General features: G+C 36.8%; 2 protein-coding genes across 3 annotated transcripts in view; one reads left to right on the top strand and one right to left on the bottom strand.

The window, feature by feature from the left end:
• The window catches only part of TMA16 (translation machinery associated 16 homolog), a 16125-nt gene extending 6803 nt beyond the window's left edge, over nt 1–9322 (top strand). Inside the window, exons 3-7 of one of the 2 annotated variants that reach the window (XM_057375496.1) lie at nt 410–447; nt 1236–1320; nt 2430–2578; nt 7410–7452; nt 8780–9322. In XM_057375496.1, coding sequence (XP_057231479.1) covers nt 410–447; nt 1236–1320; nt 2430–2578; nt 7410–7452; nt 8780–8954 — 490 coding nt within the window. In that variant the 3' untranslated portion in view covers nt 8955–9322. The remainder of the gene's footprint in view (nt 1–409; nt 448–1235; nt 1321–2429; nt 2579–7409; nt 7453–8779) is intronic. The other variant, XM_057375504.1, reaches the window with a different exon arrangement.
• Nucleotides 9323–14702: 5380 nt separating this feature from the next.
• Nucleotides 14703–50045, bottom strand: MARCHF1 (membrane associated ring-CH-type finger 1). The gene is made up of 4 exons (XM_057375486.1): nt 49836–50045; nt 37017–37197; nt 21128–21275; nt 14703–18937 (listed from the first exon to the last, which is right to left on the bottom strand). The coding sequence occupies exons 1-4, from the start codon at nt 50024–50026 to the stop codon at nt 18636–18638; spliced, it is 822 nt and encodes a 273-aa protein (XP_057231469.1). The 5' UTR covers nt 50027–50045; the 3' UTR covers nt 14703–18635.
• Nucleotides 50046–72089: the final 22044 nt, after the last annotated feature.

Genomic DNA, 72089 nt, shown 5'->3' with positions numbered 1-72089 from the left:
TTTTACACATTGCATGCTTGATTTGCAAGAATGCAATGTAGTGAAATCTCCAAACTCATTAAATGTGCCAGAAGAGTATCAGAATTACTTAAGGAAATTGTGACAATGTAGCTCTTTGGTGAAATTCCTTTTGTTGTGCTCTTAGAAAAATGTTGCAACATTATTTCTTCGAAGAAACTGTTTAGCTTAATAGGTAAACTGGACAAATTCCAGATAGTAGCTTTACCAAAAAGTAGATATTTTGAATTAAACAGAGTAAGTTTTACATTGCTTGGGATTTGTCAGATATTTCTRTTTATAATTTTGCCTAGACTTTCATTGTGACTGAAAAAAAAAAGGAGAATAAAATTAAAGTCATTATTTATATGGTACTCATTCCTGGCTAACATGTCTGTTTTTTCTCTGCTAGGTTGAAGACTGACAAAGCTTTGCGTTTAAGTATTATTGGTAAGCAGAAACTCTTTTACTGAGTGCAGTATTCAGCTTCTTTGTAGAGAYTCTAAGTTTTACCAACTTTTTAGATTGTCCAGTTAGAGTTTCTTCCTCTGTAATCTGATTCTGCAATCTTCAAACAGATTTTGTTGAAATACTGAAATGACATGTCCACTCAAGTAATAAATACAGGATTGAATTTGGGCCTGAGCATAGCTAATCTTTAGTCAGTGTACACAACAACAGGGCAATATAGACCAAATGAGTGTTTTGTACGTCTGTACACATATTTATTGTACTTGGTCCCCGTGCTTTTTACAATTGCTTGTAAAAGAACAGGATATATGTAAGTTAAAAGACATATTGTGCTAGCAAATAAATTCAAAACTTTGAGACACTGTCTGGAATATTTTTCTGTTCCACATGATTGATCCTGCATCTTTTCAGTTTAAGATGTTTAAAAATGGTGATGGATCAGCACTCTTACTCAGCCACTGYGTTCGTTTTTTCCCCTTTCTAAGTTTCCTTCCTAAGTAATTGATATAGTGATATTTTAATTAATTTCCACTAAAACAAAGCTTAATGTCCTTTTTTTCTGTAAGGAAGGTATAAAATAAATCTGAAATTATGTGGGAATGTTTCTATTACAACAACCTTCATACCTGGTACCCACAGTATCAGAGTCTATGATGCTGTTCAAAATCTTGAAACATGGGGGGGCGTTTAGAAAACTTTAAGAAACTTTAATCTGTATTGCTGCTACTGTAGTGGTATAATCATTAATGTTCACTTTATTCTTATAGGAGAAAAACTGCAATGGTTTCAARGTCACCTTGACCCCAGTAAAATCGAGTACACGAAGAAGGAAGCTGGTGAACTAATTGAAGAGTAAGACTGGTGTTAAAAACAAGATTAAAAAGCTTGACTTGTCTTTAAAAATAATGTTCTTAAAATAAGATCTGTAAAGTCACGATGACTCAAAAGAGGACTTTTATATATTGGTAGTAATAATACYAGGTTGTTGATATTGTTGCCACTGACATATATTGAGGGATTGTATATAGTCATACCAGAATTATTCAAATAAGTCGTGCGTTGTGGTTTATTTTTTTTTTTTAATTATTGAAGAATATCCATACTTTTTTAGTGTGTGGAGGAYTCTAAATGATTTGGACAGTAGTAATCACATGCATTTGCTTGTTGGGTTATTCYGTGACACTTGAACACACAGATTTCATGCCACCTTGAGTGGCATGCACTCCTTGAGTGTCCAGTTTTCCTTGCTGAGAAGATTGAACAGTAGTCAGGTGGGTCAATTTGTAGGGCAGGGACTACCAAAGTTTAATCTGATGAAGAAAAACTCAGTTATTCCTGTGCTGCTGGATGTGTGCACCTGTGCCATGTCACCTGCTAGCTGAATGACATGGGATACATATATATTCTTACCCAGATGTATTTTATCAGTTCCCTTTAGAAGCTCTGACATATTTTCTGTTCATGAACACTRTGTTCTACATGCTCATGAGTGCTAGTGTTACTAAAAAGACAATGAAGGCTTACTCTTGGTTACTCTTGGGGTTTAAACTGGAAGTTTGAAAGAAGGTGCAGAATACATGCCAATGAAAAATTTTGCTTTAGAAGATACTATTGAAGTGGTGAAATCCAGCAATTAAAAGTTAGGAATTTAACTAATTCAGATTTAACATGGGTTTTCCAGAGCAGGTGAATTATATTAATGAGCAAATTTTGTTTTATGCAAACATGGATTTWAAAAAAGGGGCAAATAAAAGAAATTCTTGTGGAAGCCACATGTGATTTAAATGATRTTCTCAATGGAGCTTCCACTATGGAGATTAAAGCAGTTGCTCAAGTTGCAGAAATATCACAAATTTAGAAGATAAATACAATCAGTTAATTCATTAGATTATCAGAGTAATTCTGCTTTGCAGATTTTTTTCATGACTGCATCTAGCTTTAATGAATTTTATTTCTTTCAGTTATATGTGTCGATTCAATGACGAATTGGAGCAGATTGAATTACAGAACAGTATTAAAGGCAGACAAGGAAGACAGCATGGTTCCCGGGAAACTGTCATCAAGCAGACAATAGAACGTGAAAGACAGCTCTATGAGGGCTATGGAATAGGTATGTAAAAGCATTAGAAAGAATTCTGTGCTCACACCTGCTCACAAGGCCAGAATCTAAGTCACCTTTCTAGGTATTGTCTTTATTTTTCTCCTTGAAGAAATTAATTAAGTGCTAGTTGCTTATGTCTTGCAGAGTTGTTTGGGAGGAGGGGCGGAAGGGTGAAGAAAAAGAGAAAAAATTACGGTAGAGGTCTGACTCATATGCTACTTGGCCTTTGAGCATCTTTGCTAGTTCTTTCTCTTCAGTGCAGGAATATATAACTTATTTTTGAAACTACAGTGAGATTTTACTGCACCTGTCTTGAATACAAATTCTGTTCAGCAGCTTGTTTGGACCTTCGTTTGATAGCTGAACCAGATAGCTGGAACCAGACTGAAGGAAAGTYTGGTGAAATAAAGAGGAAGGACCAAGGGCTAATGAAAGTGCAAAAAGCAAAGAGTTGTTTTGAGGATAGTCAAGAAAAGCAGTTAAGTGTATGTATATTTCTTTAACCAGTAATATACAYGTTGAAGCTGAGTGATGAACCTGGCTTTAATGCTAAAGTATTATATAGACATAGTCCTTCTAATAGTGAAATATCTCATGGAAGACATGAAAAATGTATATTATTCTGTAATTAGATACAAACCAGTTAGCAGTCCTGGCTGTTCAGGACTAGTCCCCTCCCAGGTCCTTGTGCACCCTCACCCTTCTTGCTGGTGGGCTGGTGTGAGGAKCAGAAAGGGCATCCTGTTTTCATCAACACTGTTTCCAGCACTAATCCAAAACACAGCCTGCACTAGCTACTGTGAAGAAAATAACTCAATCCCAGCCAAAATCAACACACCCCGATGTGTATTGTACAAATAAAGAAAATTAATGGCTTTAAAATTTTGCCAGTGCACCCTGAAGAGGAATTTAGGAATATCTATATGACTTCATGTGTAATCTTTGCTTTCTTAGAAGGAAGGAGAAAAAGCAATAGGAAAATGGATGTTATAATTGTCATCAAATAGCTTAGTTGCAGAAAATACTCCTTTTGTTTTTCGCTTTTCAATTTTTGTTCTTTTTTTCCTTACTGCTTTGTGGAAAGCTGACAGAAAAAGAAGACAAAAAGATGTCAAATGCACAAGCACAACATAAAAATAATGAAGAATCTAGAACTATTGTGGGCAAAATTTGAGGCTATTACAGAATTAGTAAGTAAAGCATTCAGAGAACACAGTGCAACTTCACATATTAAATACACTTTCAAATCATTCATTATTTGTTATCACAGCTGCTGCAGGTTTTACTCTCTGTCTAGGACAGTGTTCATTCAGAGAAAATAGTTGCTGCTAAGCACTATAGCAACTAAATACTGTAATTAGAGATTGGGCATAAATGGAAATCAGCTGGAAACAGTGCTTTTATGCCTCTAGCTCATTATTAATCCTGGAAGCTTTAGTGAGTGGAGCTTTTATAACAGACTTAGATTTGTTGGGTTTTTCATCCCCCCTATTCTTGAACTCAGTTATTTCTTGTATGCATGTGCATTTGCCATGAAGAGACTTCATAATATGTATTCTTTTCATTTAGGGAAATCTGGTAAAATTTGATGGAGTCTATTTATATCATAGAATCAATTRGGTTGGAAAAGACTTCMAAGATCAAGTGCAACCTTTGACCAGACACCACCATGTCAACTAGGTTGAAACTAAGTGTTTCTTGAACACTTCCAGGGCTGCTGATTTCTCCACCACTTCTTTGGKCAGCTCATTCCAATGCTTAGTCACCCTTTCAGTGAAAAAACATCTGTCTTGATGGGCAGCATGAATCTTACCTGGGTGTAGCTTGAGGGCATTTTCTCTTGTCCTGTCAAAGATAAATGTAAATGAAAAACTAATTCTTTATAAAATGTAAAAGTTCATTTGCAAAAGTGGTAGACATCCCAAAATGTAGTAAATTTTAGTCTTTTTTAAACAAAAAGTAGTGATAGAGGGAACATTATCCGTGAGGTTGTTGAGRTTTTGCAGCTTCGTGTCACTTATGCCTTAAATATATCTACAGTAGTTTTACTGCAGTTTTCTTCCTCTTGTTTTAATTTTTGTGTATTTGKTTTTTTTTTGTTTAATCTGTTCTTACTTGTTTATACAAAGCTATTGACAGGCAACACTATTTTATTTATTTATTTATTTATTTGTAACCCAGATGTAGCATGCTTTTCATGGRAAAGCATTATAATTATTTCATCTGAACATTATCCATTTTTGATAATTTGCTTCTAATTACCTTGTATGTTCTCTCAGATGCATAATACTAATCTTGGGGCAAAGTGGCTTTTAAAACYAAATACACTGGTTTTATTAATTAGTTCTGGAGGCTTCACATTACAGGGAAGTCAATTTAATTCAGATGGAAGCTGTATCATTTCCATGTATCTGCTAATGTAACTTCTGTACTGTTCATTAGCTGCTCTTTTCACAGTGATCACTATTGTATAACTGAATGGTTATTTGCCTAAAGAGCATCTACAGTTTGCTTCTTTTTAGAGGTTGTTTGTTCTTCCTCAAAACAAAAGAAAAGTAAAACTATCTGAAAGGGTCAGAAACATAAAAAAATGTTTACTTAAATCTTTCACTGCTGTTTTGCTAAAGCACATAAATTGCTGAATACTTGTCTTAGAAATGCCAGACAGTGATATACTCCACCAAATACTGTCTTCATTTCTTTCCTACTAAATCCTGTGCCATATTTCTCTCTTAATTTTTTTTTGTCTTTGGTTCAGAAAAACATGCCTCTGTGACTTAACATTTTAAAGCAAATGAAGGAGTTCACAAGAAGCAGCAAAAACCACGATATCAGTGCATGCTGAGGAGATGCAGCTGAGTTATACAAGTCGTATTAATCCAGTTACATCRGTTACTGTGCAGTTTATAGTTACTTTATTTCTACACACAGTTCTATTTTTAACCTGGCAACTCAGTAGATTTTATTGTGTAACATATTGCAAACACACATGTAAGCATAGTTTAAAAATTTTGCCACTGCCAAAGCAGTAAAGATGAATTCAGTGCCAGATCTTGGTTTGTCACAGAATCATCTCTCTTCARAATGCCTGCTTCCTCATGGTGTTGGTGAGCCCTGGATGATAGGCTAGATGAAACTGTGAGAATATTCTCTTTGGAAAAGGYCCTGCATAACTTAAATCCACTAAATGTTTTCAAAAATAAAGAAAAGCAAATGAAAGGGCTTCATTTGAAAGCCTTGTCATTTAGTCCTGGTTTGTGTGACAAGAACACTGAACTGTATGTTGAATTAGTGGCTTGATAAAAGGAACAAATCTCAGCATGATGCTAAACTCACTGTTTACATCACTGTCTGCACGACTAGGGGCAAACTGAGTAGCATTGTTTGCTCCTTCCAAAATACCTGAGAGAAGAACTGCTTTCCCTTGTGAGTGCTAGGATGTGTCAGCATTTGGCACTGTACTGCCATGAGTGCAATTCAAGGGACTGCAAAGCAGGAACCATGGCTTTGTTTCAAGGCTTGATTGGGAAGGATGGACCTAATGTGGCATGGATATTTATTGGAACCAAGGAATCAACAGACCAAAATAGCATTAGGTAAATGTTTATTTGCCTTGCCTTGCTCAGCTGTGAGCAGTATCACCTCATCTGTTTGAAGCAGTCTGCAGAAGTCACTGTAATTGTTATCAAAACCTTCTGCATATATTATTGTTCTTCACTTGGTAACTTTATAATCAAATATGAAAGAAAAGAATAGTTTTCTGAATAGTAAAGACTGTCTGGCCAGAAAGATAAATGATACAGGTATCATCATCCTACATGTTGTAGTAGCAAAATCATCCATAATCCTGCATTGATAGCATGATCTCATTTATTACTGTAAGACTTGAGAACATTGATAGATGAACAAAGGCAGAACTGTTTGTTCAAGGACAGTATGAAAGATGCTGAAATGTCACAATTTTAAGAGCTAAAATAAAGTGCATTCAGTATTACAGAAGTAGAAAACATCTGCCTTATTGAGAAACCTGCTGGCTGTGAAATCTGTACAGTTCATAGACAGTTATGAGGTATTTTGTACTGGAAAGATGTCAAGGCTCCTAAGGTATAAATCACCATAAATTAGTGACCATGTTAAACAAACACAGGCTGTTTGCACTGCAGGACTGACCAAGGAAGGTGTGACACTGAATTGAGGTAAAGCAGCTTTGGCAACCTATGTAAAAATCTGCATAAATTTATAAATTACACATCTAGTAGGAAAGTTTTTACTAGGACAGGAGGAAAAAAGCAAAATGGTCTGTCCCACAGGTCTTGATACAAAACAAATTCTCTTCACCACCAAAGGTAATAGAGATTTGTAGTATGTATATGTACTTATTTCTGTAAATGGGGAAGACTGAAAAATTTCAGTCACTGAAACTATTGGTCTTTTTTTTTCTGTTCAGCCAAGATGAACATGAACTACAGAGAGGAGACRGATGTTAACAGTCTCTATAAATGTATGTTCTGTTGCATTTGCTGCAGTATTTAAAAGGCATTCAGTAACTATGGAATGTTAGTTTCTCCATATTTGATACTTTATAAATGTTATGACCTGYCCCTGAAGGTGAGGTTCTTGTTAAGATATCCTTTGGGGCAGATTGGAGTGAAAGAGCACTGAATAAGTGGTGTTTTTTTGTATATGTATGGYAGCTTTCTTTTAGAACCATTTGGTTGCAATGGAAAGGAAGAATGAGCCATTTTGGTTAGAGAATGTTTGGCTCACATTTCTTCCTTTGAAATGAGACTCACTTGAATAATGTAACAGGTCTAATAAAAATTAATTTCTTTCCTATTAGAAATCCCAGACATTATGAATAGAAAGCATCTTAAATTTTTCAGGTAAGTTTTTTCATTATCACTAATAACTTTATGCAAAATAGTGTTTCTGAAGTTGACCCATTGGATGTATTTTTTCATTAAAAAATAAACTTATGCAAAACTGCCAAGAAATTTGTCATTTGAAAAAGCAGAGTAGGTATGGCATTGCTATTTTGGCATTTCTYAGCTGCTACAAGGTAACCACTGGTGACAGTTACTAATTAAACAGTGGAAGCTTTAGATTGAASAGTTAGAATGACATTTCTGTAACTTTTTTGCTCAATATTCTTGCATAATAYTTTACCTAAAATGCTGACCTCAGCTGTTCACAGTAGTGTTGGTATGTGTGTATGTACTAGTTGAAAATCTTAAATGAATTTACAACTCTCATCCAGTTAAAACATCTGAGAGCTTACTGCTGAAARTGAAACTTACTGCTGCCTCATCTGGGCCAGCATGTTGGTATGTCCTTGTAATAGGTTGAGTCAACATTTTTGCTGACAGCTCTATCAAATTAAATACTTTAAAGGAAAAAAAAAGAAAATAATTAGGAATGCTTATGTTGCAATGAATGATGTATCACTGATTCCCAGAGATAGTATGTAGCTGGAAGTAATACTTRCAGTATGTTGGAATGAAGCCAGAARTCCCAAAGATGAGAGACTGTTGTGTTTATAAATATGAATTGACTTCTTGAACTGGGAYATCAGACAGAAGTGTTGTTATATTGCCTTGGTAAAGCAAAACCGTATCTTATAATTGGCAAATACTGTCTTTGCCCTTGAGAAAAATTACCCATGAAGTGTATTTACTATAATCAAGAAAGCATTCTGTTAACTGAGTACTGGGTTTGGCTTACATTTAAAACAATCCTTTCTTCTTCATGCAGCCTTTTGAAATAATACACCTCCCACGGGAATTAATTCTTACTAACCCTTTGTGTTCTCTTGAAGTCAGTCATACAACATGTTAATTAACATTTACCATAAATCTCGAGTGACTTACGTACACGTAATGTTAGACATGCAAACTCTTCTGTGACCAACCTAAAAGCAGGTGGCTGAAAGTAACTGAGGGTACAATAAGGCTGTGGGAATAAAGGGAATTATATATTTTTGTTTCCTAATATTACATCTGAAAGTACTTATTCCTTCACAGAGAGATTTCAGCTTCTGAAGTGTACAAAATCAGGTGAAATATTTGGTGCTTATTAAAATTACAKTGGGACAGAGRGTTTAGAAAAGCAGCCTCACTTGAGTTAGCATCTTCTGAGGAAATGTGAATTACCTCTGCCATTCGTTCCTTTCTATTTGTAATTGGTTTTCATTACTTTCTTTTTCTCTCTAAGAGAATGGGATGGTGATCTGAGGAAACTGCCAAACATCAAAATGAAAAAGCTCTCAGCTAGGGATGCTGCCTGCAGTCACCCTGAGGTGACAGATGCAGAAGCTAAAGAAGATTTGAATGAAGGAGAAGAAGAGGGGGGCCCTGAGGAGCACCAGCTGATTCAAGAGCTAAAATAATGAACTGAATTGTAAGAAACCTATTTTAATTGTCACTGGAAACAAGAATAAAATTTAACTATATTTGTAAAAACTCCGTTGGTTGCTTTTTTTTATGATCTCACTGTGTATCTATGGTAAAGAGTAAATCATGTATTACTGGGTATAGATGTATATTAYTGGATAAAAATTTTTGACTGTAAATACATACTTAAAATCTTAATCATGTAATCCCAATCATGTAATCTTGAAATCCCAACTAGCTGAATACCTTTTCCCTGTCTAGATTCAGATTGGAATACTTTGTAGTCAGAAATCCTTATCTTTTCCTGGTAATTGCAATAATCTCTTAAACATGAAGAACTCTTTTCTTGTACCTTTGTTTCTCTGAGAATCGCTGTCAGGATCACAGAGAGCAGGAAATGCTTCAATTAAATACTGAGTATTTTCTGTTTTGTCAAGAGAATTTGAAAGAGTTACTGTCTTCAGCAATCTCTATTGCAGAATTCAGATCAAAAGCCAAAGTCCCTACAGTCCACTCCTTAAATATATCTTAATCCATGTGTTTTTCTAACCCCCTGTGTTGAGAATTAAATTGAAGCTGCTCAGGACTTTTCAATAGCAGGCTTGCTTTATGAAGCAGCTCTTTATATACTTTAAAATGTGTCTTTCAGGAAAGTTCTTAACAGATTATCACTTTAAAAGCTGTAACATTAATTTTTAAGAAAAGGAAAAAAGGACAAGTGCAAAATGAGGGATAATTTCACAGCAGGTATTAAGTAGGACATCTCAGTGCATCTTAGGTTGTCTGGGCACAGAAGCCACAGTTCAGCTCAACTGTTTGTACCCGTTGTAGTAGTCCCAGCTCAGATGCCTGTTAATTATGTGGAAATAATCATTCCTGGTGGATGATCTCTCTAGCATTTGATCCCTAGTATACTTCTGTGTGCTAAACAATCAAGGCTTTGGCATGGTAAATAGGTAAATGGGTTTTCCATATTTCTTTTACAGATATCCAGGTGTGTATTTTTATAGCTGTGCAGCAGGAGTTACAGATGAGTATTAAGTCTGTTAATATGAATATTAAACTTTTCCCTCTTTACAAAATAGACTTGTGCTATCCTTTCAAGTGTTAGGAAGCCAATCTGTTAAAGTTATATAGAATTAACAATTGTCCTTAAATGAATCTAAAGAAGAAACCTGATAAATKAAACAGACCTGGAGCTATGTGTGGGTGATCTGATGCATCATCAGATGGACTGCAAGTCTTACACCTGGCTAGAGGTCTCATCCTCTGACACCAGCCACATCTACAGGCCATCACTGTTTTGGTTTGAGAGATAAATGTGCTGAARATAAACACCAGGGCAGGCCTTTGGTATTTTTATATCTTTGTTAAATATATATATGTGTGGTGAAATTTATCTTGGTTGACTTRTAAAACTTGAGGTGTTAAACTCTGKTAGAAGCTGAGCCAGGGTAATTGGATTGAACTAAAGCTGTGTATGTGGTTGTTTCAGGGCTTTGACAGRTTTTGCGTTTTGGAAGTTCATTTAGAATTTTTGCTTATATCCAAAATCTGATGTTTGAAATTGCAAGTAGAAATATTGAGTCACCTTCCGACGACATTGTGTAAATACGGATGGAAAATGAGCAGATAATTTGATAACTAGAAGGTGTCATAGTAATTACAGTRTATTAGGCTGACATCCAGGTGAATGCTTCAAAAAGATTGTCATGCAAGGTTGTGAAGAATGARATGTTCTACGTGCCTTGAAACAATTGAGTAGTAAGACGTTACAGAAATCTGGTTAATGTGATAGTGAAATATTTGGAATTACATCTTTTTTAACATTCTTCATTCAGGCTACAAGAATATGTTTACAGATCGGACCTTTCTTCCTTGAAGTCCATATATTCACTGCTTGTTCAGTTGGCTTTTACACTGTCTTAACCTATTGCACAAGTAATGAAAATAGAACATTATCTGTATGTGAACTTTTTACATTGAATTATTGGAAAAAATATATACAGCTCTCAGAAATTCATATTTGTATTGAAAGTAATCTAGGCTTAAACTGATAATGTGCAAGATCAATTTATCAGATGAGTTGTTGGAGAATGTGGCAGTGCAAAAGCACAGTTAACACCCCCAAACAAAGCCATGTGTTTATTTATTTACTTGTAATTCCTGTGCTGAGAGTTTTTTGTCCYGACAGGCCTCGAGTGAGGGGGATGTAGAGAGAGTTTTTTGCCTCATGTGTGTCCCTGAGACGAGCTGCTACAGTTTCTTCAATTAATTTCATAATCAAATCACACATTATAGCCAGCTATTAGAGTTTTGTATGTTGATGATTTTCTTCCCTACAAGGAAGAAAAAAAGATAAAYGCTCTGAGGAGTTCTGCATTGTTTTTCTGTTTCTTTAAAACCTAGAAAGTAGATGCTGGTAACTATGGGAATGGAAAATACTTATGTGATGTTCTCTGTTCTTACGAACTTGCTGTAGGGAATATGTTAAMTTCCTGTTCTTTTGTAGCTAAGGATTTCAGATTTTAATGATAAATTCTCTGTTATACTTCTCTGTATTTTACTGGGTTTTTTTCAGTGAAGAATTAATTTTAGGGAAGATGTCTTTCATTTTAGCTTGTCAGATACTGTTTTGCAACGTTCCTATGTTTTTTTAATTTTTAACTCAGAGCTGTAGTAGTTAAAATTCATGTTTCTTTAATTACCGGGGCTCGTATTAGATATACAACATTTCAAACAAACAAGTAAAGCCACTTTCATATAAGAACTTTGGGGCTTTTTAGTGTACTTTCACTGCAGTTTTCTTTTACTTCAGCCAGCCTTGGAGAGCGGAGACTTTTCTAAGGAACTGGCTGAACTACATTCAAAMTTTCTATAGCAGCTGAGTTGTTAGTTGTGAAGCATACCTTATTGATGGTCTCAGCCAGAAAGAACTGACTTCCAGAAGATTTTTTTTTTCTTTCATGTAAACAAAGCAAATGTGATTAAAAAAAGAGAAAAACTGAAACCAAACAGAAGATGCTGAACTTCTCAAGGCTGGTTRTATTCAGTGAATGTAAATCAATTCATTTACCATTCTTTAGTATTGGAAACAAATTAAGCCATTTGTAAGGGAATATACTTAAAGAGTAGCATGATTTTTGTTTGTCTTCCATTGCAATAGCATATTTATTCATCTATCTGATGACATTGGATGGTACATGGATGTGAGGACAGTCTGGGACCAAAAATGTGTATATTGGAGTTTTAACAGTTTTAAAATGTAACATTTGATAGACACCTGGCAGATAGGAAGGAGTAGTAAAAAAAGAAAACCATTTTTTTTCTCTCAGCAGAAAAAGTTCTCTACTTAAGGAACCTTCCAGGTTTAGTTTTCTAATCAAGGGCAATAATTACAGAATTACCTCAACTTGGCTTTATTGGTCTGTCTCTACATGATACAATGCATACATTATCTTTCCATCTTCTAGCTCTTTCAAGAGTAAAAATTCATTACAATTGATTTCCAGACTTCTGTTTCAAAAGAAGTAATTTTCATGAAGGTAAGAGACTTTGCTAATGAGGTGTTGTGATTTATGCACTGCAGTTTGAGCTGTCTTCTTATAAACAGCTGCCAAGTTCCTGTGAGAGTTCCTGTAATGAAACTGAAAATAGGCTGAGGATGAGACACCATAGTGGTAACTGTAATCAAGTTCCCTAAGCCTTGACTGCTTGATTGCAAATACTGTCCAATTTTATTAAAATGAAGGGCTTAATATGTAACTAATTACCTCTTACAAAGGAAAAATAAAACTAATCAAGTTACTAGACCAAAATGACAGCATTAATTTAAAAACAAGCATTTTCTAAACGTCCTACTAATGTCAGCTCCTATTCAAGTTCACACAATGAACCTAGACACTGTGCTGATTTGAAAATTGATAAAGTGATGATGCCCTTTGCTAAGATATTAAGTGCTGAAAAAATCTTACCCATACTTTTTAATGAAATATTCTTTTTCCCCAGCTCTSAAAATTTGATAGCAAACCTAGAGGTAAAGTGGCACTTGAAGATTCATTAAAGCCTTTGCCTGAATTTCTAGACTGATTWATTCTTTTGACTGTATCTTCTGGGCTGCTCTAAGTAGCAATCTATCTTTGAGCCATTAACACCTGGGTTTGTTCTTTTCTGAGTTTAATATGACCCCATCTAACTCTTACTACTTCATTATGTCACTCACCATGTTCCCAGGCATGTACATACACAAATGTAGTGACCCATGTTTCATTACAGAAGTATTTCCTTAAATTATGAGTAATTTACTTAACACATTTAAAAATTACTGTGACCTATTTTTTTTTAATTTGGAATACTTCTTAATAGCTATATTATCTTTTATGTGGTCTTTTTTTTTTTTTAAATAAAAAAAGGAAGTTCTGTGACTCAGTTAGTATCAGTTATACATATTTGAAAGCAGGAAAGGGCAAGTTTGTCCCAGGCCCCACATTCTCCAGCAGACTGGAATCATTCTGTTCTCAGTCAAGGTTATTTCTGAGCTCTGTGGTGTAGGAGTGTGGGAATGTGGTATACCAGTCAGTACTTTTGGGAAGGTCTTTGCCAATTTCTTTGACATTCAGGAAAGCTCACTGAACAAGGCAGAACAGCCTTACTATTTTATTGGCTGGGATGTGTATATACAGACATCAAACTAAACAGGAACGTGTTTTGTGTTCTAATGGTACCCTTCATCAMGAGATTCAAACTCTTGTGTGCAAAGTAAAAAGGTACAGGGAAACCATACCTCTACTCTAAGTTTTGAAACCAAATTTTGCTCCACTTTTCCATATGCTAATACATGGAAATTAATATATCTTTATAACTTCCTTGGTTATGCTGTTTCTTCTGTATTACATCTTGCAGGGATTTGTGAATCTCTTTTGATTTATACAGTGAGCTCATTAGGGCAGGTTTAAGAAAATGAACAATTGATTGGCCTTGGATGTAGGAATTGAAATTTGTTAGAACACATCAGCCATATGATGGTTTATTCCAGCTAGAATTGTGATATTTTGAAACTTAGCCGCTCTCTCCCCAGCTGACCATTTAGGAGAAAGATGTGGAGTAGGTGGATTCTGTAGAAAACTAAATTTGTACCTTGGCTGGAACATTGTTTTAGTCAAGGTAAGATATTTTCTTTGATTTTATGCTTCACAAAATACACAGGTTTTTTTTTATAATGCAAACATGTAATATTCCTTTTCATTAAAAGAAAAATCTGTAAAGTTTTGGAAAAGGACATAATCTCACCAAATCAAAGTCTAAACTAATACAAAAAGGAACAGGATCCATTCCATTCTGACAGTCTGAGCTGGGATTAGCGTTGAACTATTTAACTGTCCAGTCTATCTTTAAAGCTTTTACTGTTGTACACTGTTTCTAGTGTCATTTCATTGATTCCAAAATCATTATAACAAACAGTTCCAAAACACTGCTTTCCTTAGGAAGCTTTGGTCCTCTTACCCTTCTGGAGTTGAAACCCAGTACTCGTTGTCTATTATGCTATGGATGTAAAACCAGTTGCTTTCTTTATAGGCTTCTTTATAGGGTTGAAACCTGCAARTAAAACAACTCTAATTCTTCTCAATTGTTTTTGTACTATGAGTTATTTTCSTGAGCATTCTGCCAAGGCAGGGTACCCAAAACTAGCCCCTTGCAGCTTAACAGGTTTATAAGGATTAAGTAGCAAAGAGTGGTCTGCCAGTTCATGTTCAGCATATAATGCTCCATGTAACAAGGTGACAAATGTAGAATACTACAGTACTTTGYGTAATTTGTTTAATACAAATACATTTTTTCACAACATTAAGCAGATACATTACTTTTCTTTCCCTTACCTTCTGTCTTCCAGTACACATTCACCCACAAAAACATACACTTTTTCTTTTGCAAAAGAGAGGGAGTTAAACAAACATCACAAACTTGTAGTTCCAAATATTATACACAGTAAAATATTTTAATCAGAGTGTAAGTTTCATTGCATTATTGGAAATTATAAACTGTTCTGGAGATGGGGAATTACKATTTTTTCTACACAACAAAAATAAACACTACCTTCAGATAGAGCAGTGTGTGAATGGCACAGTTAGACTAGTCAAGAATCTTTGTAATGCTACTGATAGTCAAAAGTGGTATGTTTATGCCAGTTTGAAATAAACTTTATAATGCTTGTAACTTAAAAATAGGAAAAGAAATGTGCATGTTCACAGGAGGGAATACAGGAGTATCTTGTTTAAACTTCCAGATCTGACCTGACATCAAATTACTTCTACCTATCTTTATTAAAACTTTGTTTAAACAAGAATGCAGATTAAGCTCTTCTTGGTAAGGGCAGCTCAGAGTCAGGTGCTGCCCTTGTGGGTTTAGCCAGGCCAAATTCCACTGTCAGCATATTTGCCGGAGCTGCACTGTGGCTACACAGGAGTTTGATATGGTTCTTTATTTCATATRGCATCTTCATTAAAAAGTCTTAGACTTTATCTTAAAACCTTCAGCATACTGTTTTGTTCAGGTTTTTCTCAGAACACTGTGGTTAATAAATTAATACAGAAAACTTTGTGGGAATGAAAAAGCACTGGTTGATAAGGATTTGCCTAGTTTCTCTATTTGTGTACTTTCCTCAYTAATGAAGACCAGAATCCAAGGCATGGTGGTATAAATAGCTCCTTGCCCTCTTGAAGAGGTTGTACCCTGCTTCAGAAACAAATTCCAGTCCTGCATGAAATCCCTGAAAGCTCTAGAAAATCCAGTGCACCTAAGAAGAGAAAGGGATGTACGGGCTAACACTGTAATGCTTTGAAAGGTTAAAGACCGCTTCAAGCCAGCTGAAATCTCTCTTGCTGGTGACTTGACTCATTGTCGATCTCAGCAGACAATGTCCCATTTTGCTCYTTTCCCTGCTGTCCATATTAAGTATTTCCAAGGGAGAGGAGGAATTTCAACTGAAGTCTTTCTCCTTTCTTTTATTTAATTAACTGTAAACTCAGTTGCATATATGGTTGAGTGCCAGACTAGTGTTTGAAGGCATTAGTATAAAATTTTGCACRTTGTCTTTTCTGTTGCTGACTCTTCAGTGTATTTTTAAAAAATGTAAAATCTCGTCGTTGCTACAGTTCTGCTTTCAGAATCTTCAGATATTTTCTTCTTTAAGGTGAATTTTGTACTTGTTCAAGAAAAAAAAAAACCCCGTGAATTAAGTCTCCAGTAAACCGACAAAATAGGGAATAATGTACTTTCAATGGGGTTATGATGGTGTTACAGCAGGTCAAAGAACAAGGTGGCTAAAGAAGCAGGGTTACTTTCACTTAGTAAGAAACTATTATTTCAAAAAGCTCTTAATTACCCTTCATATAATAATGTTCCTTGTCAGTAGATTTTGCTGATTCATCAGGTTTATTGCAAACATCCTTCCAAACATTCAGATGGAGTTAGTAATCTTGTCTAACTTCAGATATCATGAGATTTACCTTTTAACGAGTAGCTTTTTGAAAACCATGCCGTTGCAGACTTAAGCATGTGCAGTTATGAGACATTCCTTAATCCTGTCATCATGCTCTGAAGACCTTCTGAAATCTCCTCCAGAATTTTAAATGGAGAAATGGTTTGTTTTCTCTAGTATGTAATTTCAAATAAGAAGCAGCTACAACTGGAAGTTGCAGTTGTACAGTTGAGAAATTATTCTATATAAAAAAGTGCGTGCCATTGTGTGAAAAAACTTCAACATTAATCCAACTCACCTGGAGTAACTTACAGCAAATATTGACATGTATTAAGGACCCATTTGAGCACCAAGGTTTTGTGTCCTGTCTAGCCAGATAACAATCACTTAGTCACAGCCAAATTACAAGAGCAATTCCAATACAAAAGAATATAATGATCAGATAAAGACACATTTCTTGCTAACACTGCTACTTCTAGTATTCCCTGAGCCTTAAGCCAGTAAACATTCACAAAGGAATGCTTAGTATATGAACTCCAATACATCTTAGGCCCAGCAGCCTGGATATTTGCAAGAATAGGATGATTCTGTTATTATACTGTAAATATTTGAGTGTATCAAGAGAAAATTTACCAGTAGGAACTTCAAGGCTTCTGTAGAACTGTATTTCACTAGTAATTGTGRAAGATACCCCTCCTTTAAGTAAATCTGTACTCTCCTGTCCTCATTACTCTGGTTCTTTATTTGCTTGTTTGCTTTTCCTCCTTTACTAAATACTAGATTAAAAAAAAGAACTTAAATCTTTTTTTTTTTTTAATACACGTTATGTTCAGTCCCGAGGTTTGTCCACACTGATACATAACTACTCCAAGTCAATACGGCTCTTGTGTCCTTGTAGTAAACACYGCAGCTTTGCAAAGTGAATCACAGAATTGCTTCATTATGTATAATTCACCCTGTTGGATACAGTTTTATATCTACATTCATTTATCTATTGCACCTTTTAATGCTATTCACACTTCATTTTTATATGCCAGTGCTCAAAACACAAAGTTAACAACTAAACTGTTGAATCTCTAATACCTTMACTTTACCTGTACAGAAGGAAACCATTGATTTGTTTTCTCAGTCAGGAAAATAAAAACTAACTTTTTAGAACAAGGAGATTAAAAACTAATGTTTTCTGAAGATATGCAGGTAGGTATGTTGTCTTAAATCTATCTTTCTGTACCATGAATCCTTAAAACTAAAACCAAAAATAGCTTCTATCATCACTATGTGTCATCCTTTTTCAGACCCTTGATAACAGGCAATTTACTTTTGTGTGATTCTGCAGTGAACTGCTTTTTTTTTTCTTTCATTTACAATTCTGCCTCAATACTTCACGTATTCCAATTTATGTCTAATTCACTTTTAAAAAGTAAAATAAAACAGTTGAGCTGCTCTTCTAAATGTATATCTGCATATTCTCTCCTTCCTGTACTTACTTCACTGATGGGTACATTTAAAAGAACTACCTGTAGCTTATGGAGACATGAGTTTGTACTGGTTGGAACTGCTTACTTTTCAAAAATTCAGCCATTGTTAAAAACAACTGGTTCAAATATTCATAGYTGACACAGCTGCCCAAATATTCAGGCCACACTACAGTCCCATGAAGGTGAGAGTAAGTGCTGCAATACAGCTCTGTACTTTGATTCTGTCAATGCATATAACTGGATTGGTACCCTTTGAAGCATATCTTTGAAAAGATAAATAGCAAACACAGCTTTTAGTAGTAAACAGACGAAAGGTTTTGTGTCTTCTGTAAACAAGATTATTGTATCAGTTCTGTTTCTACTTCCCCAGCCAGCCCAGTCAGGAAAGAAAAAAAAAAGTACATTGTGACATCGGTTTGGCATTGTCTGTTAAACCTGTTCTCTATTGCACTTTCTACACTTCCACTTTCACTACACTTGCTGACTAGCTGCGAAACTACGTCACGAACGGTCACATTCCATACAGTAACAAGTTGCTTTGCTGGATCCATTTTCCTGGAGCAGTTTTGGTTTTTGTATGGGGAATTATTTTTTTTTTCTTTTTTTGTTTGGTTGGGTTTTTTTAACTGAAAAAATGCACAGTCAATTCTACTTTCTTGTAGCATTTGTAGTGTGGCAAACACTACGGCTTACTCTGCAAGGAAGAAGCAACGCTGTCCGTGTCAAACTGGCATGACCTCTGATGTCGCTTCTTCCGCYGCTGGCTGAGAGTTTGTACCTGTCTGTGCTACCGGCACCACCACTGMATCCTTCACCTCCGAGGGCTGAGTRCACGGAGAGCTTTTCTCCTCCAGTTTTTTCATGGTGTCTGGGCAGTTCTGAACAAAGATCACTCTGTTGTAGGCTTTCAACCTGCGCCACAGCTGCACGTAAACCTTACACTGCACGTACATGAAGACCARGCCTCCTGTGAACCCAATGGCCACCACAACGAGTTTTGTCCAAAACGGCCACTCAAGGACACCTTTAAAATAGAAAATGTGTGTTATATATTGAATATAAAGCACTGAGCTTCAGTAAGATATATTGAAAAGCCACTTGCTAAGAATGCCCAGGTGTGTAGATGCTATTGGGCAGTTGTGGCTCAAGTGAAAAATAGACTGGGTTTCCTATTCCATATGGAATAGGAAACTGCTTCCCACTTCTAACTGGTTTTACCACCATTTTGTTAAATAAGAAACTCAACGCTRCTCTCAAAAGCTTTCCTTCAGGGTTTGTTCCACATTAAAGATATGCAGCTTCTGCTGCTTCTGTGGTAATATAGGAAGCATCTTTTTTTATTAACTGGTATGGAATGGAGAGTTTTCTATCTCCTTTTGTCCAGGATTGCCATTTTCAGACTCGATCTTTATTAGGAGAGAGAAAACTCAGCCGAACCCAGACCTATTTCTTCAAGCAGAGTAAATTTATGTGAAACTTTATTCCCTACCACAGGTGCCATACAAATGCTAGTATATTTAAATGTATTTTAAATTGGCTTTTCTATAAACCAGTGTCAGGCTTAGCAATTAAAAGGTTTGCATCATATACTTCCATAAAATAGAAAAAATAACCCAACTCTTTAAATAATTTGAGACATCCATTTAAATTGGATTTTTTAAACTCACAGAATACTAACAAACAGTACTAGTATCATTCAGGGCTTTCAATTTTTCTCCTTCTCAAAATGTGCTTATAAACTTTTTTTCTCCAGTGTTACTGTCTTTGTCTTGGCACTTCCCATTTAAAGAGAGAAATTGGAGGAGAAAGCAAACTACATATAGGTCCTTCTTACTTCCCCCAAATATGTTTGCTTTTGTAGAAGTACTCTCCCCTGCAACAAGCAAATTTGAGGATAAAAGCATCCTCTGACTAACACTTACTTTTGCATGTTGTATGTAGCTCCAGGGCATCTCTTTGTCCATTTTTAGTGGAAAGAACCAGCCATTACATTTGGCAAACACTGAATGCTATACAAATCACAAATACTTTTTGAGCCTACCAGGAATAATTAACRTGATTTTTTAGCATTGTGTGTAACAACAAAAATCCCTGTTAGCTGTTTTATTATGTAAATTCAGCTAATCTGCAGAAATAACTTTCCCCTTGTAATGAGTAGGGTGATRTAGCTGTACTAAGAAGTTCAAAGCCATTTCTAGAACTGTCCTCCAGGTTTTATGAGATAAAAAACAAGGTTACCCGTCTCGAAAGAATGCAAAACAAGACTTTGTAGTGTGTACTCATCTGTGACTTACTGAGGCTTGTTGCTTATTTTCCTCTGTGAGGCAAGAAAGGCAAGCATCAGGAGTATCATCAAATATTTATCTAACTAGCAAGGCACAAAGCTCCACCTGTTTTGTTTTCCATGTTAACTTCARAATGTAACACAAAGCTAGAGACCTYTGTTCCTCTAAGGTGCTTCAATTCAATTCAGAACAAAACTCAAAAGCTTTTTATCATCATGATGACATTTAAGACTAAATTTAAGATGAAATAAATTTAGATTTTAAATGGAAAACAGTAGTTCARTTTAGGATATAATTTCCACATAAGCTAAGTATGGCTCCTACTTATATTCAACATGCAWTTTGTTACATATGTCCAGTTGGATTTTCAGTATCTCTGCAGATGGAGGCTCTGTGACTTCGCTGKTCCAGTGTTTAACCAATAAATACAACTGGAACATGGAAATTCTATTTGAAAGAACACAGGAATGGCTTTCCATGCTACTCAAGTCTCACATGAAGRACCAATACAACTGGAAAAGAGTCTCTTGGAAGTTCATATTAGGAAGCTTGTTAATGAAGAGGCTCTATGGTGCTTTGCTTCCTATCAAGGTTCAAGTAATAAGAATAAATTGCTATTTTAATGACATGAACTTGCACTGAGCTGTTTGAACTTGACTCATCTTTTTGCCTGAGCTTTAGAATTACCTAGATAATGGGAGATTAACCCAGGAAGAACAGCAGGCTAGTTAAGCTGCTGTAATGATTACACCAAGTAGGGTTCTGTCTGCAGGGGCATAGGATAAGATTTTYATACTGACACTGGAATCAAGCATTTAGTGTAGCCATGTATCAGTTCTTTAAGAACAGGCTGTGACTGGTTACAGAGCTGCTTCTCAAAGCCAGATATTGCATTATCAACAGCACCAAAGAACGTAAAATATACTCACCATTATCATTGCCTTGTTTAATTTCTTCAGCAGTTCTATCAATTAAAACATACAATGACCAAACAACACAGGTAATTGCAATTACATGGAATGTGACTGAACACACGATTTTTCTCCTCTCACTTGTTGTCATCTGTAGTTTCTCCCACTGAAATAAAAAAAAAAGTAATTAAAAGATCTGACTTCTAAAATTTTACCCTAAACTGATTAGGCCATTTTGGCTCTTTCTACCAAAACCACAAGTGATAATAAAATTAACAAATCCTTTGGTTTTGGTAATGCACATTACAGGAATGTGTGTTGTCCCTGTAAAATTCCCAATGATCTCATTTTCACAGATTCAGAGGAATGAAGAGCTCTGTTCTGTTTCTGCTTGTGAATTATATCTGAAGTAATTTCATTACAGTACAGCCATAACATGGTAATAGACAGGTTAAAAGATGAATATTTCCTTTAAATTTGCTTTTCTGGTGATGAGAGAAGAAAAAGCCCAAGCATTAGTTTGTAATATGTAATAAAATAGAGGAATGCAGTTATGTAACAGTCTTCCCACAAAACAAAAKCACAGGAAATGCAACTGCATTGAGGAATAAATTCAATAAACTCAAAAAGATGATTACATGGAAATGATCATATATGATAGCAGCCAAATAGCCTCAGTAATGCAAGGAGGATCTTGCAGGCACGTGTCTGTGAATTAGGGCACTAAATCCTGGCTTAAGTCAAGGCTATTTTAAGATGAAATAGGCTATTCTCTGCAATTGARCAATGCACCCCTTGAGGCTATTTATTTTTAATCTCACTTGTGACACAATTCTTTTTTTCAGCACTTCTTCAAACCAAAACTCTTCTCTCTTAAAACGTTTGCCTTTGCAAACAGAGGAAAGAATAGGGCACTTGAAAGCAAAATGCCTCAATTCCGATGGATGAGCTTGGAGTCAGTCACTGGCATCTGAGTAAGGAAAGCAGTGCAACGCTGAGACGCGAGTGCCACCTCCCTGTGGTCCTGTGAACACCAGACCGAGCTGTGCTCAGCTCAGTGTCACAGCACTGTTGCCACCTGCTCCAGCTGGGACAGCAGCCCCGGCCACTGCAGAGCACTGCCGTGCTGGACATTTACTGCCGACCTATGAGTCTGGCTTGGTTTTCCTTGTTCACGTTTTTGTATTGTTTTGTTTTTGTTAGCTGGTTTCACTGTTTGGGAATTTTTATTTTTTTTAAATTTTGTTTCTGGGAAATAACAAATTCTTCTAAATTTATTAAGGCGAGGGCTGGAGATGCCATCCAAGCTAGATGTCTAGCCTTTAACCTGAACCAAGGTGGCCATTCTACTGTGAACACTCTTTTCTGTCACATTSCATTTCGAAGGAGCACAGCTGCAGTAAAACCTGAGGAGGGTCAGTGCCTCGTCACCAAGAGGAATAACCCTCTGAAATACTTGATCCTGCTTGTAGAGCAGGATATATCAGGCCAAACGAGTTTCAGTCTTTAATGGCAGTTAAAGCTTGCACATTTCAAGCTTTGTTGCCTTAAAACACAATCTATAGAATATTTTCTAGCCCTTGACAAAATTTTATAGATCAGAAAATATTTTGGGYTGGAAGGGACCTTAAGTGTCATSCAGTCCAGCCCCCCTGCAATAAGCAGGCACATCTCCAATCAGACCAGCTTGCTCAGAGCCCAGCACAACCTGACCTTAATGTTTCCCAGGATGGAGCATCTACCACTTCCTAGGGCAACMTGTTTCACGGTTTCAACACTCTCATCATAAAAAGTTTCTTCTACATGTACTCTAGATACTTTTTTTTTTTGTTTGTTTAAAATCTTTACCCCTTTTCCTACTGTAACAAACCCTTCTAAAAAAAGTTTGCTCCATTTTTCCCACAGGCCCCATTTGGAAGGCTGCAATAAGGCCTTGGAGCCTTCTCTTCTCCGGGCTGAACAAACCGAACTGTCTCAGCTTTTCCTCACAGGAGAGGTGCCCCAGCCCTCTGATCATTTTTTGTGGCCTCTTCTGGCTCYAGCATATCCTGGGTGGGTATCCCAGAGCTGGATGCAGCATTCCAGGTGGGGTCTCCTGAGAATCACTTYCCCTGACCTGCTGATCACCCTTTGTGAACACAAAGCACAAACAACTTTAGAAAAATGAAAATATTTCCTGAGTAATATACAAAGAGCTAGAGACATCGGTTTGTTTAATAGCTGAGACTTCATTTCAGTTTCTGATACATCTCTGGAGTGAGAGCTAAGCTTGCTGGGTTTTGTATGGCAGTCTGGAAAAATGGGAGATTTAAAAAAAGGATTAACTTTTTTTTAAGGTAGTAAAACCCCCAAACTTTATATTCATCCTAGTTCATGTAGATAATATTCCATGGTCAGACCAGACAGTCTGTGGCATTGTTGCAGTATTATATCATTACACTCACCAGGTTACACAGCCTTTGACCTGGAGACTTTTCATCCTTTTTGCAGTGAAAATTCAATTCAAGTCTTGCAACAGACTTTCTTTCCAAAGAAAAAAACCTTGATTTTGTCCAGATGGAAGAAAGGGTTTTACCTTAACCCTTCACTTACCTGTGATGTTTTGTGAGAGACCAACACAGAACATTAAAAATATAATTTGTTCTAAAACAGATTTTGTCTGTCATCTCAACTTTGATGCTACACCATTTGGTCTATTGGAGAGAAGACTCAGCAAAATTTTCATTGTCACTTTTATGTGCAGTCTCATTACTGCTATTTTACTCTCTAACATACTCAAAAGCCTTAATGTTGGTCTGAATGCCCAGTCAAAGATGAATGCTGGTCCCAAAATGTAAACATTCTGTAGGTGGAAAAAACCCAGAGAAAACCAACCAACCAACAGGCAGCATAGGTAAATAACGGTACAAGCTCACAGAACTCCGCTGAGATTTACAAGAAAGGCATATCAGGAGAGGRAGCCAGCAGAAATGGGCTAAAGCAGACCTTTTTGCTAACATCCCATCATCAAATCCAGCCAGAAAGCAAGCCAAGGCCTGCTGGACTCTGCCTCCTCCTCCTTTTCTTCTCCCACATGACAGCCTGCCTTGCCTTGTCCTCCTGCCTGTCTTGAGAGTACTTTGTGACTACTRTCATGCTCTGCTAAATGAGTGAGCCAGCAATTTACGTTGGCTTGCAGTAGAAATGTGCAATTCCCTATTTTAGGTTTTTGCAATAGGCTTATAACAAAAAAAATAACCATTAGTTTTAGCATGGAGTTGCTTAGACAAAAGCACAGYTGTGTGAAATAAAAGTTGCTTGAAAATCCATAACAAAGGATGAGACAATATACTGAGAAATGAAAGCATCAGCCTCTTCTTACTGGGCTTTATAGTCCAGGACTTGGTGCAGCCTGAAGTTGTTGGGGAAGTTTGGCAGGTGCTACCTTACATGTCACAGAGCACATGAATTCCTCCATAACAGCTCTGATAAATTCATCCCAGCTGTGTTTTGAAGCTCTTGCAGTTTTCATGGCTTTCCAAATTCACAGTAGCAAGATAAAAATTAATTGCGTCATGTTTTATTGTCTTCATCAGTGATCTYCAAGAAAATACAACAATCAGGTCGATGGCACTGTGACATGCCACRGATAGAGTATCAAATGCCACCAAGAACAGAAAACCAGCACAAAATTAAGTACACAGATGCATTTTTCCTTGAAAACTTAGCTGTTAATGCTCCTAAGGTGCTCTAGAGACTGTAAAGAGAAAGAAATGGAAGACCAACAGCCAGAGGAGTCATTTATAATGACTTGCAAATTACTGAGTTACTAAATGAATAGAAAAACTGTAGCCCAGCTGCCAACAAAGCACCCCTTCGCTGTTGTACACCCAATTGTCAGCACCCACAGACCCCTCAATCCTGGCAGCAATACAAACACAGACTGCAAATCATCACAGATGCAGATGGTTCCGTGTCCTGCAAATGCAAGCGACCACATGAATGTTATAATGCTTCASAGAACAGGTGTGCTAAACCACTTTATAACATCTAACAAAACAGAAAGACCTTTTACACAACCCACTAAACTCATCCAAAGTGTAACAATATGTGTCCCCAGCGAAAGCCTGGAACATCCCCAGCCCCCTTTTTATTTTCTGAAACAGCTTTCCGAACGTGTCGGATTCAGCGGGAGCTTGTGCTGTGCTCGGAAAACCACTGGAGGGTGGCAGGAGACTGCCTGACTCGCAGGTGCCTGGAAAGAAGCTGGATTGTGAATGTGATCAGAATGTGATCTGAAACACTCCCCCAACTACTGCTTGCAGCTGCTTCTAAAACACAAGGTGCACCTCAGTCTGAATCCCCATGCTTCACTACCAGAGAAGTTTGGAATAATACTGAAAGCAGTACCTGTAAAACTGCGCTGTTCTAGCTTTCTACCTCGCATTTTGCTTTTGTTTCTTAGAAGATTATGTCACTCAGAAACTTCAAGAGAATGGTTACTGATTTCAAATCCCAGTCTTGTAATTACAAAATGTAGTCACGAGTCTTCTGGGGAAATTAAAAAAAAWTKRAAAAAAAAMCAAACCTAGTRACATRCAGAGAACTTTAAATAATACGAAGACAACCACTTCCCTTTCCTGTAATGTAGTTTGAGAAAATCTCTCATATTTATTTTAAAGGACAAAAATTTTCCTCTGGGCATGTCACTTCTAATAAAAGCTTGATTAATCAATATGTGACAAATAATTGGATATGTTTAGTATTTTGTGAATTTCATTGCTTGTTAGTGTGGGGATGCTGCTTTAATCTTAGATGCCAACACAGCCTCTCTCTTCTTAACAGAAGCAAATCTGCAATTTTAATTCCCTCCCACACATTTCTGCAAAGTGGTTTCACCATGGCCTGATGCAGAACCAAAAGCTTCACACTGCTCCCACAAAAGCTGTTTCCACACCTCACAATAGCACTCAGCAAACTCTGCTGCTTGTGTTTCTTCTCCCCACCTTCACATTGTAGATTTGCCACCTGCCTGCTCCCATCCACCACTTGGTGCTCATGGTAATCTTTTGTCACGGTTTTTTGTCTACACAGATGTCCTGAAGTGACTGCAGTTCTGCTGCAGGTTTGCAGGTTCACACCACTACAGCTGAAGGTCTCTCTCCCACAGGGGCTCAGCACTGAGGATGCCAAACACTGAAGGAGAAGTTAATGGGCTGCTTTGCAATGTGTTTGAATACCTGGACTTTTAATTCCTGGGTATTTTCAGGAACCTTGCTTTAAAAATTGCATGTAAGGAGGTATGTCAGGGGAATCTGCTATGGGTATGACACTGCTAATATGAAATATTTTTCCTGAAACTTTTCTCCCCATCCATCATTTAGCAGAAAAAATGACTATGTATGTAATGTAAATGACACTCACAGCTGGAAGAACTTCTGCTCTTGCCTAGAGCTAAAGTCATCATGCAATATTTTCAGAATTCTTTCCACAGTCTAAAGAAACACTTTGAGCCAACCTTTACCTTAAAGTAATTATGCCTGCAAAATAAAGGCTAAAATTATTTACTAGGGGCTGTTGTAGAAACTGCACTCGGCACACAGGCTAAAAACACACTGAAAAATATCTTTCTTATTTGAAACCCTATCACGGATTTAGTCAACATTTTTGAAAAAGAACTGGAGCAGTGTGCTGAAGTGAGCTGAGCAGTGAAGATATGTCAATAGTCTGAACGTGTAGCTCAGAGTTATTTGTATTAGGGAGGGTTTTCTGGTCACTTGTTGCAGCACTAATTGGCTCAGGCTCCACAGTGAGCTGTTCCCTGCTATCAACCTACCAGCTGGAGGAAAGCAGCTGCCAGGGCAGYCTGCAGAATGGAATTTGTGCAGTGGGTGGATGAGGAAGAAATAATAGTAATAAAGGACAACAGGGCTCCACTTATGTTGGGAGAATAAAACAGCCTCACAGAGAAGTGTCTGAAGTGTTCATAAGAGATGAGACTTCAAGCCTTGCTATTTGAATAAAAGCATTTTGGGCTTCTCCATGCTATCCAAACAACGTGTGTTACAGCCTGTACCATGGTGACAAAGAAGGACAAGGACATGTGTCCCCACATCCTCCTCCAAGGTGAGAAGTGCCCCTCAGACAGCCCAACAGAATGTGGCAGGTCTCATGGCTGACAGAAGAGTTTGGGCCATGAAAACACCTACACTGTGTTCTTTACCCCAAACACATCCAGAGAGAAGGAAGAACTGAGCAGGTTCACAGAAAACACAGAAAACACATTTGTCATTGCCTTTTTTCAAAAGATACATCCCAGAGAAGAAATTCTTGTAAGGATCAATAATAGAAGGTCATAATTAGACTCCTGCTATGTTAATCACTGAACARGGAAATAATTTTTTTTAATCCCATGTTACCTGGTGCATCATATGGCCCKATCTATGCACAACCTTACCTTGATCTAGTTATCCCATTAGATGAGCTAGTACAGATCATTGTCTGGAAAACCTGTCTGAAGTTTGCCCAAAATCTATTTCTGTCCCAAGGAGATACTAAACAAACCTGGCTGGAATTCAAAAGAATGTCTGTGGTATATTTAAAGCGCTATTTAAAATTTAACACTGAAACAGAAATGAATGCATTTCTAAAGATAAACATAGTTTAATTCACTTTTATGTGCGAAATGCATACCTAGAGTAATAAAARAAACACATAATGAAAAATCTTTGATAAACACCTTCAGATTATCATCTGCAAAGAACTAGTAATTCAGGTTTATCATAATCAAGATGGCATGTTCTTTCTTTTTTAAGTGACAATTTAAACAGCTGGACTTAAGTGATAAAATCAGTATGCACTCTTCACAAGCTTATGCAATTTTTAGCTGTGTATGACATCAATTAGCAAACCSTTAAAGAGCGTAAAAGAGAAGTGTAGAAATTAAGAAGAGTATAAATTAAGTAATTCAAGAATATAATTTCTAAAATGAAGTAGCTGTTTTTGCACCATGAAAGTAGTATCGAGAATACTTGTCATTTACCAACTGAAAGAACTTCAGTACCTGCATCCTGCTCATTCCAACACAGCCTAAACAAAAAAAAAAAAAAAATGCTTTGCTTTGGAAATACAGGAATAGCCAGACCTCATGTCCCTCTCATCCAATGCTCTGTCTCAGATAGAGGTCAACACCAGGTGCTTCAGAAAGAGGTGCAAGAAACCCTGTGGCAAGTAATTATAGCATAATCTCTCCATATTGGGAGCCTCTTTCTAGCTCCCATCTGCTAGAAATTGCTTTACATCAATATATGGAATGCAGAAGTACTCAACAGTGTTTACTTTCCAAGTATCTTCTTTGAAYGCTGGAAAGACATTAACCAATTTTTTGTTCAATAGAGCCTTCAGTGCTATCATGAACTCTTTTACAATTACTTTTTCTTTTCTTGTCTTGTAAGAGCTTTAAGAAAAAGATCATTATCTCCAAGCACAGTACACTTCAGCTACCTTATCTAGAAAGATAATCCTGACAGATAAACTGCAGGTAAAAYATTAAATCACGGATCAGGAGTGAACTACCACCATGGGGAATATCTGATACTAAGAACATAGTTAGGCATACATTTCGAACTCTAGAAAATATTTACTTCAGGTACCTGGGCACATGCCTTTATTACTCAAAAATCAAAAAACAAGCTACATGCTGGTAACCCATAAAGAAAGAAGGATAAAAGGGGTACAATCTATGTCTCCATTAATTTTTATCACAGTTAGTCAAGAACAGAAACAGATGCTGCAGATCCTACAATATTTCTACAATCATTCTGTCAAAAGCATCTAGTTTGTCACTTTTGTTCTCTTTGCAGCTGTTGACTCCTGCCTCTGTCTACACTGTATTTCCAAAAGAGCAGCATATCTAATTGAAGGCATAACGATGTTTGCTCTAGTCACTTAGTAGCAAATGCCCTTAAATCACAGTCCAGTTCTCAAACAACAACTTAGAGACACACACATACAAAAAGAAAATAATTTAAAAAAAAAGAACATCAGTTGAACTGCCATACCACAAGAGCACAGAACATAATTTTGCTGCAAGACCAGTTATGCTGAGATTTCCAACCAAAGCAGGTAGTGCTGCTGCATTTTGTGTTATGTGTTCTATTGACAATACAAAAGCAGCCATGACACAGGCTCAGTGGTGGATCTGAAATGATTCTGCTGTGGTCAAAGCAACCAAAAGTCCTTTCTACACTACAGTAACCAMAACAAACCATCTCCCAACAGTCAGTGCCTGAGCCCTTGTCTTTGAACACCAAATAGGATGGGTTCCCTTTGCACATCTGAGTGCTTGAAGTGTAATGAATGTGGACACAAGGCTCDGATAGCATGGTAGAAATTGGAAAAGGAGAGAAATATGGATATGGCAATATGCTGGAGACCAACATCCTATTACATAGTTTTGTACGCCTCTCCACTTCCTTCAGTCCTTTAGCCACATCCAGTTGAAAGAAATTTCTCTGAAGGTCTGYTGCTTTAGGTACCTGAAATATAGTTGTAGTATATGATCACAGTTTTGTTAGACAGTCTTTATTTTAATTGCCTTCTCTCACAGTGCCTAATTCCCTCAGTGCCAAATTGTCCAGCCTGCTGAGAATCAGTCCAAATTATTACAAAGATGTGGTTTGGTTTAAATGTTTTTGTTTTSCAAAACCCTGGTATTTTTAAATACATTGTTGTTTAAACATACCTAAACATATCCTACTTTTGCATATATATGTACAGTATCTATGAATTGCCACGTAACAATGGTTTTAAAAAGGAGCTGATGCTCTTAATTATAGATAAATATGGCTTTAGGAAGAATACTGACTTCCCARTGAATAGCTAGAGTTACATTCTCTGTTTTTTAATTTTCCCACAAGAGAGATTCTTTTGATCCAATTAAATAAAAATAAAATAGATGAAATATGTGCTGAGAAAAGCTACAGTAATTAACACAAAACTACACCCTAGTGCTCCTGTAAAGAGCTGAGGGAAACTATTCATTCTGAAAAAAAGGGRGAATTTTTAATTTTTTCACCAAAATGCTACAGGAATAAAATTAAATTCACAAAAAAACTCAAACATAATTAAACTAAAAGTTACCCTCTTTGATCATAATTTAGATCCATTATTGGAATTTTTGTGTTCAAGAGAACATCACTGTGTTAAAGAAAAGCCATTTTTAGCATGCATTCCACCAACAAGCAAGAATCAACCTGTGAACAGATCCTTCTCACATCAATAGATTCCAGGCAAAATAAATTTGAGGCAAATAAAAACTGTAAAATTGCACGTGTTAATTACATGACAGATAATTACATACATTAATCTGATTATGAATAGCAGCCTATTTCCATTGGAGCCAGTAAAGTTCCCGACTTCAAAATTAAATGGTAAAAAYGGCATTTAAAAAAATTCCATGAATAACAAAGACTGGTTTCAGTCAATGCTTGGGTTGATTATGCTCTTTAGGTTTCATATTACTAGCTATTTTGAGTCAGGGCAGCATTCAATTTACATTTTCTTTTGTTGTAAAGCCAGTATCAAGAGATTCTCTTAATTATTTCCAATGCTTCAGCTTCCCAGCCCTTCCTCAGTTACAACTACTGATGAGGTCAGGCTGCAAAACAAAACACTGAATGGGCTGAAATWAAAAAAAATGAAAAGGAGACCCCAAGTCCTTAAAAAATAAGGAAGAGGCTGATGAACTGCAAGATGAGGTAGGACATTCAAACTAAAAGGGAAATTGATCTGTAAACCAGCTCAGATCAAACTGTTTATTTCAGCCTCAGAAGGCACTGAGGATTTGTACCTCCCAGAGCTCATGTTCACGKTTCTGTGCAATAGTGGATAACACTACTAATACCCAGAGCTGAACAATCTCCCAAATTCCCTTTGGTTTTATAAATGCTACTGAGCAGCAGAAGTAGCCAATTTGTTTATTAGCATTTAATTAGCAGAGAACACAGTTTTCATTTAACTTTCTAGTAAAATATTTTTCATTTGCTTCTTAAAAAAAGCAAATGAAAAGAGTTCAAAGAGTTCAAAACAATGACAGTACAAACATCTCGCTCTACCTTCAGGAAGGATGCTGCACATGGGGGTGTCCCAGCAAAGTATCACATTAAGATGGCTTTTAGCAAGCCTAAGGGTATGCTGTGATGGTTTCAAGGTAAGAGGCACAAGAATCTCTTGTCAGAAGTCCATGGGAACTGGAACAACTGTGTGAATAAAGCTGTGTTTTGAATGGAAAAGACATGTGGAGATGGCAAGCCAGCACAAACTCTACCGCTATAAGAAAGATGTATTGTTTTTGTGGCAGAAAATGCAGGACTGCATTATTCCCTGAACTACAGCATGCTATCTATATATAGACAAATTAGTGGTAATGCTCTATTGGCCTCAAAAATTAAGAATACAAGTGTCTGAACAAAGTTGYGCCTTGCATCCCTGAGGCATCACAATAGGATGTAAGTGCTATAGAATTATTTTTACTTTAAAAGCTTTAATATACACATTGTCCCTTGAGCCCAAAGTTATTCCCTATAATAATGACATGATAGGCAACGAGAAAGTAATAGCTTTGTGCCCTTGTGCATACTGGTAAAGTGTCTGACCCCACATATTGCAGGCAATTATTTGAGGCTACTGATGTTTTGAGACAGTTTACTGGAAGAAAGATAACACTGGAGCAGGTTGCCTTGACAACATGATGTAGCTGCACCAGAAATCAAACAAAAWTCCAGGAGCTCATTCTGTGTTGAGGACTGCAAAATATTAAAAAAAATGGTTTAAAAGGGAACTAGTCCCACAGCAATCTCCTATGCAATGTTTGATACCACTTCTTATCATGAGCGTTACCAGAAAGCCCATGGTAAACTCAGGAGGTTCACAGCACAGGGCAGTAAGAATTGAACAGCAAGCAATACAGTAATGACTGCTCAAAAGTTTGGGCTTTTTTGCTGTGAGACTCTTCTGGTCACTTCTGGATCTGAGAGCCTGCTCTGGCAGAAGTCGTTTCTGRTGGTGAGCACTTTTGATTTCATAACAGTTTATCACAGAAATTTCCCTGCAGATTCTATGACTTTTGGCAGTTATCTCCATACACTTAAATAAGGAAAATAAATATGAATTACCAAGCTACCATTGACCTAAAAGTAAAAAACCAGCCTTAACATATTTTGCCATCACTGAATTTTTCATGCATGCTACCAGATTTTATAAATAAAAGATTGATCCACAAAGTATCTGGTTATAAATTAATTCCTCCAGTCATATTTTTTAACATTTTCTCCGAGCTGTGTTGAGCACAGAGAAGGGAGCTGAATCCATCTCTCTCATGCTTTATGTAAGATCTCTTAACAACTGAATTTAGAATAGTGCTTTAGAATAGTGCTTTATCAACTTCAACTGTTTTGTAAAAAAAAGGCAGTGAAGCCATAACTCCAATAGAGGGAGCAGAAGCAGACATGTCCCTGCTGATAAAGGAAGTCTGGGGGAAAAATAGGATTTAAAGATTCACTTTAGACTTTCCTTTTGCCAATCATAGCTCCCAAAGCAGCATTCTGGTTTTCTTATTTCATTGTCAGCATTTGCTTTTGCTTTTGCTTCTGTTTAATTTAATAGACATATATCACTCTCTACTAAAAGTCCCAATCCTCTATTTTTTGAAAGGGAGAAATTCAGATATCTTTTTTATCAGAAAGAATAATAACCTCAACTGGTAATTAATGCTTCCCTAAACAAAAAATATCAACTTACTCTGCCTCAATGACCAAGAGCAACCACATGGTAACAATGTGTAATATTGCTTATGCCTCACATAAATAAGATGTAATTTGTAAATAATTTCAAAAATAAACCTGGGAGAGAAAACAGACATCTCTGACACCACACAATAATTTGGTGGGGTAATGTATGAAAGTAAGACATCTCATCAGAAATCAGATGTCATAAAGAGATAGCAAAATCTATATATGAAAAGCATTTTGAAGTATACCAAGAGATTGTTGAGAAATCTCCATTTAAAGACATTTCTGCATTTAAAGCTCCTTTTAATTTGACACTTTAATCCATTTCATATCCACAGTATTTTCATTTGATTCCTGTTTCTACCAGTCTTAAAACACCAAATTCAAGAGACATGAAATGCAGGTGATATTTTCCAGGATTGTATCTTTTTTAAAGAAATGTTTTATCTCAGGATGAAACTCAAGGAACTCACATAAGCTTCTTGCCACTTTCTAATTCCTTCTGTGATAAAGTCACGTTATAAATTCTGCATCATGGATTGCAGATGCTGAGARGCAAAGCTACAGGTGCAACTGTACTATTTATAATGACAGACAGATGTAACAGAGACCATGAGAAATAAACCAGAAACACTAAGMAATGCTTAATATTTAATCTCTAAATTTATCCTGAGCCAAGTAATTAGACCTGTCCAGATACATGAAACACTTGTGATGTCTGTTGATCGATGCTTAAAAGGATTATTACAATGCAAAGACACACTAAAATGATTAATCTAAGTTTTATTTGATGTCTGGTGCTTTCAGGGATTCTCTAATTAAGTAACAGTTGCACCTTGGCACAAACTTATTGATTTAAGAGTGATTATCTTAATTTATGTTAACKTAGTATGCTCTACATTGTCACTTATAGGTGCTAACAGATATGGCATGATATTCATCCGACGACTGTGCTATAAAACCTTAGACTTTGGTTAAAAATCCATTATGGAACATTGAGGGTGCATGAAAGGCTGAGGCATAAATAAAGATTGTAATTCACTATTGAATTAAATAGCTTGTTTCATATTTAAATCATGCTTTTGTGATRCTGCAAAATGCAAAAATATAGATTCCTGTAACTAAGTTCGGTAGTCTGTAATTTTTTCTCTTTGGGAGATCAGCAGCAGAAATTTTACAAAGACATTATGATAAAATTCATCATAATGAAAAAAAGCACAGTCAGGGACCAAACTTTAGAATCTCACATCATGAGTAATGAGAGAGATTAAAAATCAAAAAACCAGAACTGGTTAAGAGATGTGACCCTTCCACTAGGAGAATGACACTTCAAATCCAGGTCTAATGGCCATGGAAATCGCATCATATGGAGCTAGCCAGAAGATTTCACTTCAGGGGAAATAATTTCCTTTGTTTTTTTAATAAATTGCTTTCTTATGGAAATGAATGGGCACTCCTTTCTTGAAACAAATTATGTGGTCTTCTGTTTAGGAARCACTGAAAAGAAATCTGTTTTCAGAATTCCTCAAAGCTTATTAGCAAAATTAATAATTTTTTTTTTGGTCAATTTTGCTGTTGCATTTGGCATACAACAAAGTTGACAAGAAWTGCACTGTTTTCAGATATAAGTGCTCATAATGGCCCTGCCATCAYGACAAGAGAATTTCAGAAGTTTGGAAATTTTGATTCATTGCGGACAGGCCAGACTTAGTGCTGGAGACTGAAGCCTCTTGAGGTCTAGAACAGAACCAAGCCTCAGTAAACCTCAAATCTCTCACGGTCTGGAAATGCCAAAGTCRGTACTGCTTTTCAGAACCTGCATCAAGGAGAGCTTTGGTGTTAGGAGCTGCCTGTCCCACAGTAGTTTGGTATCTGGTAGCCACCATTTTGCCAATCTTTTGAAAACACAGAAACCCAAKGAATGTCTCAAAGCTGAAATTTTGGGCTTCATAAAAGCTGCAGAGAAATTTGACAGTGTTTCATTGGGACTTTCCACTTTCTCAAAGTATACAGGTTTGTCAAAGAAAAAAACTACAAAAAAAGCAGTTTCAGTGATTTTTATAAAGGATGTTTGGGTGGAAATTTACGAGTCAGCTCTACTCATATGGCAGGTCTCATGATCACTCTTTCCTCCCTTACCTTGGCTTTCCCACAGCTGTTAAAACATTTGGTTTGCACAACAGCTTCTCATAAACTGTTCAGTGTTTTATAAATTTGTGAATGATGATGATGATAGTGCTCACACTTAGGATCGTATGCTTAATTAAATGTAATGTGAAGGGTGTCACAGTTGCATGSTATAAATGACAAAGAACAACTAATTTTAACTTTGAAATCTTTGGAAACTTTGGTTTCTGAAATGGGTGTGACTTACAAGAAATGACTTATAATTAGATTCTGGGCCCATTCTACACAAACAAATATTTGTTAGCATTGCATTTGAAGGAATGTTGACAGCATAGACTGCCAGGCAGATRAACTACTTTTGAGTGCTGCTTTGAGCAGAAACAAAAATATCCTGCCTGAAATAAGAGGTTAATCTTTCCTGTGTCAGAAATCTAAAACAATAAGCTGAATAAAGTGGCAATCATTCAATTAAGAAATTACAGACTTGCAGGAATTACACYACCACTCTAAATGGGGGAGGAGAGGGGGCAATGACCCACACACAGAGTTAAAWGTGCCCACTGCTAATATCGAGTTATGCACATTTTTCATTCCTTTTCCCCTTGGTTCCTATAATTTTTGTTTCCCTTTTATAAAAGATGCTGTATTATCTACAAAACCAGGAAAGGGCTTTTGTTAAAAATACCACTCTCTGTGTATTCTCTTGAGAAAAGTAACTGTTTTGAGAATACTTGTTAGATGAAATGTTAAAGCAATTTGGTTTGAAAATAGGAATATATACTGAAAAAATCCCCCACAGATACGCTACGGGCAGGGTTTTGTATACAATTATCTCATCCTGTCACATTAGTTAAAATTTCCTATAATTACTAAAACCTAAGTCAATACAATTAAGTTTTTAGCCATCTTTTTATTCTATTTACATCTGTTTCAATTTCTAGCCTACATGGCCAGATCTACCWGGCATTTGAGAGCTCCGTCTTCTCCTATCACAAGCTTTGCTTGTCAAATTAGCCCAAATTCTCTCTTCAGAAGAGGTTTATCACCAGGGACTTACTAGAAAATTCCTCTGAATGGGAAGTATGAAGGAATTCCATTGATTTCATTTTCCTTTCTCTAAACTATTGCTACCTATGTAAGACTGATAAAAACAAACTGTCTTTTGCCATTAAAACACTACTATATAGGCAAATGCTAGTCAAAAGCAATAGTTTCTACATGTTTTTCAAGGGCTCTTGCTCTAAAATTTATTTTAAATCARAACTTTCCAGATTGACTCCAACTTCAAAGATTCAACAAAACTCCAGAAGGATGAGAGCATTTTAAAATAAAAATTCAAAGAGAAATCATCCATTCCAAAGAAAACAGAACCCACATATGTTTAATAAACTCTTCACCTTCCCTATAGTGACAGTCTGTGTAGCATTATGTTGATTTATCTTAGAAAACAGATGAGTGCAGATAACATACATTTGACATTCCAGATGCAAGGTCACCCTGAATTTTAAATTCCATTAACTAATTTTAATGTGCAAGTGATTAATTTGCCCGTGAGTATAACAGCTACAACAGATGCAGYTAAATTGACTGTGTTACTTCCTAACTGCTGTCTCCACATTGGTATAAGCATCATTCTCAACCAGAAGTTACAGGCTCCATGTAAAAATTAGGGGGTGACCTGGACTGTGTTACTCAGGAGCAAAACATGACAAGGTTTCCCTCTCGCTTAAAAATAGGCAGATGAAGCAATAACAAAAAGGTGAAGAAAAAAAAACGAAACCAAAACACATTGGTGCATTTATGTTGTACGTGTGATGAAAGTGAGTCTTTAGTCAAATCCTCTGCTGCCTGAAATTAACCAACTTAAATGTCAGAATAAAACCACCGGGACTGATTWACAACAGCAAATACAAAGGCATTTTGGACAGACGTTTCTTTAACTGTGCTTGCACTTTACACAGCCATCCTGGAGCTCTGATACTTGAGGATAACTAAACCCCAAAGCACCCTACCTTCCGGAGAGGCTTGAGCTTGGTCTCCATGATGAAGTCGTACTTGCAGAGCTCGCAGCAGCGCGTGTCCGAGCTCTTGATCCACTGGTGCAGGCAGGCCTGGTGAACAAAGCGCAGGGTCCCCGTGCAGCGACACGGCGTGATGAGGGGGCTTTCATCATCTCCCTCACAGTGACAGATCCTGACAGGAAGGACAGCAACAGCGAGTGAGGGAATTTGCCAACCAGCCATGCAAAGGCTTATTTACAGTGCTCTCTCATCTTCGGGCTTGACATTCAAAAGATGCCAGGTGTATGACCTTTCAGATTGAGGCCTGGGAACATATTCCTTGTTCCTTTCTGCCATTTAGTAATTTCTATTCACTTAGTTATTTCTCTTTGAATTTGCTRCGTGGTCTGAAGGTGAATCAATAGAAATAACAGTTTTTCCCTTTTATGCATGGCAAAACCTTTAAGACAAATACCAAAGCTCTTTCTAAGAGTGGAATAGTTCTTGGTSTGTAAGTAATGCCAATAAAATCCTCAAAGATTGAGAAATCTAACCCAAGCTGAAAACATCCAGCATGAGTACAAAAAGTTCCTAGAATAGCTCTTTGGAGTTACACAGTTCAAAGAATCAGAGAGCAGTACTGAGTATACACACACACRCAACTTTTTTAGGAGGCATGTGTTGAAAAGTCATGGTCATACTTTTTATTCTTCACTGTCCCTTTGAAGCAGACAGCTGCATTATCTGGGAAAACAAAAACTACATCTGTAAGGAGACTAAGACAGAGGTTGGTCCCAGAAGTGTTTTACCTTATAATGGGATACAGAGCTTTTCATGTGGTGTTATTGCATAAAGTGATCAGTGCTCTAACATCATCATCTGAAGGGTTTCTTCTGTGACACRTGTCCAAATGTCCTGATGATCTTCYCCTCTCCCAAACAGTCTCCTGATCACCTCAGGAGATTGCACCTTGACCCACTGAAACCAATGTCAGCTTTATTGGCAAGCATCTCTTTGAAGTCAGAGAAAGCTCCACAGTTTACTAGAATGCTTAACCAAACACCTGAAGTTAAGGAGGTTCACCTCAATAAAGAATAATTCCCTTCCATGACCAACCTAGAAAAACACAAAAAACCACCCAAGGCCTAAGGAGTGTCTGAAGTGTCAAGCTGGCATGCAAGAGACAAAAAAAAGGAAAAAAAATAAAGCTGAAACTGTCAAATACTACTTCAAAATAGAGAAGTAGCAGTAACAGCACAGATCCTGTTGTCACACAAATGAAACTTAGGCTTTAGAAACTTAATGCTAGGAATGGCACCCTCAGACAGCACAGATGCAGAAGTGTCTGAACACGTCAGAGGAATAACTCACCCTTTTACACAGAAAACTGTGACTACGCCACACCTGGGGTAGGAAAAGGGTTAGGATGAGGTTGCCTTGCTACTGCTCAGATTAGAGAAGATGGGTGATCTTCCTAGCACCGAAGCTCCTGATGTATGTCAGGAGGCAACCTGGCAAAGACATCCCAGGAAAGGCTGGCTACTCACAGCTCTGAGGCTGCCAAGTCTATAAGCAGGGGAGGAGGAAATTCCAATGTCTACATGAAAGATCTATAGATCAAAACTGGCAGTGCCACTATTCTTCCACAGAGTAGCCCAGAGCCATGAGAAAATGAATCTACGATAATAGGAAAGCAGAACAAAGCTGCTTTGCTGGAYGTCTAGAAATAAAGAGACCAAAAAAATCCAACAGATAAATGAAGCCCTGATCCACCAAAGCCAAGTTTCAATTTATGCAGTGGTGCTCGTATGGGATTTCATGCCCCACAGCAGTGAAAAGGAGAACAAATTATCCACAACTTCCTYCTTGCATATGTTCTTTTTTTGAGACACATTTTACAAGAACTCAATTTATAGTCTTGTCTTTACTAATCCAGCTGAGCTAGGTGCATCAGTAGCTCAGTTCTTAGATGGGAATTGCCTGTATGGTGATTTCTCACTGAGCCTCCAGCTTAAACAAAGCCATATTTTCAAAACACCAAGTAGTTGTAGTTATTTTTCTAACAAATGCATTCCCAACTGAGAGTTACATAAAAAACATAATTTTCTTTTTTAAATTAAAGCTGTTCCCCAAAGGAAGACCAGCATTCGTTGTTCATTTAAATTCAAGCCATACATAATTTATTTTACAGCCTTAGCATTTAAGCTATTTAGAGATTAGACAAATAAGCTATATACCCAATAGCCTTTTTTCTGCTATTGCCAAGATTGTTTAAAATTATTTTCAGAGCTAAAATACAAACCTAAAAATTCACTGGGATCTTCAAATGAAGTGACACTGTAAATTTGAAATGAATAGCAATAATCCTTAGTAGAAAGACTTCTACAGAAAAATACATGCATTATACGATCTTTTTGGGCTTTCTTTGTACATAAGTCACAAGCCAATTGTATAAACAACASGGTGACACTAAGAACTTAAGAGTAAGAAGAAACTAAAACTAAATAATCTAATAACCATGAAATATGTATATATAATTTATAACAATGATATATGAGAATTAAACCAAACTTCAGTAGGAATTCAAGTCCAGAGAAAATGACCAAAGGCATGGCTTTCACTGAATGCTCTTTGGTCTCTTTGGTGCAATCRAACTCTTTGTTATTTGTTTAACCAGAAGAAATCAGTTAAAGAGAKGTCTGTGCTACCTAAACTCATAGTGACAAACTGAAGATTTTTTGGTGCCCAACACCCATGGTAACAGACTGTTGGCTAAATGCTTAAACTTCTTTCAAAGACTTGTACTAGATAATTTCCTCTGTCTTCCTCAGCCATTAGACCGAAACCACAATTTTATCCATCTTTGCTCTTTAATGTGTTCATCTATAATGTACATCATAATTATGACTAATTATAGAAAGTAAGTTGTTAATGATGGTTTTGAGAAGTTTTTTTGTGAAAACAGACTGGAGGCAGGGATACAAAGCACAGACACACCTGTACCATATCTAAACCAAGTTGAACACAGAGAAATTTCATTCTAATTTCCCATTGTCAAATGATCACAAATGTCTGAAGTTTTCATGCACCAGAATGAATATTTAGTGGGCTGAACTTATCCTGAGAGTAATTTGTTTGCATAGTTGAGAAACATATTGGATGAAAAAAAAAAAAACAAAAAAACCCCAAAACATTCTCATAAAGAAAAAATGCATAACTTGCTAAATCTATTGATTTAATTACAAATTGTAGCACTTATTATCATTAATAGCTGCAGTTTTAGCTGCTCAGACACACCTACAGAGTTTGCATACTCAGCTTTTCTCAACTTTTTAGTCCTTTAGTAGATAAATGGCCTTCATTATAGAGAAATACATCCTCAGAAATTGTGCCTTTTTGGTTTGAGGGTTTCTGGGGTTTTTCTGGTTTTGTGGGGTTTTTTGTTTGGTTTTTTTGTTGTTGTTGTTTGGGTTGTTTTTTGGGTTTTGTGGGTTTTTTGGTTTTTTTTTGGTTTGTTGGTTGGGGTTTTTTTTGCAGCTTAGTGCTTTAAAGATTCCTGACTATGAATAGGACCTTTCTTTTCTAGGGGAAAAGATGAGCACAAGACTCCAAAGGAGCTTTTGCTCTATGAATCATGTGTACACCAAATAACACAGGATACATGAGCCATGAGATGATCTTCTGATTCAGATACACAAAATCTTGCATGTATATGTGTACACACCTACAAATAYATCCCTACACCCTCAGATCACAGAATATCTGTATTTCTTTAAATAAAACTCACTGTGACTCCTTATGAAATAAGGAGTAACAGTACCATCATCCTTATGCATAAGTTTTAGCTTTATATGCCAGTTTTTAACTACCTAGCACATATTTTTTCTAGCACAGAAATGTTTCTACAACCTTCAGCAAACAGATGTACCAAAAAGAGAAATTAATGCCAACACTGTGCATGTGTGAGATGAAAAAAAATGCACAAAAAATTCTTTGAAGGATGTTCTTAAACAGCAGGTTCACATACAARACAACAAATTAAGAAAATTATTTTTTGTAAATGAAATACAGTATGTTWAATGTTACAACTGAAAACAATATCAGTGTTTGTGAAAGGTTTTTCATAATTCATATAAAAACTGCTGCAGAGCTCTTGTATCATCCTTACAAAACATTGCCACCACACATATATAAACAAAAGGCATTTCTTAGATTAAAACAATGAGATGCAGCTAAACAAAGCACTCAGAAGTGAGGCACCTTCAAAATGTGGTATTGTCTTAAATTGCATGACTATGAATTGTTTGCCCATGTTTTCCATGGTCCTGTTCATTACAAAAGGCAGAAAGGGAAGTAGGAAACCAGCCTACAACTTGTAGGCATTCCTATGCTCACTGGATTTTGCCTGATTTTCAGAAACACAGCAAGAGCAGTCTTGGATGTCTGAYCTTCTCATCAAATGATGATTTTTTTCCCCATACAGACTAACATTTCTTACAAAATCTCAGCTTAAAAGGTCTAAAATCAGTATGGAACAAGGAGATCACTTGGAAGACTTTCAGATTTTCCCAATAGTTATTTATTCCGGCAAAATCATGGCAGCCAAAATCTCAGTCTAGATGGTCAGCATCTAAGCTGCCTATTGTAACAGATACAGGGAGATTCCAACAGATTTGGAGCTTTTTCTACCCACGTAGTCAAAAGTTTTACTTTCATTAAAGAGAACAGCTGCTAAGCTGCAACCTCATTGGAAAGCCAGCAGTTTCCCTAACCTGTCTTTCACTAATCCTCCTGATTCTTTGGAAATGAAGAATAGAGGCTGATCCCTGTGCCTCTGTGGTGGAGGAGAAAACAAACTCATTCTGCAGGGGTCCTGTGAGACTCAGTGCTCCACTCCAACCCAGCCAGAAGTGCTCCCCTGTGACCGTGTTTGTCCAGCTGATTCCCACAGATAACTACTGCCAAAGGAAAGCGATTAAGAACAAGAATCAATCAGCATGTCCCTGCTTCTGCTGAGAGCCACGTTAAGAACCTTGTCACTAGGAGCAGCAATGGTGGAAAAGTGTTTGCAGTAACTTTGCATCACTCTTTCTGTGGATCCCATATTTGCAACTGGGATGTATCTCAGCACCTGATAAAATTTTTYAAGGATTTTTGGCCATTACATAGAGACCAAGGGTTTTGCTACAGAAGCTTTTACAGACTTCCTTGAACATAAAACAGGTCAAATTTTACCCTCATTAACCAACGTACAAGATAGGGGAATACCTCTGAGGCTTTAAAAAATAGAAATGGAGGCATGGACACATTGTTAATGATATATAATAATGCTTAAGSGCTGTAAGTGTAAAATCTGTATGGTTCTTTAATATTCTGGGTGCTGTCGGGCTATGTCCATGCTAACAAGCATTACAGCCAAAGTGTAGCAAATCCAAAAAAAAGCAGCTAGTGCTAAAACCTGGGGTATCAACMCCAGACACATCTCGGTGGGTGTTTCTTTGATTTGATACTGATTTTATGTTGGACCAGGAACACACTCCAAGGGAATATAGCTGGAGAATCCTGAGAGAAATTCTCAGAGTGGTCTAAATCATGGCAAAAGTAACCATGATCAGACACGCTTTTGAACTTTTAACAGTTTCCCTAACAAAAGAGGGCAATGCTTTCTCCATATAAATATGCTGAAGGAAGGTAATGCCTATTCCATAATATTATTTTTTTGTGAGAAATTATTGAAAAGGCAGTTAAATCTTGCCCTTCATTGGAAAGCACAAATGGACTCATAATGGTTATGTAAAGAAAATTCTTGCTCTGTTCAGTGGGTACATCTCATCACTGTATCTCACTATTGCTAAAGGGAGTTTAGTCAGGAAAAAACAGCAGAGCTGAAAAATGTTGGAGCAAATGAATCCGTGGATTTCATTTTTGGCTGAGGATTATTAGTTGCCAGCATGAAATTCCATGAGCTCCTAGGTTATCTTAATTGGACCAAGAGGATCCAATTCCCCAAGACTGAAAAAGGGTGCACAAAAATGCTGTCACTACTATTGGTTTTTTTCTTAGGAAAACTATTCTGTCCAAAACAGGTAATTTTCTCTTTTGCCAATTTACAAAGAGCTTACTGTTATTTTAGATAGTTAGAAGTTAAAATTAAAGCAAACAACTTTATGAACAATTCACAGCAAGTAATTGTCATTCATAATAAGAATCCACAAAAATGTCAAACTCTGCTTATGCATAGTTTATCAGATGGAAAAAGAGAGGTTAAATTCACTGAGTATGTTCACCCTGCAATAGGCTCCAGAGTGGCATGTTTCTCTCGCTTTMATTTTACAGGCTTTTCTCTTTTTTTTATCTCATTTACATTCTCTCCACTTTTAAATCACAAAGTAATCTAAATGACAAATTGGTCTTCCTCTCCATTTAAACACGTGTGAATGAAGCACATTAATTCTCCATACCAAATGTAATCCATTCGTACATCTCTTCCCTGTCACTCCTGCCCTTCCATTAGGCTATACAGTCAGCTGTCTATATGACTAGAGGAAAAAACATTTTTAAAATGTTGYACCACACTAGTGAAATTTCACGAGGGCCTAGGTAACGCTTTCTCTTCATTTCTGCAAAAGTGATCAGAATTTGTAAGAGACCCAAGAGCAAACAAAATTATCAAAAGCACATAAATATTTTATTTTGTCAACATTTCTTGTCCTTCTATTAATCTTCCTTTATAGGTGATAAATAGGATATTTAAAAAATTACAAGTAATTGCTGCCCCAGATGCATTATTAGTGTAAAATATGTGTCTGACAAGATTTACTGCACTGAACAAGTTCAGAGAACCAGGAACTGCATCTTAAAASAGGATACAGATTTCCCCCCACCCACCTAGTGAAAGTCAAAGCTTTAAGAACCAAACTCCATACAGAAAGCATGCAAGTTTTAAGTACTCAATAACAGGACCCTTAAAGCCAAGGGTCTCCTATCAACTTAACTTTCTAGCAGGAGGCTGTGCTATTTCACTTACTTCCATTAAAAATAAGTTTTGAGAGAAAGAAGCAGAAACCAGGACTCAGCTCTCCCTCAGATAAGTGAGCCTAATCACAACAAAGACATTCTTGCTTTTCTTTGGCTCTCCTTGCACCCTTGTGAATCATGGAGAGCTTCCAAAAGAGACTGCATAACCAGATGGCTGAAGAGGTGACAGATGGGGATCTGAACCATCAGGCAGAGAATGGAATTAACCAAAATTTCATACTGCTTCAAAGACTGATGAACCWCCAGCCAGACCATCAGGCAGAGGAGGAGATTCCTCAAAAAGCAGGAGCTTCCTATCAAAAAGTCACTTTGCACAAATAAAGATCTGAACAGGAGAGTAAGCAGCTGCCACAGCTCTTCTCAAGGAAGGGCTGAGGAGTCAAAATACAGGACAAGATTAAGACTTTCCKAATGAAAATGTCATCCTGAGACCACAAGGTACACATTAACTTCCCAGGGAGAAACAGGTTAAAAACCCTCCAGACAAACCCTACAGTCTGGAAGCAGAGCATCCTCCATTTTACAGGGATTTTAGAGGGCTCTGGAGGGTATTTCAAGCCTATATATTCTGCACTACAGCTCATTCATTGGGTTCAACACCATGGTTTCAGCATAARTATTAAGAATGAGTGTTAAATTTCWGTGGTAGAATTTGAACCTATTTATCTATCTTCTGCTTAACTTTCTCTATTCTTTCCTCAAGGACTTGTTTCTTACCCACCGCCTTTCTGTCTGTGGATTTCATGAGCACTCTTCTACATGAGTATTTTAGAATGTAAGTAATCTCATGAAAGATATAATATTTTTGCGGGACCTACTAAATAATATGATTTAAAAAAAAAACCTGTTACAGCATTTGATTCCACAGAGAGAAACTATATAATCRTATTACTTCTTGCCACATGCAATATACACTATTTCTTCCCATCTATAATCACGCTATCACACTGAAATGCCCATATTAATCTTTTCCTAAGTTTATAACGGCCTTTTAATTAACACACTAGCTTTTTAAAACTGTCTTTAAAAAATTATGCTTGAAATAGACTCTGCAGACCACATGAACCAACTTTATAATCTCCTGTACTTCTCCCCTTCCCTGCCTGTTTTCTCACATGCCCCACTGATACGCCGTACTCCTCAAATGAGGGCCTACCATTACTTGACTGCAGAGTCATTCAGAGTTCAACAAAATCAAAATTCTACTTCCAATAAGCGTATTTTTTTCCAAGTGAGAAACTCCACTTCATTTAAGTGCATGTGTTTTTGCTGAAATGAATGAATCAGTACTACAAAAAAAATTCATAGCAAAAGCCTAACTAATCAAACAGAAAATACCCTTAAACTATATAGTCAATAATAAAAATACCACAAGATTTATTCAGTCTCTACACTAAGCACTTATGATCCACTAGCAGTAATATCAACTAACCAATTTTTTTTTCTTAGTAACTGCCATGTGAAAATCCATGGGACTAATTCTCACAATCCATTCACTTTGTCATGTCCAACACACAGCTGTTCCCTTCAGGGAGATTATCCACGTGCAGACCAAAGAAAGATATTTCTGAAGCTGTGCCTCAAGCCACATGGCAAACTCCAGGATAAGGTACACATGAAGAAAAATCTCAGACACAGGACAACTTAGAAAAACGGGAATCCAGCTGTATGATTTAGAAAGTCTATCCTGCAAAACTAAAAATAAAAAAAAAAAAAAATAGGCCAAAACAACTCAGCATGGCTTCAACTTATGCTGTATCTCGGAACCGGAAACCTTGCCTTCTCATGGACTCCAGGAGAAAGCAGCTTTTCAGGGAATAGACTGTTAAGGTCACCCTTGATGCCATGACATTGTTGCAGCATTTTGGAAAGAGGCAGTGACACTAGAAGGACAAACATTTCACTGAAGTGACCAAAAGGCTTAGACTAACTGAAGAACATATTGCACAATGTACTTACTTCATCTGACTCATGTGCTTGTGCTGGGACTGGGTATGTCCTGTCACGCTGCTGCTCGTGCTTCTTAACACAGATTGAACTGCCAGYGATCCATGAGGAAATGAAGGAAACAAGCTGCCTACCCAAAAACTTAAAATAACTGTCAACAAGAGATGTTTRTGATCCCTGTTTCTCTGCTACTTCCACACGATCCCATTTAGGTGAGGGCCATTTCTCTCAGCCAGTGCTGTCATATCAACTAGAAGATACGAACAGCTAGGATGAAAAGCCTGAAGAAACACCCCAGGAAAACAATTTTTCCACATCACAGCCAGCTATGCTAACCTAGTCTTAGAATAAACATCACAAAATCACCCTCCTTTTTCTACTTCTTATGAAGAAAGATGGTGTTTATGTGCACAACTRCATTGACATGACATAACTTATTTTTTGTTTCAGATGGGAGGTTGTGAATTTGAAAAAAAACCAACATACCACAGATCACAAATCAATGAAGTGCATGGACCTGTCCTGAGAAACAGAAACTACAGTCTATCCTGAATTGGTAGTAAAAACATATCTTCCCTTTTCTTCAAGTGCCTGCAAATTGATTAACTAAGACAACTTACCAGCTATGAAAAATTGACCTGCTTTTATTCTTGCAATGTTTGTCCTAGATGTATTACAGTCACTATGACACATCTTATAATTCTGACAATAAAAAAAAATGCATTATCCCTGACATGAAGAAAAATGCAGTTATGACTGTCTTGAGAAGTTTTGCAAAACTGGTCTCATTACCAACCATATTGAGTTTAATCCTGGTTGTTCAAAGAGTATTTCTACTGACAGTGATCCTAGGGTCACATATCTAGCAAAAGTTTTCAACCTTTCTCAACTAAACAAGGGCCTGGCTGAAAAGTTTGCACATCCAAAAGATCCATCCTTGAAATAAGGTCCAAGTCTTGCAAAAACTGCTTGAAAAATTRTAATAAAATCCAGTGGACTGAGAATACAAATAAAAGACTGGAATCCATTCTTCAGCTGAAAGCAAATTCTAAATTTGGTGATTTGGGCAACAGCTAGCACTAATCTACATAAAGCAATTACAGAACTTTATTTTATATATACAGATATGTATGCATGCATATATATATRTGTTTGTGTGTGTGTRTWTTTTTTTTTACTACAATACAATTAAGCGCACATAGAGACCCATGCTAAAGTATTTTTTTTTTAGTTTTGGGTAGGTCATATTATTAATAATTATTAAATTACTTTTTACACATGTACTGTGTGTACTGCACTGGATCTTCAATCCGTGCAAACTGGGTAGCTCAGAAATTCAAGACAACTCTGAGCTGTTGTAGTTACCTGTGCACACTTCTGCATTCTGCCCTCTAGATACATTTCAATAACCTGGTTACCACCCTTGCTGTCTCTTTGCATTTCTAAAAGGCAGAGGGATCCCAAGCCTGGTCCTGATTCACGAGCTCATGCAYAAACCCAGCTGGAAATTCAAGAACCTTAGATTATTTTGACAGACAATGATCAGACAATGGAAATGTGCATTTTTGCTTGGTAAGTATGACAAGGASTGCATAGCACTAGCTGTGTTAGTAATGGCTTATATGTTCTGCTGTGAAAAAACACAAAATGCCTACATATTGCCTTTTTTTTTTGTTTTAGAAATAGGATCTTTGCTGTTTTATACTAGGTTAAAGCATACTGTGAAATTACATGATGTGGCATCATGAACTTCCGCATCCTCTGTTTACATTTCCACACAAATTCTTCCCAGCAAAGAAGTGAGAAGTTTTGGGTTACCATATGAAGAAACCAAGCCTGACTGGCACTTTGCAGATGAGAGCCAATGCTGGCTCACAAGTTTGGTGAGGAAAAAAGGGAAATACTTGTTTCAGTTCTGTTAGACTTACGGGACAGTGCATTTTCATTTACCACTGAACTAAGTAACACAAGCCTTCCCAGCTGTGCATTCCAGATTTGGATGTTTGCCCAGAAGTGGCCACCCTTGCTCTCACGCCAGGGTGAAATGCTCACCTTCTGGTTGCATGATGCTTCACACCAAGGGCATCAGATTGGTGATGAACTTCTGAACTAAAGAGAACTTTTGGTCTTGCCTTTTCTTTCCCAAAGCTTATTTGACTGCTTATTCTGCCCAATCATCCTTTCCATCATTATTCCAATCCTTGTGAGGGGTGACTGAACTAACAGCTCATACACATTCACAGTAGGGAGGTGTTTGGCAGTGCAAAATCACAGACAAATTACACCCCACGGCAGAGGATGTTCTGCAGGCACCATCCACTGGATTCCTGAGGTAATGGCAACTCTAGAGGACACTGAATCAAGACTATAAATTTATGTAAGTCACTGAAAAATGACATTGAGGGACCAAATCTGGATTTGAACTGATCACTTGAAAAGCTCCATATCCCATTGTATTGAGCTATCTGGCACACTGCTCCATTCTCTGCCTCTGGCTGGAGATTTAAACCCAACAATACCCTGCCAGTGGATACAGTGGGTCTATCTTCATGGAGCAAAGACAAACTTCTGGTTCCTCTGTAGGATTACTCTTTTTAAATAAGAGAAGTATGTCTTCATGTTGAGGTGTGCCAACTTCTCTGTAGCAAAGGTTTTGATGTTATTTCCTGTGGCCTAGCAGTTTATTACTGAGAAATAGTAACAGAAAGCAGTCAAGAATAAGGCACTCACACCATGGCAGGCAGAAACTCCTCTTAAGAATGCTARATCCTTATCAGAGACTAACCTGCACACTTCTAAATCATCAGACCAGTCATCATACAGCACTGGAAGCTTCTGAACAGCGTGAGGCACAGTGGGCCCTGCCCCAGCAGGTGCCCCATTGTCCGGGGCTGCCAGAGCATCGCTGCCAGAGCCCGCCTCGGCAAAGGAGTCCTTCGTGTGCCTAAGGAAAGCTGCAGGCTGCCGATCTCTCTGGGAGCTTTTCCCTTTGCTTTTCCCACATTTTCTTGAGGAAGTCCTTGCTTCCTGAGATGATGCTGATGACTGTGATTCCTTAAGCTTTGTAATCCTTCGGCGGTGATTCAAAGTAGTATTGTCAGGGTCAGACACCTCTTGCTTCTTTTTTCCCACTGTACCCAAGGTGACAAGTTCAACAGCATTATTGTTTGAGGACCCATCCTGGTTACTGCAAGATCTATTGTTTCTTCTCCCTCTCCTGGCCATCCTGGCCTTTTCTCTCGCTCTCCTCCTAGCCTGAGCCCACTGACCCTCATCCGAAGATGATGATGAATCAGATGTGTTCCAGTTGGATCTYGGAGGTTCAGGATGCAATTTACAGTTCCTCCCCTTTCCTTGTTTCTCTGTGTGCTCACCATTGTCTCCAGTCTCTCTTTTCCGCCTAAACCTTCGTTTTATGTGTTTCTTACCACCAGGCTCCCTATTAGAAGGGGCCAGCACCATGACAGGGGTTGCATGTTCAAGCTCATCTTCTGACAAATCATGCAAGGTAGTAGATCTAGACAAAAGCAGTAAGCAAAGGAAAGGGATGGAAATGGTAAGGGTGGGAGGAAAAAAAAAAAAAAAAAAAAAAAAAAAAAAAAAAAAAAAAAAAAAAAAAAAAAAAAAAAAAAAAAAAAGATGAGAATGAGAACATGAATTTTAACAGAAAAGCATGAGACTAAAAAGCAAAAACAAAAACAAAACCAAAACAAAGAGAGATCAAAAGAAAACTAAAGTCGATGTCAATCATGAATAAAGTTAAGCAGAAGCAAGAGCTACATAATATTTAATAAAAACAACTAACAAGAAACAACCAAATGAAAGTATATTTTTCTCAGCACATACCTACAAATGTCCTGAGTGGAGGGGCAGACAGACAACCGAGATTGACTCCTGGGAGCTGTTCCTGTTGTAGGACTGCTTGCCTGTTGAAATAAGTTAGACAGTTTGGAATCTTTGTCCATGAAATACATTGAAGATATTTTACTGCTTTGCCACATGATCACAAAATTGAAATAACTGTTCCTGCTGTTCATAGCGCACTGTTGAACTCACAGAAGCTCACAAAATACAGGAAGCTTGAACAAAAGTGAAACCTATTTGTGGAACTAAGTACGACTGAAGTGTTTGAGCTCTCATTTGCTCATGACTACTTTTTGTTACTGTTTGAGGAAGCAGCTTTCAGCATTTCAATTTTCATTTGGCTCTACTGCAAATGTCTGATGGAAAGAATACTGTTTTTATTTCATGCAATCAACCAACCACGATGATTCTTTTCCAATCACATGAAGTGCATTTGCGATGCACTGATGAAGAGCCCAAAGCTAACCAAGGCTGAGTGGACTGATGAAACAGCAAGAAGATTAGAGAGTGGTTTAAAAGGTTTTCAAGGCAATCATATCTTCTAGAAGAGCTGAAAATGCTAAACTGAGATGAGCCTGAGAAATCCAAAGTTCAGACTGCATCTCTACAGAGCTGATCACATCCTCAAACAGCAGAAGAGACATAAAACATGTTTAGTATGTGACATTTTGCTCRTAAGGTTGTTGCTACAAATTACCGATTCAGTTACCCAATACTTCCACTGAAAACATATTTTGATGGTGTTAACAGCAAACCCTTTCAATCTGCCTTGCTATCTATTGGCAGCAGAACTGCATGGAATCCAAATGTAAATCCAAGGCGTGATTCTTCAGGATCACTCACAAGACACAGGAAGTGGGTTCAATACAAATAATTCTTAAGGTTATGAACTTCCTTTATCTAACCAAGAGTATTTTAGTATGCAAACCCATCCCATTGTGAGTGCCAGTACCAAATGCAGACAAAAGAATACAAGGCTTAGAATTCCAGAAGATTGCGCAGCAGATGCAAGGGAAGGATGAATATTAAGCAAGAGTACAAAGTACAGATCAAACAAAGATGTAAAGCCCGTTAGCCCAATCTTTTGTACTAGCAAATMAAATTCAGTCAGATAATTGAAATTATTTCTAGCTCAACTTTCACCAACATTATTTCTACAAAAGCAGGTTTTCAATTATATGTATTGTGAYAGAGCATGAATTTTTCTTACATATGTATTAGAAACATATGTTATATGCACGGTTGGGCATATAATCTTCTTCTACCTCAGCCTCTGTGATTAGCATTAAGTAATTAGGCATATCTTAAAGCTACTCAATGAGGAAAAATGCAGACATCAGCACCAATAACTAATGTCACTGAGTTACATGCTGCTGCTGCTGCATGAAGAAACATCCCTGCAGACTAAACTCCAGGTGAAGGACTGCTGAAGAAATCCACCCCCAGAGCTGAGTGTGGGCATCTGAATTCAACCCCCATGATGAGTTCTCATTTCTTTTCCCCCTCACATCTGTTACCATTGCTACTTTTGGGATCTCTCTACTACAGAGGTTTGGCCTGATCTTAAGTGGTGGTCAGGTCATCTCCATGCTGTAAAAGGATTTTTTAATATCACTTTGACACAATCAGCGTCCMTTGAAGGGATGAGGAGAATGGCTAAGCTGGCCCAGTAACCACACAGTAGGTCTGCACAAGTTCAAGAAACTTTCAGCAGCTATTAAAGCAGGAAGCCAGCTAGACAGTTCTTAAGAGAGCTGAAATAAAGCCAAAAATTAAACAAACTCCTTGAAAGGCTTTTACACTTATGATTCAGAACTGCAGACAGGTGGAAATCTAATTATTTTATAATAAAAATTACATTACCAGTTTGACTACTTAAATCTTACATTTCACTTTTGAACTGTCAAGTGGTCTGGACTGTTTCAGCCCTGCTCAGTCAAATTTACTTTCTAGTTCCTCTGTGCAAGGATAATGATGTTTAGTTGCACGTAACTCAGAGAAAAGTTTATTTCCTTCAAAATCAATTTACATAAAAATCTTTTCTTAAAAATGAGTGCTTTTTGCTTGTTTATCTAAACCCTATTGGAGCAAACATGACAACTGGCAGGCAAAAAGCCAGTGTACCACTTAAGTCTTCAAAAACAAAGCATGAAAACTCCAACATGACAAGTTATACACAAGATAATTCAGATTCTTACCGGTGAGAAAATTTAGTTCAATTGGTTTCTGCAACTTTGTAATACAAATTATGATTTTTATGTACATTAAATTAGCTTATAATGGTAAAATCATAGAATATTAGGTTGGATGGGACCTCAGATCATCTAGTCCCACAYTTCTTGGCAAAAGCACAGTGTGGACAACATGTCCCAACACCCTGTCCAGCTCAACCCCCAAAGTGTTTGATGTTGTGGTAACAAAAATGAACTGATGGCATCATTTTTAAAATGAAGGAAGTTAGTGTTTCTGATACAACTTTTCTGATGTTGACGGTACCTCACAGGTAATGGAGGCCCTTAAATTCAAATATCTCTGTAATTAAATAGGAGTGCAAGGACTTGCTAATGTCAGGCCTGCCCCTGCTACCATAYGTCATATGAATATAAAAATTCACAGCTAGTTGAGCTGTTTTTACAAACCTGTCAGCTTCAACTCAGCTGGATGCCTACTCCAGACCCCAAACTCCTCTACTTTTTCATCCTACCCTGCTTTGACAGCAGTAACTCTATCTGCTTTCTGCTACCAGCACTGCCTCTGGGTTTACCCCAATTCCTTTGGCAATATTCCCTCTTTGACATGTTCTCTACAAGCTATACACCCCAAACAAATTAAAAAAACTTTAAATAGCTCTATCTCTTAAATCCAGGCTGAGAGCAAAGATACATAATGGGGCATTTAGTTGGATAGCGCATTTACAGAGAAAATTCTGTATTTTCATGGCATATCTGACAAACCAGAAGATGATAATTTTAATATATTCTGCTCACGTCTTATCAGTCCAGGTCTTCTGGGAATGTATATGCAACAGATGTTGGAAACAGTCTCAAGCWGACAGATATTATTGCTATAATTGCTATCCCATTGCTATACTGCTATGCAGCACACTGAATATTTTGAGATACAGTATTTAGTGAATAGAGGGATCAGATTGATGCTGAGGACTCCAATTCCACCTGGCAGGCAGAATAACAATTATTTTTTAAAAAACAGTATTCCTTGAATGAATGTCTTCTTCAGACAGGTATATTGTACAGCTCACTGGAATTGGAAATCTAAACAAGCACTGCACTAATTTTATCATAACAAATTATATCASTAGCAGAATTAAATGTGGTAATTCAAAATGAAGCTGTCTTGCAATTCATTTATAAGCAAGGCAGCTCATTTCTCCTTGCCATCAACACAAGGAAGAGGTCTAAGGGATAATGCCAACTCCAGCTGATTAGGTTTGGCATTTCAAAAAGATTGTTAGTAGAGAGAGATTCCCCAGTCACCACCTTCTGCTGTCTTGGCCAGTTCAGATGAACTCTCTTGTCCAAGATATGCAATTCAATTAACAGACATGACAGGGCACTCATCCACAATTATTTTTGGTATGCTGATAGTGTGTTCTTCAAAGAGTATACTGGTAAATACAGAGTTTTCAGGATAAGTGAGATGATAATCATTTATCTGACACAAGGGGAATTCAGTGTCACACACGTGTCTGTGTTAAAAGATCAGCAAAGACAGAAATGGGGGACTAACTAAGTTCAACTGATACAAACAGTAAGCATTTCAAATCAAGACTTCCTTTACTTAGGKGTTCAGGATCTGATAGAATTTTCCAGATAATAAAGAAAAGGGAGTCCTCACAGGCTGTGTACTGCTCAACCTGCCTGTGGAAACTAGTGCAAGAACATGGCCAAGTTCTACTTTRGCATAACAGAAAGCATGGGCAAAACACATTCCAGAAGTGCAAAGCAAAGGAAGAAAGTGACATTTCAAATTAATAAACCAGATGAYGGAATGGACAGCTTCTATAAAATGGCCTCACAGATATCACCAGAAAGGCTAATGAATCCTCTCCTCTGAACAGGGAAGGGCAGAGGCATTTCCAAGAGCTGGTCAGCTTACACCACTGCTGAAGCAGTAAGCTGCAGACAGCTGAGGGGTGATAGGGCAGACAAGGAATATGTCTGATGCTTTTGTTCTCTGACTGAGTTTGCTCTAATAGCACTGATGCATCACAGAATCATCCAGATCCCACAGCCATTATAGCTACAAAGCTGAAGCTCTATCCTATTTGAAAAACAGCACACGAAAGAGTGGATACCTTAGAWGATTAAGCAGTTTGCATGGCAATAAGCTCAGCAGGAGACCCTGCTGCATTTTAATCAGAAAATTTCTGCTTTGTAAACAATGCAACRTTTTGTGAAAAACATCCAACTTTATGAACTTTCATATGGACATTTCCTCAGGTCTAAAAAGTCCAAAAACATGSTGAAGGCGACCCAAGTAGGGTGTTATTTTTCAAGGTCTGTCTCGATGGCAACTGTAACTTATGCACATGGGTTTGGGGGAGGGGGTTTCTGGGTTTTGGTTTGTTKGGGTGGGCTTTTTTATTTTTTCTATTTGTTTCTTTATGATGGAGTTCTGCTTTGTGCTCAAATTTCAAAGTTGTATTAATCTGATTGATGGCTTTACAGCAACTGTTACATTAAGTGATAACTGAATTTCTGTTAAATTATCTTTCACAGATTTTCTTTTCTTTGTAAATTATTCCTTGCACATTTCTTCTCCAAACCTTTTCCTTCTCTCCTGTCTGCCTTCCCCTCTTTTCACCTGCCTTTGAAAAGAAGGAATAAAGGGAAAAGTAACACACAAGGAAGAAGCAGAAATATCCTTAGGATTCTGCCAAACAATACCATTCAGCACGTTTGAAAGTCAGTAAGATCATGTTATAAAGTGGTTTGAAACCTAAAATCAAAATTGCAAGTGGCAAATCTATACTATAATTTAAAAAATGAAGCAAATGASTAATTACAGCTTTGACTTGTACATTCAATCAGCTTGTTTAAGTTGTTTTCTCCTGCCTTACTAATCTATGTTAATCTTTATTTCCAAGGTACAGGTTCAGCTTAAAAATGCACTTTTTCTACAGACATAGAAGCATTGCTAGGTAAGCTGTGAATGATCAGATGGATTATAGTCTTTGTATTGTAATGACACAACATTTTTCAATAATGATTCTCTTCAACAATGCATCTTTCTAGTCAATATCACTGTCTTAATAAAAATRTTTCAAACCTCTTTTTTAGAAAAATATAGGCAATTGGGACAGAGGATGTGCCACGTTTTATGTGAAAAGTGCAGAGCCATGAGACCAGCAGCTTTTGGCTGTCTGAAGATCTAAATGGAAATTTAGCCTACAGGAAAGGTGAAGCACAAAACGTATTTTGTTACTGGATTTTGCAGCACTTCATTTCTAAAGGTAGTCAGTATTGARAGAACCACTTAGACTCTATTCCAAAGAGTGCATCTGTTTTCACATATCCCTCTATCTGCAAGACTGAARCCCTCAAAACATTCCTATATACTGAACAGCTTTCACTCAGCTGACATTCCTGCCATGCTCTCACAAGTGCATATGYATGGCAGAGCACACACCCACCATATTCCTTTGCTCTGGTGGACTGTGCAGGAGACAGACTGGATAAACTCCCACCTSTCAGGGTATCTTTGTTATATTTGAACAGCTCTGTTCTGGTGTGTATTTGAATGTCTRTTTATTCCAGCCCTATGGAAAGAGGGAAACCTAAATATGCCAAAGCTAAAGAGCTGCAGTAAGAATATTGAAATGACTAAACCAAAGGAAGTGAAACTCTGAGAACACATCATTGCAAAAACAGGAGAGAYGATAATTTTATGTAGTGCTGCAGACACTAAAACATAAATAAATAAACCTAAAACCGCACCCCCCCCCCCCCCCAATTTAGTACCACTGTAGAAATAAAGTTGCTTAATTGAATTTGTTTTGAGGACAAACACATGAAATGTGCTTCTGAGTGCCATGGTGAAAAAAGAAATGCCATGCAAAGATTTCCAGRAGTATGCACGTAACAAAAATGTTACAGATCATAATTATTACTTATAATCATTGAAATAATTACAATAATTATAAACAATAAGCATATGTAATAACTTGCTTGCTCCATTTACTGAAAACAAATCAAAGCCACTTCTGTATGATAGTGGCTTTCATAACATAGGACTGAATTCTTTGATAACAGAATGTTACAGAAATTGAAATTATATACAGGCATTACACTGAGTAAGCTTGTATAAAAACATAAAAATTGTGGCACAACACATTTCACACATATATGCAATTTTATATGGATGCATCATTTAGATATACTCAGAATACACAGTTGGTAAGAACTGTGATTTAATAAAGCACAATCTGTATAATTTTTGTTTGAATACAACCACACTTTTTAAATATATTCCCTCTCATTAGAAAACAAGTTTAGAAAAGGTCCAAAAGAAAGTGCATGGAAGAGTAAATTGAAATGGTGTTATTTTCTAATGGTTGTCCYCATGTATTTAATACTGACATGTATTCATGCAATTTTATTCAGAAGTTCAAGTTTCAGGCAGACTTAGGTAAATTCTGCTGTCATGCTTTTTGTTAAGCTTATTTTAAATAAAGAATAAATTGGACAAACCACAAAACTCTATATATAGAAATCAAACATTCATATCTAGGAGTTTAAAAAGGGCAGAAACAGTAACTATGCAATGGATAAGGTTCTAGGTCTTCTGCCTTTTTTTTTGGACTTCAAAACAAATTCTGTTTTGACCAAAATCTTTTCACTAACTTGTTTACTTTGCACTGTTGTTTTCAATAAATGAGAGCTAAGTGCTAAGTTRGTCTTCAGCTTTGATAATAATGATTCTGTTTATGAGCAAGAACAATGATTTGATGACTAATGTAACATTTATACTCCTATTTTAATGCCTGTTTTGTATACATGGTATTATTCACTGCAAAAGCAYGTCTTAAGGCTGACATTTTACACTTTACAAGAGCAAGGACTTTTTTTTTCTTGATTTGCTTTCTTTTTTGAAAGCCTTAAGTCTTCTCTCAGTTGCTCACTACAGTAATCTAGAACCTACACKTGGAAGGGATGGAGCTACATGGTTCCTTGAAAATAAAAGCAACCACCATTCTGGAAGAGAATTTTCATTTATGATTAGTGTGAAATTGGCAAAGAACAGTAAAAACCACGGATCAACTTGCAGCATCACAGTCCCCCGTAGCAAAATGCAAGGGGTCACACAACTGGTCTGTAGGAGTCAGTCATGCAACAGGTGATCTTGGAAATGCTATCAAAGTCCATGGTAAGAACTTCTTTAAGAAGAATATTTAAGTTCCTTTATCTTTTTTTTGGGTTTTTTTTTGTCACCATAAAAACTATCATTTGTGCTTACAATAATGCAGACAGGAGATATGATGTGCTCTGTGGGTGTCGCTGCCTAAGACACGGCAGCACGTTTACCCATTACAAACACTGACAGTGTGTAACAGTGAGTTGTGCCTCAAGTGGTGTWAATCATCCACACTGCCACACAGGGCTCTTCAAACATTCACCTCATACAGAGAGAGGAGGAAATACTTGACAAAATCAAAACCCATGTGAAATATTATTCAATTTTAATGGAAGATATTAAATGGAAATTTATAATTAAAGAGGATAAATATTAMATTATTTATTACTGAATTTTATAACTAGTTTGTGAAATTTATTTCAGAATCACAAACAGAGTGGCTTCAAACAATGAATAGATTGGGAACAATACATTTTCATCTAGATCTTTGGTGAGCACTACTTTGGCACCCTGGTGCCTTTTGGTTTTCATTTGTATCTTACTGAGACGAGCCTCACTTAACACAAGAAATCAGAAGAATAAAAACAATTCTTTCCTTCTTTCTTTCCTCTACTGGTATTCATATTCTAAATTAGACCTGTGAATATTATCACACAGAATATTCCAAAACAATCACCTCAYTTCCTGATACAACTCAACAGAGTTTTATTAGATGGATGCTTCAGGGACATGTAAGTAAAAAGTGTTCTAACACCTGCTCCAGGCTTTTGAGAAGTAATTGAGGCAAAACAAAATTCAGGCAATTTGCTCCAAGTCTGATTTTCCCTGCACTGAAAAATAAGCCCAAGGTTCCCATCAGAGAATTTCAAATCTTACTGCTGAGAGAGCATCATTCTCTAATGAGCTCTTGAATCATAATTAACATACAGAAAGATAATTACAATGTTTTAGAAACATTTCTTCCAGAAGGCATTTTAACATAACCAGGCAGCCTCAAAAACACACATAGAGCCATAACCTCTACAGACTGTAATTCAAACACAAGATTTGTTCCACTGGTTAACCRCAGCAGAAAACAATGAATCCACCAGATCCTTCTCTCATGAGCTTTCCTCTTAAATAATACATGTATTTAGGAAGACATAAGAAGTTTAATGAAAAAAAGTTACAGTGCACAGAAACCTAAGCAATGGCAAACAGGTAATGAACAAAGTCAAGTTTTTAATTTACTTAGATTTTAAACACATGCAGATAGGATAATTAAAATTCTGAACGTGGKACTGGATAGCACAAGACTATCTTTTATAAAGAATAAGAAAGTTCCTGCTGCTACCAGCAATATAGGAAAGAGGTGAGAAAACAAGTCTAATGCTTAAAAAATATTCATAATTTAAAATCAGCAAGGCTGGTTCATAACTCACATTTCCAAAACCTTTATATTTTTCTTTATGTGTATTAAAGTAGAAAAGTTTTGGAAGTCTTAAATAGTAAGTAGGGTTACACTTTGTCAGTACAAGATAATGTGAAATAYTGATCAGTCCAAAATATGATCTAATAATCTAATGCTAGAAGGGCAGAAGGCAAAAAGATTGATTTATTGATTGCAAAAATCTAGGCTATAACCAGAAGTGCAGCAAAAATCAGACAGTGATACATTTTCCTAATTGTCTCTGATTGGAAAACTAATGGAAGCAGTTGCTTTTGGAATTCCAGGGCAGTTTTCTTGATATAAATGAATTAAAAAAGGCTGAGGTGAATGAATGAATTCCCAGGTGGCTTTTCACTGAAGACAGCCACAGCTTCAGTCAAATATTTTAAGTTTTGTTCTTAAAAGTGAATGGCAAAATTGAAGTGTTGATTTATACACACACACACAGACATTCCAACATTCCAACCCTCTTGGGGAATGTTTGATATTAAAATCTCTAGATTGAACAGGTAAATACTAACTATATAGTGCCTGGAAAAGAACAAATCAAAMCCATTCCTTCTCATTATAACTAGGAAAGACATATTCAATGTTCAACAATTCAGTTTAATCTGTAATACTACAAAATTCAGAGTTAATGCACCTAGCATGGAAAATTGSCAAGCATACACTGCAAACCTCAGGTGTCCCCTCCAAACAAACAACTTAAGAGCATTATGAAATATGAATCTGTATTTACAGAATCTCTGCTATATTTCATTTCACAAATAGGTTGGTACAAAATCCAGCAGTATCTACTCTGTTCTGGGGCAGGAGCTCCACATCCAACCAGTGGCGGAACACACAACGCACAGTAACTATAAAAATATAATTAATATTTGACCCTTTTTAACTTATACACACAGGCAAATGAAAACAGTGAAAGTCAGTGTTATGATGACACTAGTTTATATTTTTAGATAAAGACTTTCTGATTTTTCTGCCCATTGAAATTTTTATTGCRTGCAAGTTCTGACAGTACACAGAACTCAGCTCTTGCCTTTGGCACGTAGTTTACCTGGCCTAGAAGTTTTCAATCTTGTTTTGAGGTGCAGCATGTTTTACTATCACTTTCTGCCATGCAATATTAACCTGCAATTGCAGGCGTTTGCTTTTCTATGTATACACATACATATAAACAACTGTTTTACAGAAAAAGCATTTTGAGTCAGAACAAACAACACTGGAATTCCAATCAAATGTCAACCAGCATTTGAAAAGCTTCACTGGCAGGTAGCTTCGCATAGGAAAATTGATCCAAAACAACGATGCTATACATCAGAAAAATATCAAATGCATGACTGAAAACCCATTTTTATAGCTTGCAACTAAAAGCAGTGYAAATATCACTTTCTAATAAGCAACTACACTGATTTCTGCAGAAATCACTTCAAAATAAATGTTATCCACTGGCATGTTTCTCATGTCAGTGAATATTTATGCTTTGCCACAGCGCAACCCATGCATCTGACTTACAAAAAAGCAGAACAGGTAATGTCAAGTCATAATAGATTTACAGTAACTATAACTGGAAACATACACTTAAAACTCCTAATTAAAAACAATAGAATTCCCGGTGATCAAGTTTATAAGTCTATAACCATATAATATTTTTTAAAAGGCMGTAAGTCTGGAAGAGTTTCAGCCATACCCTACACCAGGCTGGGTATATTTTACATCTTTTTCCCTCTCTTTCCCTTCTTAATGTAAGAGAGCAGAATCTAAAACAGAACTAGTACTTGAAGTTAAAATCACAGTTGGGGTATGTCATTTTTTTTTTTGTTTTATAGCTCTGAGAAGAAAAAAAAWTTACTGTGTGTACCCCAAGGACAAAAATATTGTGGGAAAGAGGTTTAAGGATACTGTGCTTGCTCTGAATGCAAAATATTTAATATTTAGAACCAAACATAATGCATGGCAGATGTTTAGGCTTGAATAAAAAAACAATTATTGACTTTTATCTTTTACTTCCTGTATAACCAGGCTGTTAGGCATAGATTTCACTCACATCTGAACCAAAAATACAGAAATAAAGGGGGTTAAAACCAAAGAAYTCCAGTACAAATCACATTTTTCCTTTCTTAGAGTTTCCCTTCTCTGTTTCCTAGAAAACRAAAAGCATCTAGATGTAAAGTCCTGACTTCAGTGAACCATATATCCCTGTACAAGGAATTCAGAGTTCAGTYTGAAATAAAGACAGATTCATGGCTTTATATATTACAGCTGTTATTATTTGGGTGGGGCAGGAAGAAAAAAAATCAAGTAGCAATTCTATCTTAAGCCAAAGCATKAAAAATTTGGGGAAAGCAGGTGAAAAACAGTGCATGTGTTATTTGCTCATTACTATTACACAATTTAAAGTAGTGACTAATTGCATGTTTATACTTTATGATGGAGTTTACATAGTAACCACCACATTCGGCAGCAAAACTTTAAAATCTGATTGTTATAAATAAAATATTATATAAGGGATACAATGGATAAAGTACTGTATTACATTTAATAACCTAGTTTTTGAATTCTAGAAAAAGAAAATAGATTTCACATACCTTTGAAATGTTACTTGATCGACTTGTGGAACGCCCTGGGGATTTGTCATTCTGGAAAACAAAATTAAAAGATGAAAAAATGTTATGTCATTTGGATTCTACCAAATAATTTTTATGATTGTGACAGCACAGAGATTCTCTTCCTCTATTATTCTTCAGTTTGGCTACCAACTGTACAATGGAAGACAATTCAAGAAATAAACCATCACAACAGTCTTGTGAATTACGTGAGTAAAAGGGTTTTTTTTTAAGTTTTGTAAGGAATTAATGCTATAATTTAATTACTTTTGGCTTATTTTGCACTTTTCTAGAAGAACCATTTTGAGTGAAAAATCAATGAATTGTCATAGCATCTCATGAAATTTGGTACTTAGGTATGAAAAGGAATGTTTCATGACAAAAATTAAAATTTCTAGTCACATATATATTTAAAAAAAAAACAAAACTATAATTCATCCTCTTAGAAAAATTAGCAGTACTAGATGACTTAATGGACAGACGTGTTCTAAGAACAACAAACTGTAACCAGGCTGAGATGTAGTTCAATTTAACACTGACTCCACCATCCCCTCTCCCTCTTGCAAACAGYACATACAYACAAACYAACACCATGGGCTGAAACACATCARTAAGTGTATGGCMAAGATACATTTCTACTGCACATGTTGGCTGTGGGTTTTTTTCCCAGCAATCCAAAGGAGGAAGTAGAGAAAATTTGTTCAGTATTTGTCCAGTATTTACACTTCCCTAGCAATAGATTCAGCTTCATTTACACTGRAAAGGTAAGGTATTTCAGAAATAGGGCTCATTTCCTTGGTAAACGCTTGTGTCWTGAGGGAGTCATGAAAATATTTTTCGCAGTATTTGAGAATGTAGTTTCAAACACTCAAGTGAAACATTCACATCAACATGACCGATTTTTACCTAGGAACTGAACGAGATATGGGGTGTGTAGGTCTGTCAGATAACCTTCTTGGAGGRACAGAGGTTCAAAACCCAAACTTGCAATCCATTCACCATGCAAACACATAMGTGCATCTATGGCCACAAGAGGCTTTCGACTGGACTATGACCCATCTCTCCTCAACCTGTATTTAAAAAAACTGCAGAAAAATACAGAGGCTGCCAGCTACAAAAGGCTAAATTGCCTACTGCATTAATGCATCTCTAGTCTAGAAATTAGTATTTCCCCAATGCTTTGTAGCACAGAACAGTTTTGTGGTGGCAAAAACAACCAAAAAGAAACCTTAGGCAATTTTTCAGGAAACATTTAGGAAAAAAACCACTTTTGTAATTTTTGTATTAAAAAGCCACTTCGATCTCAACCCCAGTAAGCACACCCATATGAAAAAATAATTTTTAAACTACTTGTTGTTTCATATACCTACATATYGCTCTTCCTCCAGACTGTAGGTGGCTTATGTTTTCACTCCATCCCTCAGTGCCATCTTTTTTTTTTGTACTGCAGATTTAATATCCTGAACCACCTCTCTTTCTACTTTGTCTTCACTAGCACTAAGTTGCACAAYGGACACTTGCCATCAAAATTGAGCATCACTGAGCTCCCTGGCCACACAGCACTCTCCAATTTATTCTATCATAGAAAGCTAATTCTCAGGACCTAACCACCGTCAGGCTTGTTTGTCAATCTCATCTTTTTTTTTAAGAAAAATTTAGAAAAAATTAATTCTTCAAGTTATGCATTCRTTTATTACATTTTGTCCTTGAGGTTGGCCCCACTTTGAACAGGGATGTGGAGTAGACACTTTCTGACCTGAAGTATCCTATGATTCAAATATTACTTTTGTGGAATATTATCCACTACAGCTTTGGTAATAAATTCATAATTGCCTATCCTTTCTCAACAACATTAAATATACACAGTTTAGAATGTCTGCATTCATATCCATAGAAAATACACTTTGGATATTCCGGATACATCATTCAGACGAGCTCTGCTTTGACCTCAAAATAATAGAAGTTATGGACCCATGAAATTAATTCCCTTTTTGTGGTTAGAAATTATAAATGGGCATCACAGATGAGAAACTCAGTGCTAAAAGCATGCAGCCTTTCTTGTCCATCACTGGGACTAAAAAATACGTTGTATTTTCTGACAGTGTAGTGAACCCTGGAATTCTACCTTTTTCTCTTTCAACAATCTGTCATTCAAGATTCGTTTTCAAAATCTGTTTCTTGGCTACAGCTCTCTATGCTTTTTACAWGATCCATTCTTCTCACTGGCACATTATCTCCTTCACTTGAGCTACAAGAAGCTTCTGACTCTCTAACTGAAAACTTCCAGCATCCACATTCTGCAAAGTACTGCTCATAYACTGAATGGCCTAAACAGAGAGAAAGAGTGCTGCCTCACCACTATTTTTTTGAAAAACAAATAAATAAATTTAAACATCATTACTAGGTTCAGGTATTTCATGGTGTTTTATCCTGAAAAGCATTGAAATAGAACAAAAAAATGTTGCACTAAGTAACAGTACATAAATCAAAGAYAGAATTCTTCACTGAAGTTCCTATTGAGCTTGCATGACTTTTCACACAACAAAAGAACACAACAGAAAACTTATGACAAAATCACTTTTGAAATGTGTCATTAAAGAGTGCTTGTGTACTTCTCTTTTAATGATTTATGTTTACAAAGTACTCCCATTGTTAAGAATAATTGATTTTGGTATAACTAACTGAAGAGAAACTATCTTTATTGAAGTATGTTTTCCCTACAAGCTTATTAAACAGTATGCGTTTTTTTGACAGATTCAATACTAATTTAAGTTTCAAAACTTAATGAAGTAACACAGAATATACTGAGGGGTCCCATGAAGGTCATCAAGACCAACTCCTGGCCCTGCACAGCACACCCCAGGAGTCACACCATCTGCCCGAGAGCTTTGTCCAAACACTCCTTCATTGGTCAGGCTTTGTGCAGGGACACCTTCCCTTGGAGCCTGTTCAGTGCCCAAACACCCTCTGGGTGAAGAACCTTTTCCTGATGTCCAACCTAAACCTCTCCTGATACAACTTCATACCCCTGGGTCCTGTCACTGGGCACCACAGAAAGGAGCAGTGCCTGCCCCTCCTCTTCCCCTCATGATGAAGTTGTATCCGCAGTGAGGTCTCCCCTCAGTCTCCTCYTCTCCAGGCTGAACACACCAAGTGCCCCCAGCTGCTCCTCATACTTGAGGCTTTCCCTCAAGGCCCTTCACCATCCCTCTGGCCCTCCTCTGGACATTCTCTAATGCCTTAATATTTTTTTTATACTGTGGTGCCCAAAACTGCACAGAACATGAGGTGAAGCTGCACCACTGCAGAGCGGAGAAAAGACATATCCAAAGGATATAACCAAAGATATATATATTCATAGATCTATATATACTTTTGTGTATCAAGGAAATGTCTTATTATATCCTTTGAATCAGATTATTTCTGAAGTATTATTTCACCTTTTAGAATGACAGTTCTCAGCAGGAATTATTTAATGTCTATGAAGAGGGTTTTTGATCTCAGTGACTGAGTTTTCCAAATTCATACATACACAGTTCTGGCCCTTGAGCAAAGCAAAAAAAAATTATTTAGCGAGATCTCTCCATAAAATTCTTAAACTGTATTTTCCTTCAGTCRACAAAATAGCAAAATAATTCCTCTGAAGACTCCTCCTGGACAGGTACGAGCTTTTTGGATTGTAGGTTGTCTTATGAAGACCACACTGAAATGCCTCTCCTTATTATSAGATATCCTGTACCAGCMGTATCTCATCTCTTCTATCCTACAYTACATCCYGCAAACACTCATCAGGTACCTTTTCAAAAATGTGAGGGCACAAAARTAAGTTCCTATAACTATTCTAACTGAATTTCAAGAAAAAATCAGTCTGTGTTTGTGAATTTCTTAAGAATTCAGTTTTACTAAGATTACTTACAAGGATATAATTAAAACGTAATTCAGCCTTCAATATAAACTCTGGGAGAAAGTCAAGGAAGAAATAATAGCACAAGGTTTTAGATTATGACATATTCATGAAAGTGCTTTGGGAGGAATGTTACATGCACCTGTTCCACCACATCATACAAAAAAAAAGAAATCTGTATCTAATTAGTAACTGATTATAAATAAGTGCAAAATCTTTTTTTGCAACAGTAAACTACCTTTTAAAACTTCATTTCCACCAAAGACTGGGTTTTTGAAGTGATATTATTTTCAGTGACCTTCTTAAATCTAAGCCAAATAAACTTTCTAATACTTAGATATAGCTTTCCCTTTTTTTTAATATATATATTTTGGAAATGTGACTTGCACTGACAAACAGATTTTTGTTTTTAAGGCAAGAGAATAAAAACTCTGGCTGGCTACTGGAAGAGGTTAGTAACAATAAATTTCTAAAATACTACTGTGAACATTTCAGGCTCTCATTAGAGASAGGAAAGCAGGAGATTAGCTGTAGCTTTCTGGCTCATATATAAATATTCATATGCACGGTTAATGATTTTAAGTCTTGCTGGGTAGCRCAGCACATTTGAAACAAATCCATTTGTCTGGTTTCTTTCCTTAGCTGCCCCTTGTTTTGCTCTGGCTTTGAGCATCACTCAAGCTGACCCAAGCACCCTGCTRATGGATTGCACTTCATCTCTCTGAAGTGAGCACCAAAGCATCAAGAATTAATCAGAATATCTCAGTTCACCAGAGAATCTTAAGCAACAGCTTCTGTCATACAAATACACCAACCCACCCCCCACAAAATAAAAAAACCCTTAGAACAAAATATTTTGTCTTTTTTTTTCTTTTTTTTTGTGGACTCTAATCTTTGCATCCCTGCAGTGTCACACGCTTCTTCACACACTTGTGCACAATCCTCACGCAGCCTTAGAGTTCCACACGTGATTTTAACAACAGATTTTCACCTGGAAGCCATGCCACAACACAAAAATTAATGTCTCCAAAATATAAGCACAACACAGGCCAAACAAACACAGTTTTGTCTGCCTAAAGTGCCTTTCCACATAGCACWCCCTCAATGCACTGCACAGGAGCCTCCTCTCAGCATGTTTCACTTCTAGAATTTTTAACAGGTGCAGAAACTGCTTTCCCTTTATGGYCTGAGCTATCAGATATGTAGATGATCTCAGGTAGGAACATCAGTCTCTGAAAGAACAGGAACTGACATTAAAATTGATGCATGGACTTGATATACTTATTTCAATACCTCAACATGAAAATGGAAAGACAGAATCACAAACCAGGCAACATTTGCTCTAACTGYTAAATAAAAACTCCAATGCCCATAATTAACTGAGACATAAACACACTGTCATTACTGGGTATCATGCATAATTTTACTGTGGAACCCAGAATTTTTTCAATATGAAAGAACTTCTGGATTTAAAGTGCCAACTCATACAAAAAATGGCTCTCTGAGAATATTAAAGATGGTGATACAGAGGCAACCCTTAATTAAAAGAACAAAGTATAGACAAAAATAACTATTAAAAAAATTAAATATCAACAAAATAGATGRAATATGTACCATTTACATTATTCATATATAATATATTGCATATATAAAAATAAAATATCTAAAATTATATAGTCAATTCTTAATCTATTTGTATGAATAGATATGTAAATGTATTTACTCTTTACTAATTATCTGCTACTGCTAATACCCAGAGTCAGAATAACACCGTCTCCTATGGCTACTGCTACATTATTCAAAAACTATTCACAAATTCAGTTTCTCGTGTTGGGGTCTAAATTTTTTAAACAAATACAAGCATATTATGATTTATTTATGACTATTTATGCCAAGTAGATAATGATAATGTTACCACTGACAGAGTATACACCCTGTCTCTTGGCCAATTTGGACCTGGACAGCCTTTTCTCCACAGGAAAGGAGATGGGGGAAATAAGTTGCTGRTGGTAACATCCTAACAAATTCAGAGAAACTGGCAATTCCTTAACAGCTTTGATGTGGGGAATTTGTATTCTGAAAGGAAGTCAAAGCAGATTTTAGCTCTAAAAAATACTGAGAAAACAGCCTACCATGAGCTGACACATATCTTTTATTTTCCATGCAATAATTCTCTGTGCTGCTACATATTTTATCTATTTTTTTCATACTTTCAAATATTCAAGTCAGACATATAATTCCTCTTATAAATAAATCAAACCACTAAATCACCAAATACAAWATTATTGGTAGTTAAGTTTATATTTTAAAATGTAAGAAAATCTATCTCCCTTTTTAGTAAATAACTTGCTATTCCAAGATATTTTAACTTCACTAAGAGGTTGAACATTCATGTCAAATCACCTACAAGGTCACTAGGGGAAAGGCAAAAGGAAAAGGTGAATCTAACAGACAGAAGGACTCTGTTGTAAAGCACAACTGTGCAAACCAGCTAATTATCACAAACAAAGCTTCTGAGGAWGCTGAAGCATTTCAAAATATCTGACTGTCATCTGTGGAAACAGATTACAACATAATCCAATGTGACATAAAAATAGTTAATTATCTTAGAAGCTGTATATATGCCACATTTATATATGGGTACAAGAGTCCATAGCAATAATAAAGGAACCTGTTTTGGTAGGTTCATGGTCTGTTGGGTTGGGTAACTTACATRAGAATAATGTACGGGTGCTTTACTTGTCAGAGGCGCTGTCACTTAYTGTGCAACGAAGAAATCTTTGTGGCCAGGTCTGCAGCACACAAGACTATAAAAAAATTACATGGGTACTTCYATTGTAATAACATTTGGAGTTAAACATTTTAGGAAATTATCTTCTTTTCCCCCCGTTTTATCCCCTAAACAAAAATATACAATGCCACCAACTGCATGGCACACATTGCTGTGTTACTTATGGCTGCTTCTTGCCCTGGTATCTCTAGCGTGCTAGGTTCCTATATCCATATCAGTCTCAGTGTGTCAGGGATTTTTTTTAAGTGTAAGCTGCTAATAAGCGTGATAAATACATCAGAATCTGATCCACCATMCTTTTGAGTTGAAAATGCTAATTACAATTTAATGAGGCTCAGAGCACTTTCCATCACAGGCCGAGTCAATAGCGTGCTTCCTGTTAAGGCTTTCACAGTGATGCTTTTACCTGCAATTACAGGCACATCTTCCATGTTACAACACTCAGTTACTTTCTCTATGTCACACAGATGTCCAAGGTCAAAACTTTCAATTTTCAAGGTTTTCAAGTAGGAAGAAATGCATCATTACAAAAAAAAAGAAAAAAACCCAGCATTGAATCAACATTGAAACAAAGCACAGGCACACAGAGAATACAGTCAGAAAACAGCACATACTAAACTCTCACCTGATGTAAGTGAAATCCCTTTCTCAAATGACAGAAAGGGCCAGATTTTACTTTGTACCATATGTAGCATAAAATAAAAAGTTCATAGAAATCCTTGCCAAAATTACAAATTAAATAAGCATGAAGCTGGGAATTTGTTCAACACAAATCAGTTAACAGACAATGTGTGTCACGTAGTTGCCCTTGATTTTTTGTGAGGTAAGAATCTAGTCAGAGGCTTTTACTGGAAAATTATTTTTGGCAATGCCTATTACGAATGAGAATGAGGTTTGTGCTGGTTTTGGCTGGGGTAATTTTGGCTGGTATGGGATTGTGTTTTGGACTGTGCTGGAAGCAGTGTTGACAATTCGGGTACATTTTGGTTGTTGCTGAGCAGGGCTTACAGAAAGTCAAGATGCTTCTGCCTCTCACCCCACACCACCAGCGAGGAGGCTGAGGGTGCACAGAAGCTGGGAGGGGACACAGCCAGGACAGCTGATCCCAACTGGACAAAGGGATTTTCCAGACCATATGGCCCATGGCCAGCATATAATGCTGGCAGAAGAAGGAATTTTGGAGTGATGGCATTTTGGTCCCCAAGTAACTGTTGGATGCATGATGTAACCCCACTTTCCTGAGAATGGCTGAACACCTGCCTGCCCATGGGAAGTAGTGAAGGAGGAGAAAATTGTTTTGCTTTGCTTGCATGTGTGGCTTTTGCTTCACCTATTAAACTGCCTTTACCACAATGCAGAAGTTCTCCCACTTTTACTTTTCCAGTTCTCTCCCAGCATCCCAACATACGTGAAGTGAGTGGGTACGTGGGGCTTACTTGCCAGCTGGCCTTAAGCCACAATTGGTTAAAGGAACAAAATAGAAAAAGGCCAGGATTTCAGATCAACATACCAGGGTGAGCAAGACTCTTGAAACAAAGAAGCCATGCAAAGCAAATAAAAGGCCTTGCTTATTCRTATCTCCTGCATTCTAGGAGCAAAGTGAACTTCTTCCTACTGCAGTTAAGATAACCACGAACTGAGGGTTGGAAATAGCCATAATTTCCTTCTGCACCTGCAAAGAGGAGCTATTTTGATTCAGTTCAGAAGCTGACAGCGATCATTTCCCTTCCCTCACTGAACACAAGAGAAAAACTTGAATAAATGTGAAACTGACCAAAGAACATCTTCCCCATCTTCCTGCTGCAGATTACATACTTAACCCAAGTTCAGAAGAAGGTGTGCAAAAATCCAGCCCCAGCCCCACACAATTTGTTTTGAGCACTTGAGCAAGTTACCACGGGACAAGTTTTCGACATAAGATGTTTGATCAAGTTCCAGTGAACTTGATCACAAASAGCAATAGAACACACTTTGGAAAGTAAATCTGGAGCAGCCAAGATGTTATCACACCCTGACTTGAATGGTCATGAAACATGATACGTTTCTATGTCCAAAGCATCAAATTATTAAATTAACAAAAAGAATTAAGGGGATTCGTAGAAACAAGTGCGGGTAAGAAACATCAATATTTGCATTATTCAATACAATGCATCCCATTTTTGACAAATGTCTCCACCTAGCTCCACTAGGAGGTGAAACTGCGTGGCTAAGAATAGATCTGGGCCATTAGCAGTACGCTACTGTGTGGCAACAGCCTGGTGGCAGTGGATCTTTTTGCTTCCTCTGTGTAGGGCAACACAGCAGAATGAACCTGCTGGCAGAGAAATTCACGGCACCCCTTTTTGCAAAAAACTACCCGAGTGTTACACCACACAGCTCACTTGCAAATGACAYGATCTATCAGACACTAGGGACAGCAACAGCCAAACCAGCTTGTTAACATACTAAACCACCCACAGTTTCACCTGATTGTTTTCATTCTTTAAATAGATGTCACATTTTCATAAGCTGCTACTTTCACTCACTGCATGCATCAGCTGACTGACCATACTTTAAGAAAAACCACAAGCATCTAACCCAAGGTTGTTCTCTGTGATTAGGTATTCCAAAATACTTGGCATGYAAAAATACACATCTAAAATAGTATCTGTCCTTGTTGACTCAGGAACTRTGTGGTGAACACCAAGCATCAAGCATAGCACTGCATGAAAAACCTATTAAAATTAGYTGCCTGTGATCTTCAGATTATACCTTGGATGCCTGTTTTATCCCAAGCTGGTCACATAGCTAAAAATTAAAATCTGAAAAGACAAATACAGGACAAGTGAAACTAGTCATTCACTTTTTATTAAAAAGTCTCAYAGAAAAAGCATAGGAAGACTATCATTTAAAGATCAACAAACTGCTAGTCAGTACTTCARTGACATACCCTGGTATTATCAAGATGAATGGAATACTATTCACAAGGGAGCTAAATGAAAAAATACAGAGGGAGAATATTAATTCTAAATGAAGAAAATATTATGAAAATAAATATTTTTATTTTTAAAGAAGAAAGTAAAKATAAATGAAAAGAGATGGAATGAAAAATAAACATGGGAAAATGTGTCCCTGGTTTTGTCAAAATATGGAACCACATTGTCTCTATTTCTCTCAAACATTTTCTCTACGCGTACAGGCATTTTAAAAAGCTTGCYCTTTAGAGATAAAACAGAAACCTACAGGGAGGGTGAGCAATTGCATGAATTAATTATCATTAAGTTTTTCATCAGAGAACTGTGCACTTATTGACACTCAATACAAGGCTACAACTTCTGTRACACAGTGGCTGTAGATTTACTTGYCTCATTTRGAAATACATATTGGCCTACAAACATCTTATTCATGTTTTTGTTTTCCTCTGCTATTTTCCAAGTTACTTCTCTTCAGCAAAAACATGGAGCTTTAAATTATTATTGTATCAATGTCTAACTGCACCCTTGGTGGTTTAATTTCCACCATCTCACTATGTTAATTACAGCACTTTAGTTAAAACAGGGAGAATTAAGATAAATTAGAATTGTCAAAATCACGTTCTGCTACTTGTTTGCTCATGTTTAAATTACCTGGGAATTATAAACAGCCTGCATGATTGCACCAACACTTGATTTACATTTATTTTATGGAGACATGCTATGGGGTTTTTGTGTTTGGAGGCAGTTGATAAAGACACCTTACCCAGGAAAACTGAAAATCTTTTATACTTCTTTTTCTTCATATTTCTCAGGTCTAGAAAATGAAGGCAAACACCACTTCCCTTTTTTTTTTTTTTTCTCACCAAAACACAAATGCAATGAACAGCCTGCAGGCTTTAATCTGTCGATCTGTTTTTCTAATATCACACTAGCTGTTCAGTTTACTTTGATTACTTCTGGACAGGTGTGACACATATGTCACTGTACATATCTTGGTTTCAAATATGAAGTAAAGCAATTCCTTAATTATATCTCATTTTCACACCAAGTTACCCTTCTTAAATGGGTTTGACATASAGAACAAAAAAGTGAAATAGAATCCTCCTCACTATGACATCAAGTTATCATTTTGTCTCTCTTCTGGGATGAAAAGAATTGCAGCACAATAAATTTCAGTG

Source organism: Malurus melanocephalus, unplaced genomic scaffold (assembly GCF_030028575.1).
Source record: "Malurus melanocephalus ecotype Western Australia unplaced genomic scaffold, MMel_1.1 scaffold_9, whole genome shotgun sequence".
NCBI lineage: Eukaryota > Metazoa > Chordata > Aves > Passeriformes > Maluridae > Malurus > Malurus melanocephalus.
Note: the sequence above shows the minus strand (reverse complement) of the source record. Positions and strands in the feature narration are given on the sequence as shown.